The sequence below is a fragment of the Coregonus clupeaformis genome, unplaced genomic scaffold (genome assembly GCF_020615455.1).
Source record: "Coregonus clupeaformis isolate EN_2021a unplaced genomic scaffold, ASM2061545v1 scaf1813, whole genome shotgun sequence".
Taxonomy (NCBI): Eukaryota; Metazoa; Chordata; class Actinopteri; order Salmoniformes; family Salmonidae; genus Coregonus; species Coregonus clupeaformis.
Genome location: NW_025535267.1, coordinates 5,978 through 78,066, shown reverse-complemented (window position 1 = coordinate 78,066; position 72,089 = coordinate 5,978). Strand labels below are relative to the sequence as shown.

The 72,089-nt window shown below is 44.1% G+C and overlaps 2 protein-coding genes and 2 long non-coding RNA genes across 4 annotated transcripts in view; all 4 read right to left on the bottom strand.

The window, feature by feature from the left end:
- The window catches only part of LOC121561361 (zinc finger protein 658B), a 3,377-nt gene extending 2,028 nt beyond the window's left edge, over positions 1 to 1,349 (bottom strand). The window contains 3 exon segments of the mRNA XM_045218805.1: positions 1 to 525; positions 528 to 1,016; positions 1,322 to 1,349. The exon segment at positions 1 to 525 is cut by the window's left edge and continues 2,028 nt beyond it. Of these exon segments, the coding sequence (XP_045074740.1) occupies positions 1 to 525; positions 528 to 1,016; positions 1,322 to 1,349 (1,042 nt within the window).
- Positions 1,350 to 25,393: 24,044 nt separating this feature from the next.
- LOC121561360 (gastrula zinc finger protein XlCGF17.1-like) lies at positions 25,394 to 28,293 on the bottom strand. The gene is made up of 2 exons (XM_045218804.1): positions 27,766 to 28,293; positions 25,394 to 27,429 (listed from the first exon to the last, which is right to left on the bottom strand). Exons 1-2 carry the CDS (start codon positions 28,127 to 28,129, stop codon positions 26,747 to 26,749), a joined length of 1,047 nt encoding a protein of 348 aa, XP_045074739.1. The 5' UTR covers positions 28,130 to 28,293; the 3' UTR covers positions 25,394 to 26,746.
- Positions 28,294 to 30,438: 2,145 nt separating this feature from the next.
- LOC123487706 lies at positions 30,439 to 44,415 on the bottom strand. The gene is made up of 3 exons (XR_006659863.1): positions 44,325 to 44,415; positions 40,981 to 41,094; positions 30,439 to 30,479 (listed from the first exon to the last, which is right to left on the bottom strand). It is a non-coding gene; the product is annotated as an uncharacterized LOC123487706 (long non-coding RNA).
- An 11,202-nt stretch (positions 44,416 to 55,617) lies between these two features.
- On the bottom strand, positions 55,618 to 69,203 carry LOC121556787. Its single transcript, XR_005998217.2, has 3 exons — positions 69,109 to 69,203; positions 65,748 to 65,861; positions 55,618 to 55,658 (listed from the first exon to the last, which is right to left on the bottom strand). It is a non-coding gene; the product is annotated as an uncharacterized LOC121556787 (long non-coding RNA).
- Between the last annotated feature and the right edge of the window lie 2,886 nt (positions 69,204 to 72,089).

Here is a 72,089-nt window from a genome sequence, read left to right as displayed (position 1 = left end):
CTTTATGTATTAGTTGGTGACTTTTTAAGGCATGCAATTGGGAGAAACTCTTCCCACAGTCAGAGCAGGAGTAAGGCTTCTCTCCAGTGTGTACTCTCTGATGAACTGTCAGAGCTTGTGATGTTGTGAAGCTCTTCCCACAGTCAGTGCAGGAGTACGGCTTCTCTCCTGTGTGTATACGTTGATGTCTTTTTAAGTGGCACAATTGGGAGAAACTCGCCCCACAGTCAGTGCAGGAGTATGGCTTCTCTCCTGTGTGTATACGTTGGTGTGTTTTTAAAGTAGTCAATTGGGAGAAACTTTTCCCACAGTCAGAGCAGAAGGAAGGCTTCTCTCCTGTGTGTCTTCTTTGATGATTTTTTCGCTCAGTTGATGTTGTGAAGCACTTCCCACAGTCAGAGCAGGAGTAAGGCTTTTCTCCTTTATGGATACGTTGGTGGGTTTTCAAGTTGCCTGACATGGAGAAGCTCTTCCCACAGGCAGAGCAGGAGAATGGCTTCTCTCCTTTATGTATACATTGGTGGGTTTTAGGTTGCCCGATATGGAGAAACTCTTCCCACAGACAGAGCAGGAGTAAGGCTTCTCTCCTGTGTGTATACGTAGGTGGGTTTTTAAGTTGCCCAATCGGGAGAAACTCTCTCCACAGTCAGAGCAGGAGTAAGGCTTCTCTCCTGTGTGTATACGTTGGTGTGTTTTTAAGTTGCCCAATCGGGAGAAACTCTTCTCACAGTCAGAGCAGGAGTAAGGCTTATCTCCAGTGTGCACTCTCTTATGAAATGTCAGAGCTTGTGATGTTGTAAAGCTCTTCCCACAGTCAGTGCAGGAGTTTTTCTTCTCTCCTGTGTGTATACGTTGGTGTGTTATTAAGTGGCCCAATTGGGAGAAACTCACCCCACAGTCAGAGCAGGAGTAAGGCTTCTGTCCTTTATGTATTAATTGGTGACTTTTTAAGGTATCCAATCGGGAGAAACTCTTTCCACAGTCAGAGCAAGAATACAGATTCTCTCCTGTGTGTATTTTTAAGTGTATTTTTAACTTTGATAGAATTGGGAAAATCTCCTCACAATGTGGGCAGTGGTGAGACCTTTTAGCTGTGTGATCTTCCTGCTGTTGCTCTCTGGATGTAGAGAATGTCTCAACATGGTCTCCTGTGTGAACAACATCAGAAGAACCAGTCAGTTGGTGTGATATACATGACTTCATATACAGTGCCCTCAGAAAGTATTCACACCCCTTGACTTTTTCTAGATTTTGTTGTGTTTCAGCCTGAATTAAAAATAGATTAAATTGAAATTGTGTGTCATTGGCCTACATGCAATACCCCAATACCACAACACATACATGGCCATGGATACATGACTAGATGTTGGATATTGTTGTACCAAGATGAATTCTACTACGACTATCTAGCATCTGAATATGAATACCACATCTGTAGATTCTAAACCACCAGTTGGAGGACAGAAGGAACTAAACCACCAGTTGGCCAGAAAGTGTTATACATGGTAGGTAAACTGTTTCGTCTTTAGATGTACTTTATAGACCTGATAACAACCATGGAATACCCCATAACGTCAGTGGAATACCCCATAACGTCAGTGGAATACCCCATAACAACCATGGAATACCCCATAATGTCAGTGGAATACCCCATAACATCAGTGGAATACCCCATAACATCAGTGGAATACCCCATAACGTCAGTGGAATACCCCATAACGTCAGTGGAATACCCCATAATGTCAGTGAAATTATTCTATTCAAATTAATTTAAAATAAAAAACTAAAATGTCTTGAGTCAATAAGTATTCAACCCCTTTGTTATGGCACGCCTAAATAAGTTCAGGAGTAAAAATGTGCTTAACAAGTCACATGATAAGTTGCATCAACTCACTCTATGTGCAATAATAGTGTTCAACATGATTTCTGAATGACTACCTCATCTCTGTACCCCACACATTCAATGATCTGTAAGGTCCCTCTGTCAAGTAGTGAAATTCAAACACAGATTCAACCACAAAGACCAGGGAGGTTTTCTAATGCCTCACAAAGAAGGGCACCTATTGGTAGATAAACAAAACAAAAAAGAAGACATTGACTATACCTTTGAGCATGGTGAAGTTATTAATTACACTTTGGATGGTGTATCAATACACCCAGTCACTACAAAGATACAGGCGTCCTTCCTAACTCAGTTGCCGGAGAGGAGGGAAACCGCTCAGGGATTTCACCATGATGCCAATGGTGACTTTAAAACAGTTAGACTGAGGATGGATCAACAACATTGTAGTTACTCCACAATACTAACATAAATGACAGAGTGAAAAGAAGGAAAGCTGTACAGAATACATGCATCCTGTTTGCAATGAGGCACTAAAGTAAAAATGTGGCAAAAATAATTAACTTTATAACCTGAATAGCGTTATGTTCAGGGCAAATCCAACAACACATTACGGAGTACCACTCTTAGCATGGTTGTGGCTGCATCATGTTATGGGTATGCTTCTCATCAGCAAGGACTTGGGAGTTTGTTAAGGATAAAAAGAAACGGAATAGAGTTAAGCACCGGCAAAATCCTAGAGGATAACCTGGTTCAGTCTGCTTTCCAACAGACACTGGGAGACAAATTCACCTTTCAGCAGGACAATAACCTAAAACACAAGGCCAAATATACACTAGAGTTGCTTACCAAGACAACATTGAATGTTCCTGAGTGGCCTAGTTACAATTCTGAATTAAAATCGGTTTAAAAAGCTATGGCAAGACTTGAAAATGTCTGTCTTGCAATGATCAACAACTAACTTGACAGAGCTTGAAGAATTTAAAAAATAATGATGTGCAAATAATTTACAATCCAGGTGTGCAAAGCTCTTCGAGATTTACCCAGAAAGACTCACAGCTGTAATCGCTGCCAAAGGTGCTTCTACAAAGTATTGACTCAGGGGTGTGATGTAAATTAGATATTTCTGCATTTCAATTTTAATAAATTTGCAAACATTTCTAAAAACATGTTTTCACTGTCATTGTGGGGTATTGTGTGTAGATGGCTCAGAAAAAATATCAATTTAATCCATTGTGAATTTAGGCTGTAACACAACAAAATGTGGAATAAGTCAAGGGGTAGTTATACTTTCTGAAGGCATACAGTACAATACACAGACTCATTTAATAGAACTTTAAAACATTGGCAGTTTGTCTACTTCACTTCTTTAGTCTACTCTCTGAACACTCCAGATAGCCCAGTGAATAAAACACATGTTGACAATAACATCTACCTTCTCATTGAAACAGTTCATCATGAAACAGTTCTACTGGAACTTTTCATGCACAGTGGGAAGTTGGAAGGAACAACACAAGCTTTGTTGTGCAGTCTGGAGTTCTTCAGGGATGTGATATGAAAATGAATGAATTCAACCTATCAATAGACTGGGTGATAACTTATGGAGGTCTAACTTATGAAGAGAACTTATAGATAAATGAATACAACAAACGTAGTTAGACAGAACCTGCTCTTACCATGAGAAACAGATTTCTCAATCTTCTCCTCCTCTTCTTCATCATCTTTAATGTTGACATTCAGCTCCAGTGTTTGACTGCAGTCTTCCAGCTTCACTGATGCCATCTCTGGATCCTGCAATGCACACTGGGCTCCACTGTCACAATCAGGACCAAGTGTGGAAGGAGAGCGGCAGGCTGGGTTTATCCTCACTGTTAATGTTACCGGCCTCAGACTTAATCTGAGTCGGCCTGTAGTAATAAAGAGAAACGGACACAAAAGTTATTGTCTTGACAGTTCTGGCACTTTCTTTATTCTCTAAAAATATATATGTTATATTTTTTCTTGTTCAATTCTCACTTCAATAGATCAGGTAGCTAAGCACTGACAACAAAACATTCATTAATTCACATTAGACACAAAGTACACACTTTAAATTACACAACGTAAGTGCACTTAACCTATAATAGATTTCCTGAATCCACATGCATACATAAATGACTCAAAAACCATTTAGTACAAGGTTACAGTTTGTTTTAGGCAACACTATTAATTATTTCCTTGAATAACCTTGTCTTCATTGTATTATTTCAGTCACAACCAATTGTATTTCCCGATCACACCATAGTAACATTTATAGATAAATATAGAAACAACTGAACGTGTCTGAATATTACTACACATGTAGTTCAGCTTCAAAACTGTAGTGCAACCTTGCAATTGTCTCTCTCTCTCTGATCAGAGTATGTGAGCAGAGCAGAGAGCAGAGCAGAGAGCAGAGCAGAGAGCAGAGCAGAGCAGAGCAGAGCCCACTTTGACTGGAGAGTTAAGTGAGATTCCCAACCGCTGGAGCGTCGGCCTTCTCGCCCGTTTCAATTTCGCTGCAATAGCGTTCCAGTAGCGCTTACTTCATGAACTTTAATCCATTTTAGAATAAGGCTGTAATGTAACAAAATGTGAAAAGTCAAGGGGTCTGAATACTTTCCGAACGCACTGTATATGTTACATTTTTAGACTGATTTAATACAACAGAAATGCTGTTTAAATGCTGAGTGCTTAATGTCCCTGACTCCCTACCAGCCTATTGTGTCGCACTCGCAAATGCTTCACAATGTATTTCTTTGTAGGCTATAGCATTTAAGTAATATAGCCTAAATTATTATATTATGTTCCTTCTTAGGCTCCCTGTCTGGCTCCTGACCCATTTAGAGTGTTTATATGCTGTTTAATATGACATGTAGCCTATTTGAAATGATGAGCGCTTCTTACGTTCACCTTTTCATGTTAATTAAATTACGTTTCTTTCAAATCATATGGTTTGCTTTCAAAACTTAAAAACCAAATGGTAGGTCCATGTAGTCACAAAAAAATTTGATGGGTGTTGGTTAAATTGTGATTTTAATGAATGGAGCGGCATTTTTCTTTCCTGTGAGCTGGGTGCAGTTTTTAGCGGAGCAGTTGGAAAGGACGTGGAGGGCCTAGCTCTGTTCGAATACCCATACTGATATACTGTATACTACATACTTAATGAGTATATACTACATACTATTAGTATACTGTAAACGAACGGTTTCGTTTCAGTTGAGCGTACTAGAGCTTCACCTGTCTACCGGAAGTTGATGCTGTTGCTATGCAACCTCTTGTTAGCTTGTTAGCATAACAAATGACTAGCTAGACATTTGACGATTTCGGGTGTGTTCGTAAATTCAATCTGGAGTGCCAGAGTGCTCTCTGGGCGTTCGTAAATTCACAGCAGGGTTGATCCGAGCTTTCTGACTATCACAACGGCAGTCACAACAAGCTAACTCTGACTAGCTACTTCCAGACACAAATGAGAGAAAAGCTAACTCTGACCATTGTACTCCCCCTAGCAGAGCTGGTTTGGCTGTTTTCATGTTATCTAGAGTGTTGGTGACTGTAACTGTGTTGCTGGCAACAATTTAATTAGGCTTTTTTGCCGACGTTAACTAACACTGTGTGGTGTCGCGTCGAATGCTGGTGGGTATTGCTGTCAAAGAGTCCGCTTAGGCTGCACCGTGTTTTAGAGGCTTTTATTAATATCACGAGGTTACAGCATAAGTTACAGACCCGCGGTGTCTGGAGAAGCCCCGTGCCAAATTAATCTGAATGCTTCTGACCGCTCTTCGTCTAGGTCCTACTTATAAACAATGGCAATAAATGGGTTGCTCCCTTTTTCGTCCAATCACCTATCCCCCCTGGGGCGTCACCCTCCAACTGCTACATTCAAACTAAGGTAAACAGTTCTTCTTTGTCCCTCAAGACTAGTCATAATCTTCATACACGACAACTGCCCATTTTCAAAAGGGTGTTAAGCATTCGTAAATTCATCAGTTATTCTGTGCTCTGGCAAACTCAGACGAGAATACTCTGAAATTGGAGTAGATGGCCAGAGCGAATTTATGTCCATTGAGAATGCACAACGACTATCCCACTTCGCTAAGAATGACGTGAATAACCAATAAACGTTGGATAGTTAGTTAGATATCATATCATTAATGTACTTGCAAGCTCGATGTATTAGTAGCCAACTAACGTTAGGTAGCTAGCTAACATACAGGTACACATTGCTGTAATGATATGCTATACTGTGCGTAAGGATAGCGTAGCCAACAAAATGATAGCCAACACAATGTGTAGCGTAATTTATTTGAAAAGTCATTACTTTATTAGATTACTTAACATTTTCTTAACATTTGTCATAATTAGGTTAAAGCAATGAATTTGTATCTGCTCTCGTCGAACTTCGCCTGCATATTTTCCGCAATTTTCTTAAAATATTGTAGCGACCCGCACAGACAGCTGTGTGTTATGTGTTAGGCTAGTAGATGGTCGTGTTGTACCTACCTGTACCCAGTGTTCGCGGGGTCCGACATGTCAATCAACCTGCTATCTGCCAATCACGGGAATGCCTGGAATGTTCTGATGCCGGGCATCCTGGCGGTTGGCGGAGTGGCGTGGAGGGGGGTTGGGCAGGGGGATGGAGCATTGGAAGTTAAGACCAGATTTAGCCTTTGTTCTCTTTTTTACGTCTGGGCTTCACAAGAGAAGGTCACGATTGGCTTGTGGGTTATCTTTCATTTATTTGGCGTGGGCTACGGCCAAACAGTAGCCTGTGTAAAGTTGGTTTAATAAACCGTCCATTCGTAAACTCAACCCTTTTATGATCTAGTCAGGTCATTACATTGGTGTCAGAAGTAAAAACGTTGATAAAAGTTAGCCAGCTAGCTAGCTGACTTCTGTGGCTAGCTACCGTAGGTGAGAACGGGGGTTGAAGATGCTTCGAGGGAATCCGAAAGTGAAGGTGGAGGTAGGGGACGATTATGGCCAAGGAGGTGCGTGTGCATGGACGTCGGGGGTTCTGGCTGAGGAGATCGCCAGGGCATCGGAGCCCAGAGGCCGCTTGAGGGAGGACGTTAGAGTGATGGCGGCTAAAGCGGGCATGAATGCTTCGTCGACTGTGTTTCGCGCGGATTCTGGTGGGCGGACCAAAGGGGTGACGTCGACGCGGCGGGACGAGGAATCTGGGGCTCAGGATGTAAACAAACATGGCGGCGCCCAGTTCCCGGCTGCGTCCGTATCCGTTAAGACTCCGGTAAGGCGGATTGGGAAGCTTTTCATGCTCAGTTTGAACTGTTAGCTCATTTTAGGGGGTGGTCGGATGAAGATAGGGCACTGCAGTTGGCTTTATGCCTCACGGATGAAGCTCTGGCCTGTTTGATATTGATTAGCCCCGAGGACAGATTATGGTGCTTTAGTGGGAGCACTGAGGAGGCGCTATGGACAGTGTGTACAGCCCGGGCTACTGCGCTCCGAACTGAGTAATAGACGCAGGCAGCCTGGAGAGCCTCTACGGGTGCTAGCTAATGACATTGAGAGCCTCTCTCGGCGGGCATATGCTCACATGCCCCCCTCCGTGCAGAGCGAGCTAGCACGGGACCAGTTCATACAGGCGCTCTCTCCTACGGAGCTGCGCATACAGACCCAGCTGGCTCATCCTGAGTCATTGCAGGTAGCCTTGGAGATGGCTTTGGAGAGGGAGCTGGTGTGGGCTGGGGCTTTGGTGGGGGTGCAGGGAGACAGACCCTCTGTGCGAGCTGGGGGGCAGAGCAGCCCGGAGCCGGAAAAGCCTGCATGGGTGGCTGAAATGACAGAACTCATTCGTGCTGTGTCGCTAAAGGCGGCACGAAACACACGCCCTGGTCCCAGGGTCTGCTGGGGTTGTGGCCAGCCAGGCCATCTGCGCCGAGATTGCCCCATGTCCCCCAGAGCTCAGGGAAACGGCTCGGGGTCCGCATAGACCGGGTAGTGCGGACCCCTGGCTTTCTATCCCAACCACCATCTTCTTACATTTACATTTTAGTCATTTAGCAGACGCTCTTATCCAGAGCGACTTACAGGAGCAATTAGGGTTAAGTGCCTTGCTCAAGGGCACATTTACGCCATTTAGCAGACGCTCTTATCCAGAGCGACTTACAAGTTGGTGCATTCACCCTATAGCCAGTGGAATAACCACTTTACAATTATTATTATTTTATTTTTTTGGGGGGTGGGTTGGGGTAAGGGGGGGTAGAAGGATTACATTATCCTATCCCAGGTATTCCTTAAAGAGGTGGGGTTTCAAATGTCTCCGGAAGGTGGTGAGTGACTCCGCTGTCCTGGCGTCGTGAGGGAGCTTGTTCCACCATTGGGGTGCCAGAGCAGCGAACAGTTTTGACTGGGCTGAGCGGGAGCTATGCTTCCGCAGAGGAAGGGGAGCCAGCAGGCCAGAGGTGGATGAACGCAATGCCCTCGTTTGGGTGTAGGGACTGATTAGGGACTGATCAGAGCCTGAAGGTACGGAGGTGCCGTTCCCCTCACTGCTCCATAGGCAAGCACCATGGTCTTGTAACGGATGCGAGCTTCAACTGGAAGCCAGTGGAGTGTGCGGAGGAGGGGGGTGACGTGAGAAAACTTGGGAAGGTTGAACACCAGACGGGCTGCGGCATTCTGGATGAGTTGTAGGGGTTTAATGGCATAGGCAGGGAGCCCAGACGGGAGATGACAAGTGCCTGGATTAGGGCCTGTGCCGCTTCCTGTGTAAGGCAGGGTCGTACTCTCAGAATGTTGTAGAGCATGAACCTGCAGGATCGGGTCACCGCCTTGATGTTAGCGGAGAACGACAGGGTGTTGTCCAGGGTCACGCCAAGGCTCTTCGCACTCTGGGAGGAGGACACAACGGAGTTGTCAACCGTGATGGCGAGATCATGGAACGGGCAGTCCTTCCCCGGGAGGAAGAGCAGCTCCGTCTTGCCAGGGTTCAGCTTGAGGTGGTGATCCGTCATCCATATTGATATGTCTGCCAGACATGCAGAGATGCGATTCGCCACCTGGTTATCAGAAGGGGGAAAGGAGAAGATTAGTTGTGTATCGTCAGCGTAGCAATGATAGGAGAGGCCATGTGAGGATACGACAGAGCCAAGTGACTTGGTGTATAGGGAGAATAGGAGAGGGCCTAGAACTGAGCCCTGGGGGACACCAGTGGTGAGAACACGTGGTGCGGAGACAGCTTCTCGCCACGCCACTTGGTAGGAGCGACCGGTCAGGTAGGACGCAATCCAGGAGTGAGCCGCGCCGGAGATGCCCAGCTCGAAAAGGGTGGAGAGGAGGATCTGATGGTTCACAGTATCAAAGGCAGCAGACAGGTCTAGAAGGACTCCTCCCTTCAGGAGGAGCCCACCGGCACAGACGGGGAAACAAGGCTCCACTTCCCCCAGAAGCAGACGAGGGCAAGCGGATGGAGCCTGTTGTTGTGGTGGGCCGGACCTGTGTTCGGGACTTTTGTCATGTCCCTGTCACTGTGGAGGGGGTGCCCTGCTCCGCCCTGGTGGACACTGGGTCCACAGTAACCCTGGTGAGGCCAGATATTGTGCCAGGTTGGACTCAGTGTGAGCCTACAACTGTGCAGCTCCGCACAGTCACAGGTGAGCTGGCACCCATGAAAGGGAAGGGAATAATGACTCTGACAGTAGGGGGCAGGACTGTGCGTCATCCTGTGTGGGTGGCGGCTGTGCAGGACCCTTGTATCCTGGGGTTGGACTTTCTTAGGAGCACAGGCTGCCAGTTAGACCTAAATAGGGGCACACTGAGCTTCCAGGGAGGGCCGGAGGTCACCATGGCCCCTAATGTCACATTCACTCCACCCAACAAACCCTTTACTCCAACGGTTAAAGCAGAAGAGACTCATGGCTGCCCCCCCTCCCCCACATCTGGGTGTGACTTTTCCCCAGCCCCCCTGTCACCTACGGCGTTGTGTTACATTCCCCCAGCTACCTCCACGACACAGCCCTCTGTGAGCCCGGGCCGCGCCCCCCCCAGCCCAGCTACCCCAGATGGGAGGGGAGAGGACACTGTCTGCAGTGAGGGAGATATGGGGGAGGAACTGTGTTGGTCTTGACCCCGAGCAGCAGGAACGGTTGAGGCAGTTGCTGTTTGAATTCAGAGACAGCTTTGCGCTGAGTGAGGAAGAGGTGGGTCAGACTCATCTGGTGCAGCATGAGATCGACACAGGTGATGCTCGACCTATCAAGATGCGTCCCCGCCGTATCCCGCTGGCACGCCAGGAGGCGGCAGACAAGGCTGTGTTGGAGATGCAGCGGGCAGACTTCATTGAGCCCTCAGACAGCCCCTGGGCGGCGCCAGTCGTCATGGTTCCGAAGAAGGGGGGCAAGCTGAGGTTCTGTGCGGACTACAGGCGGATGAATGAGGTAACCAGGAAGGACTCATATCGATACGTGGTATGGGGTGAGTCGCTGGACCTGGTTAGGGGGTCCTCCTGGTTCTCCTCACTAGACCTCCGCAGTGGCTACTGGCAGGTGCCCCTCTCCCCAGAGGCCAGAGCCAAAACTGCGTTCTCCACTAACAGAGGGCACTGGCAGTTCAAGGTCCTGTGCTTTGGCCTGTACAACGCTCCAGCTACTTTTGAGCGTTTGATGGACAGGGTGCTGGATGGCAACCCCCGACAGCAGTGTCTGGTATACCTCGATGACATCCTGGCCCATGGCAGCTCCTTCCAGTCAGCCCTGGGGGCGCTACGGTGTGTGCTGGAGAGGGTGGCTGCCGCAGGTCTGAAGCTCCACCCCGAGAAGTGCCACTTCATGAGGAGAGAGGTGTCCTTCTTGGGCCACCGAGTGGGGAAGGAGGGGATCAGCACCATGGAGGACAAGGTAGCGGCTGTCAGAGACTGGCCCACCCCCACCGACCAGCGTCAGCTGAAGAGCTTCCTGGGCCTGGCCTCGTACTACAGGAGGTTTGTACGGGGCTTCTCAAGCGTTGCTGCTCCACTGAACCGCCTGCTGCCGAAGGACAAGGCTTTCACTTGGACAGGGGAGTGTGAGGAGGCGTTCAACACCCTCAAACGTGCACTGATCGAGGCCCCCGTGCTCGCCCCCCCTGACCTCACATTGCCCTTTATCCTGGACACAGACGCGAGCAATGTGGGCATGGGTGGGGTGCTGGCCCAGGTGGGGCCAGAGGGGGAGAGAGCGGTGGCGTACTTCAGCAAAACATTTGACAAACATGAGCGCCGCTACTGTGTCACCCGGCAGGAGCTCTTGGCTGTTGTGGCTTCCGTCAAACACTTCAAGTACTACCTGGGTGGTCTGCCCTTTACTGTAAGGACTGACCACTCTGCTCTCCAGTGGCTCATGTCTTTCAGAGAGCCAGGTGGCACGCTGGTTGGAGGAGCTTCAGCCGTATGACTTCACGGTGGTGCACAGGGCAGGGGCACGCCACTCCAACGCCGACGCCATGTCCCGTCGGCCCTGTACTGCAGACGGCTGCCGCCACTGTGAACGGAGAGAGGGACGGGAGAGAGAGCTGTGTGCAGAGGAGGGGGTCTGTGCCACAGTGTGTCGGGCGAGCGGGCCTGTCTGCTGTGAGCTGCAGACTGTCGACGTGGCTGAATGGGGGCAGCAGCAGGGACGGGACACAGACCTACAGCCAGTGCTACAGTGGGTAGAGGCGCAGGTGAGGCCACCATGGGAAGAGGTGACAGCGCTCTCACTCGCGACCAAAGGGTTGTGGTCAAAGTTTGAGCGACTGCGGCTGGCTGATGGCGTGTTACAGCGGGCATGGAAGGAGTCAGCTACAGGGGAGGAGAGGTGGCAGGTGGTGGTCCCAAAAGCATTGCGGGAGGCTGTGCTCCAGAGTACTCATGGGGGGGTGGGGACTGGACACTTTGGGGTCACAAAAACACTGCGCCGCCTCCGTCAGGGCTTTTACTGGGGGCAGCACAAGAGGGATGTGGAAGACTTTTGCCGCCGCTGTGACAACTGCACAGCGAGAAAGGGCCCCCCAGACCGCTCTCATGCTCAGCTCCAACAGTTCCCAGTGGGGGCTCCCATGGAGAGGGTGGGAGTGGATGTAGTTGGGCCGTTCCCCACCACAGACAGTGGAAACCGCTGGGTGCTCACGGCCATGGACTATTTCACAAAATGGCCCGAGGCCTATGCTCTGCCTGACCAGGAGGCAGAGACCATCGTCGACGCCCTGACAGCGGGGATGTTCAGCAGGTTTGGAGCTGCAGAGTCCATCCACAGCGACCAAGGCAGAAACTTTGAGTCCCGTGTGTTCGCCACCATGTGTGAGAGGCTGGGTATGCACAAGACCCGCACTACTCCTCTCCATCCTCAAAGTGATCATCAATCAATCAATTTTATTTTATATAGCCCTTCTTACATCAGCTAATATCTCGAAGTGCTGTACAGAAACCCAGCCTAAAACCCCAAACAGCTAGTAATGCAGGTGTAGAAGCACGGTGGCTAGGAAAAACTCCCTAGAAAGGCAAAACCTAGGAAGAAACCTAGAGAGGAACCAGGCTATGAGGGGTGGCCAGTCCTCTTCTGGCTGTGCCGGGTGGAGATTATAACAGAACCATGCCAAGATGTTCAAAAATGTTCATAAGTGACAAGCATGGTCAAATAATAATCAGGAATAAATCTCAGTTGGCTTTTCATAGCCGATCATTAGAGTTTAAAACAGCAGGTCTGGGACAGGTAGGGGTTCCATAACCGCAGGCAGAACAGTTTAAACTGGAATAGCAGCAAGGCCAGGCGGACTGGGGACAGCAAGGAGTCACCACGGCCGGTAGTCCCGACGTATGGTCCTAGGGCTCAGGTCTCTCAGTTGGCTTTTCATAGCCGATCATTAGGAGTTGAAAACAGCAGGTCTGGTGGCCTTGTGGAGCGCTTCAACAAAACGCTTGGACAGCAGCTGGCCATCGTCTCTTCCAAACACCAGCGTGACTGGGACAAGCACCTGCCTATGGTCCTCATGGCATGCCACTCCGCTGTCCAAGACTCCACCTCCTGCACGCCTGCCCTCCTCATGCTGGGGAGAGAGATCCGTACCCCTGCGGAGATGGCGTTTGGTCGGCCCCTGGATAGCCCTCATGTTTCCCCGGGGCCGGAGTATGCCCGGAGACTCCAGGACCGCCTGGAGACAGCCCACACCTTCGCCAGAGAGCAGCTGCTGAATGCAGGTGTGAGGCAGAAGAGGAACTATGACATGCACACCCGGGGAAGGCACTTTGTGGCTGGGGAGCTGGTCTGGGTCTATAGCCCGCTAAGGAAAAAAGGCAGATGCCCCAAGTTGGACAGTCACTGGGTGGGACCCTGCAGTGTCCTGGAGAGGGTAGGGGAGGTTGTTTACCGGGTGCAGCTTCCTCCCAGGGGGCGAAAGGTGACACTGCACCGGGACAGGTTAGCCCCATATAGAGGGGCCTCTTCTCCCCAAACCCCAGGAACCCCCACAATTCCCCTCTCTGGCAATGACATTCTCCAGGCACCCACCCCCAGGTGCCGCAGACAAGGCTCCAGACAGCACACTCCCCCTGTGTCACCGCGTGGTTCCCCAGAGCCACGGACTGTATTACCCGTTCCCGCTTCCTTGTCCCACATGTCCTTGCCTTCATCCCCTGGTTCCCAGAGGGGCACTCTGCGGCCATCACAGCCACGCAGGCAAAGGAGACCTCCGGGTCGCTTCAGAGACTTTGTTTGTTCCCTCGGGGACGAGGGACTTTGTGGTGGGGTGGCTGTGTAGCGACCCGCACAGACAGCTGTGTGTTATGTGTTAGGCTAGTAGATGGTCGTGTTGTACCTACCAGTACCCAGTGTTCGCGGGGTCCGACATGTCAATCAACCTGCTATCTGCCAATCACGGGAATGCCTGGAATGTTCTGATGCCGGGCATCCTGGCGGTTGGCGGAGTGGCGTGGAGGGGGGTTGGGCAGGGGGATGGAGCATTGGAAATTAAGACCAGGTTTAGCCTTTGTTCTCTTTTTTACGTCTGGGCTTCACAAGAGAAGGTCACGATTGGCTTGTGGGTTATCTTTCATTTATTTGGCGTGGGCTACGGCCAAACAGTAGCCTGTGTAAAGTTGGTTTAATAAACCGTCCATTCGTAAACTCAATCCTCTGTCTGGACAGTTGTTCTTTTATGATCTAGTCAGGTTATTACAATATGAAAACCTGAAGCCACGCCCATTTTCGGAATAATTGCATTACGGGCCCTAAAAGCACAGAAATAGTGTCCACTGCTTGTATACTTCGTATTTTGGCGAATTTAGTACCGCATCCGGGAACTTTTGGCATACTAACTCTATCCATACTATGACCAATAAGCATACTACATAGTACATACTCAATTTACGTCACAAATAGTATGGTTAAGTATGAGTATTCGAACACAGCTTCTGCCTCTGATGCATCCACACTGCCTGTACTGAAGTCTGGTGATGCAGATTTGGGCGCCGCCATTTTATCAGCTCGCATCACGAATTAAAAAATCTCAAATAAATGGATCCTTTATGAAATGACCTTGATGAAATTAAGTACATTCACTCAGACAAACCAACGTCTCTAACTATGTGACTTGTAAAATAACTTATCGCGTTCTTCACTCATTCGGTTTGACAGAAAAAATAACACATAAAACCTTTACCAAACGTTATACTCAACATGATAATAGACATATTTGTTACCTAGTATGTTATGACATGTTCCTTCGATATTAGAAGGTTTAAACGTGCTATTACATACCTTTAGTAATACAGAAGTGATCGTTTCAACAACACAGTTCTGTTTCTTTCTTTCTTTCTTTCTTTCTTTCTTTACTTCCTGTTCCCCGCAAGTGCGACAGCAACTTCACAGATAGAACAATGAGACAGATATTTCACTGGATGTATAAATGTGAAGCATCCGCTTGGCAGTTCCACTCACTACCAAATATGGTAGTGAGAGGAAGCCAACTGGCCGGCAGTGGGAGAAGAAAGAAGAAGATTGATTTTGGCCGACATTTTGCTAATTTTCTCATCGATGAAACATCTGATCTCAATACCGTTATAATGCTCTAGTCTACCTTGGTTTAGTTATAAAAACCTTTGGAGACATCTTCTTCTTTTTCAGTATAATGGCGTTTGCAACAATTACATGTGCATTCTGCCACCTACTGTACAGATGGATAATACAGATCCCCAAAATGAAATAATGTGGGGTAAATTAAAAAAATAAAAATAAAAGATTCCATACAAACTATCAAACTATCAAAATGTTAATTAAACTAAATCAGCCTGCTTTCTGTTCTAATCAGGTCTGTAGGCAGAACATTTTCTGGCGACAGTAGTCCTTGCAGTCTTGGAGGCCCAAAAACTTCTCAGCTGCAGATATAATGATGTCCAGCTTCTTGGACTTCTTGTGCAGTACAATTACTAACAGTGGCTATAAATGCTACAAAATCCACCTTCTTCACAATAAGTGTATCCAGATCACTTGAATGACATATAACATTTGCAAGTGGTTGCGGTGCATCCACCGCCATATATTCTTCAGAACTGTGGTCTCTTTCCCCTTCAACTCTCTTCACTGTCTCCACATAGGAGATTTGCTGTACAGCCCTGATCCTTGACCCCACCACCTCGTTCACCCTAACAAGGCACTCATGGAATTCGGGAATATTATCCCCACCACAGTTGCAACATTTCAATAACGTATTCCTTCTGTCTGCAAAAGCTCTACTGACTCCCCGGGACCACCCATACACAAAAAATGTATGCACGCATGACTAAGTCGCTTTGGATAAAAGCGTCTGCTAAATGGCATATATATATATATATATATATATATATACTTACTATGGGCATGTGACCTACGCACGCTATAGTGGGTATTGTAAGCAGGTAACCATGCCAAAATTAACACAGCATGTATTTATTAACGTATCAAAATAAAAGACTGTAGTCAGGCAACATATGAGATGTGAATAGGCAACATTTCATTCCAAAGTCAGTGTATTTTCTTTTGCTTCAGGTCAAATATTGGCCACCATTGATTTCAATAAATTGTCCTGTCATGTATTACGTAGTCGCGTCATATTTCTTTGCATTCGTTCGGTTGAAGCTTGCATCGATACATGCTTTAAAATATGTACAAACGGAGTACGAATTCGAGAAGTGCCCTCCGTGTTCCGTTTCGCATACTTTGATTTGGACTCATGTTCCGACCCTCCCGTGCTCGGAGTAGGATGCATTTTGAGGAACACACAGTGTGTAGTAGTGAGATTCTGCTGTGTCCCAGCCCATTCAGGAGTGAGTGGGAATGAAATAGTAGACCAGGTAGCCAAAAGGGCTTTAAAACTAGATATAATTTATATTCGTGCTCCACTGGGTAGAGGTGAGGCCACCCTTATGAAAAATATTGCAGTTAGAGTGCAGTATAACTGCAGTATGCTGCAAATACTGCGTCCAAAACAACACCGTTTTTTCTTACTGCATTAATTTTGCAGTGTAATGCAGTTAGAGTGCAGTTCAATGCAGTTATTCTGCAATTACTGAGTCCAAAATACCACAGTCGACTGCAGTTACTGCACTTTTACTGCAGTTTCAAAACTGCAATCTTTTTTTGTAAGGGCAAATATAAGATTAGAGACATTATTATAGATTTTTGGCAGATGAGGTGGGACACAGAGCCAAAGCGACGGCATTTATATTCCCTCCAAATAAATGTTGGTGGACTAATATTCAAGGGTCAGATTAGGGAGGAAGAGGTGGTGTTTGCTCGGTTGCATCTAGGACATTGAACTCGTCATTATGTTTGGTTGGCAAGCATGTGAATGGTTTGTATACGGAGTGTATGGTTGATGAAACAGTGACGCATGTGTTGATGTATTGTTGTACAGTGGGGGGAAAAAGTATTTAGTCAGCCACCAATTGTGCAAGTTCTCCCACTTAAAAAGTTGAGAGAGGCCTGTAATTTTCATCATAGGTACACGTCAACTATGACAGACAAAATGAGAAAAAAAAATCCAGAAAATCACATTGTAGGATTTTTAATGAATTTATTTGCAAATTATGGTGGAAAATAAGTATTTGGTCAATAACAAAAGTTTCTCAATACTTTGTTATATACCCTTTGTTGGCAATGACACAGGTCAAACGGCCACTCCAGGACCTTGAAATGCTTCTTACGAAGCCACTCCTTTCCTTGCCCGGGCGGTTTGTTTGGGATCATTGTCATGCTGAAAGACCCAGCCACGTTTCATCTTCAATGCCCTTGCTGATGGAAGGAGGTTTTCACTCAAAATCTCACGATATATGGCCCCATTCATTCTTTCCTTTACACGGATCAGTCGTCCTGGTCCCTTTGCTGAAAAACAGCCCCAAAGCATGATGTTTCCACCCCCATGCTTCACAGTAGGTATGGTGTTCTTTGGATGCAACTCAGCATTCTTTGTCCTCCAAACACGACGAGATGAGTTTTTACCAAAAAGTTCTATTTTGGTTTCATTTGACCATATGACATTCTCCCAATCCTCTTCTGGATCATCCAAATGCACTCTAGCAAACTTCAGACGGGCCTGGACATGTACTGGCTTAAGCAGGGGGACACGTCTTGCACTGCAGGATTTGAGTCCCTGGCGGCGTAGTGTGTTACTTATGGTAGGCTTTGTTACTTTGGTCCCAGCTCTCTGCAGGTCATTCACTAGGTCCCCCCGTGTGGTTCTGGGATTTTTGCTCACTGTTCTTGTGATAATTTTGACACCACGGCGTGAGATCTTGCGTGGAGCCCCAGATATAGGGAGATTATCAGTGGTCTTGTATGTCTTCCATTTCCTAATAATTGCACCCACAGTTGATTTCTTCAAACCAAGCTGCTTACCTATTGCAGATTCAGTCTTCCCAGCCTGGTGCAGGTCTACAATTTTGTTTCTGGTGTCCTTTGACAGCTCTTTGGTCTTGGCCATAGTGGAGTTTGGAGTGTGACTGTTTGAGGTTGTGGACAGGTGTCTTTTATACTGATAACAAGTTCAAACAGGTGCCATTAATACAGGTAACGAGGGGAGGACAGAGGAGCCTCTTAAAGAAGAAGTTACAGGTCTGTGAGAGCCAGAAACCTTGCTTGTTTGTAGGTGACCAAATACTTATTTTCCACCATAATTTGCTAATACATTCATTAAAAATCCTACAATGTGATTTTCTGGATTTTTTTCCCTCAATTTGTATGTCATAGTTGACATGTACCTATGATGAAAATTACAGGCCTCTCTCATGTTTTTAAGTGGGAGAACTTGCACAATTGGTGGCTGACTAAATACTTTTTCCCCCACTGTACCTTGTGTTCATCTTGTGGTTATGTGTATCGGGTGTGTGAGATCATACAGCACAAACAAGTGATAACGTTCTGTTACTCCTTTCTGCTCAAGCTAGCCTCTGTTCTCTTCATATCTCCACACTGCCCTTGAAAGATACGAAAATAACAGAATGGACTGAAAAACTGTGGTCACTCTGAGAGGCTCTTTGTCTTTGGCCACGTGACCAAGTTTCTCAAAAGCAAAGATAACTGAAAACAATAACAGGTCTGTTCTGTTCCTCACGCTATCTCTATCCCGAATCACACTATGTCCTTGACTGTACGCCTAGACCAGCTGTGGGGAGCTAAAGGGAACCATCCTTGCCCCACTGTAAGTACCGGTATATGGAGGAGAGGGAAAGATTGATGTATAGGGTTATTGAGGTTGGATGAGGGGGGATTGGAAGGGATTTTGGGGGTGGGGAGGGTTTGATAGAAGTTAGAAGGGCTCTTTTTTATTTCTTAGTAGTACAGGATTAGATAGGAGGGTTTCGTTTCTCTTAATGTTTGGTTCTTTATTCATTTAGTCTGTAAACTGTGATTGACTACACACTCCAGTACAGTAGGTGGCGCCTTGCACCTATAATGTTTATTTTGTGGACAACCATAAAATTATACAAGAAGCACCCATTCTTCTTACAGCTCAATGGAACCTACCAAACATTACATTTACATTTTTACATTTTAGTCATTTAGCAGACGCTCTTATCCAGAGCGACTTACAGGAGCAATTAGGGTTAAGTGCCTTGCTTAAGGGCACATCGACAGATTTTTCACCTAGTCGTAGTGCATATACAGTGCCATCGGAAACTATTCAGACCCCTTGATTTTTTTTCTACATTTTGTTACGTTACAGCCTTATTCTAAAATGTATTAAATTGTTTTTTTTTCCTCCTCATTAATCTACACACAATACCCCATAATGACAAAGCAAAAACAGGTTATTATAAATTGTTGCCAATTTGTTAAAAATAAAAAAATGATTTATCACATTTACATAAGTATTCAGATCCTTTACTGAGTACTTTGTTGAAGCGATTACAGCCTCGCGTCTTCTTGGGTATGACGCTACAAGCTTGGCACACCTGTATTTGGGGAGTTTCTCCCATTCTTCTCTGCAGATCCTCTCAAGCTCTGTCAGGTTGGATGGAGAGCATTGCTGCACAGGTATTTTCAAGTCTCTCCAGAGATGTTCAATCGGGTTCAAGTCCGGCTATGGCTGGGCCACTCAAGGACATTGAGACTTGTCCCGAAGCCACTCCTGCGTTATCTTGGCTGTGTGCTTAGGGTTGTTGTCCTGTTGGAAGGTGAACCTTCGCCCCAGTCTGAGGTCCTGAACACTCTGGAGCAGGTTTTCATCAAGGATATCTCTGTACTTTGCTCCGTTCATCTTTGCCTCGTTCGTCTTTGCTTCGATCCTGACTAGTCTCCCAGTCCCAGCCGTTGAAAAACATCCCCACAGCATGATGCTACCACCAACATGCTTCACCGTAGGGATGGTACCAGGTTTCCTCCAGTCATGACGCTTGGCATTCAGGCCAAAGAGTTCAATCTTGGTTTCATCTGACCAGAAAATCTGGTTTCTCATGGTCTGAGAGTCCTCTAGGTGCCTTTTGGCAAACTCCAAGCGGGCTGTCATTTGCCTTTTACAAAGGAGTGGCTTCTGTCTGGCCACTCTACCATGAAGGCCTAATTGGTGGAGTGCTGCAGAGATGGTTGTTCTTCTGAAAGGTTCTCCCATCTCCACAGGGGAACTCTAGAGCTCTGTCAGAGTGACCATCGGGTTCTTGGTCACCTCTCTGACCAAGGCCCTTCTCCCCCGATTGCTCAGTTTGGCCGGGCGGCTAGCTCTAGGAAGAGTCTTGGTAGTTCCAAACTTCTTCCATTTAAGAATAATGGAGGCCACTGTGTTCTTGGGGACCTTCAATAGTGCAGAAATGTTTTGGTACCCTTCCCCAGATCTGTGCCTCGACACAATCCTGTCTCGGAGCTCTATGGACAATTCCTTCGCCTCATGGCTTGGTTTTTGCTCTGACATGCACTGTCAACTGTGGGACCTTATATAGACAGGTGTGTGCCTTTCCAAATCATGTCCAATCAATGAATTTACCACAGGTGGACTCCAATCAAGTTGTAGAAACATCTCAATGATGATCAATGGAAACAGGATGCACCTGTATAAATTAGCAAAGATATCTAAAAACCTGTTTTCGCTTTGTCATTATAGGGTATTGTGTGTAGATTGCTGAGGATGTTTTATTTTTTTATCCATTTTAGAATAAGGCTGTAACGTAACAAAATGTGGAAAAGGTAATGCACTCTGCATACTTTCCGAAGGCAGTTTACGTATCAATATATCACTTTGTTTTTTATTCAACATTGGTCATTTTATATAAAATCGATGCTGCTGTTCCAGTGAACAGCTTTGGAAGACTGAGCCATTGACTGCACCAGTTGGCTATGTAACGAGTGGGTTGCTTTTTGACAATAAGGCACCGGACTGTCTACATCCATAAAGTTTAGAACCTAGATGAAGACCGAGAGACTGGAGTAGGTAAGAAGGAGTTGGCCTGGGATTAGCAAGAGGAATGTCGAGCAGTCCTGAAAACCATGGTAAGTGAGTGTCTACTTAGCTAGCTTGTTGGTTTTACAGCCAGACTGTCAGTTTTACACGTACCTAACTAGATAATGAACTAAACTGCAATTATTCTAAATCCTACCAGCTCTCACAGTCTCACACCAGAATTAAATGTCTCTCTAACATCACATTTCGAAGTTGTTCCAAATGTCAAATTTTAAAGTGTTTAAGGTTAAGTTTAGGAATTAACTCAGAATTTTGAAGGTTAGGGTTAAGTTTAGACATTAACTCAAAATTCTTAAGATTAGGCATTAACTCTGAATGTTTAAGGTAAGGGTTAAAGTTTGGGGAAGGCTTAAAACAAAAATAACTTACTAATCGCTGGATTCGAACATACAACCTTTGGAATCAGAGGCAGATGCTTACGCCCATCTGCCATAAACCCACTACAGGAGGCTGGTGGCACCATAATTGGGGAGGATGGGCTCGTGGTAATGGCTGGAGCAGAATCGGTGGAATGGTATCAAATACAACAAACACATGGTTTCCAGGCAGGAGCGCAAAATATTGAGCTTGTCCAGGATGCTCTTGGAGAGACACAGCGCTACGGCTCTCCACCAACGCTCCACCAAATTCCTTTTAACGTACAGTATATTATGTAGCACACGGTAGAAAGAGTAGTAGCCTACCCTATGAGGTTTTTCTGTAGCCGATAGACTGGAGACCAAATGTATTACAATGTCATGACAGACTTTTAAAATCATTAACGTATTGATGAGGAGAGAGAGAGAGAGTGCAAGAGAAAGTCAACTAAAAAGGCAAACGGGCAGACATCAGCTTTGGAGCGGCATAATCAAACAGAGGTGGACAGCAAATGGTGCTGAAAGTAATTAATTGAAACAATTATTTTCATTTTAATTCGACTTCACCTAATGACAAGAAGGTAAGAATGGCTATTTCTCTGTCCGTTCTTTCCTGAAACTTCAATCCACACGCAAATAAATAGAGACAACTAATTTAGAGGCAATGGTGATTTTATCAGTGTAATCAGATAGAACATATTAGGAGAAATATTGACATTGAACTGATTATATGGCCTACTAACCAGATGTGTTAAAATTGTGTTTAATTTCTAGCCTAGGCCTACGAATTGGGCTGCTAATATGTGCTGTTCTGCCGACCATTAGCTGAGAAATAGTTTTTGTCCCAAGACCAAACCTATTGAAGACCACTGCTGTTCTAGTCCAGCAGGTGGCCATTGTTTTGTCTGGCCTAGGGAGACAGAACGTACTGGGGTGCTGTTGATCCATTTGTTTTTGGTGCACGCGTGTGTCCAGGAGGTCCGGTACCGAGAATAAATAAAATCTACTTCAAGGCAAAGGGTGGCTACTTTGAAGAATCTAAAATATATATTTTGATATGTTTAACACTTTTTTGGTTACTACATGATTCCATATGGGTTATTTCATTACATTTTGGTCATTTAGCAGACGCTCTTATCGAGAGCGACTTACAGTTAGTGAGTGCATACATAATTTTTTTATTTTTCATACCCACAACCCTGGCGTTGCAAACACCATGCTGAGCTACATCCCTGCCGGCCATTCCCTCCCCTACCCTGGACGACGCAGGGCCAATTATGCGCCGCCCAATGGGGCTCCCGGTCGCGGCCAGCTACGACTGAGCCTGGATAGTTTTGATGTCTTCACTATTATTCTACAATGTAGAAAATAGTAAAAATAAATTAAACCCTTATATGAGTAGGTGTGTACAAACGTATGACTGGTACAGTATATGGTTTGTTAAACTTAGAAAATCAATGGTTTTTGTTTGGCATACATTTTAAGTGAAAACTTGAAATTGCACATTTAATAATTGAATAATAATAATAGTAAATGCCATTTATCCAAAGCGACAGTCAAACGTGCATACATTTGATGAATGGGTGGTCTATTCACAGATGGATGACATGCACTTTGAAGTGAAGAGCTGGTTCTCACATACTGCGCATTCGTAAAGTTTTCAGACCCCTTGACTTTTGCCACATTGTTACGTTACAGCTTTATTCTAGAATTGATTCAATAAAAAAAATTCTCATCAATCTACACACAATACCTCATATGGACATTTTTTGCAAATGCATTAAAAATAAAAAACTGAAATACCTTTTTTACATAAATATTCAGACCCTTTGCTATGAGACTCGAAATTGAGCTCAGGTGCATCCTGTTTCCATTGATTATCTTTGAAATGTTTCTACAACTTGATTGGAGTCCACCTGTGGTAAATTCAATTGATTGGACATGATGTGGAAAGGCACACACCTGTCTATATAAGGTTTCACAGTTGAAAGTGCATGCCAGAGCAAAAACCAAGCCATGAGGTTGAAGGAATTGTCCGTACGATTGTGTCGAGGCACAGATCTGTGGAAGGGTACCAACACATTTCTGCAGCATTGAAGGTCCCCAAGAACACAGTGGCCTCCATCATTCCTGAATGGAAAAAGTTTGGAACCACCAAGACTCTTCCTAGAGCTAGCCGCCCGGCCAAACTGAGCAATCGGGGGAGAAGGGCCTTGGTCAGGGAGGTGACCAAGAACCCGATGGTCACTTTGACAGAGCTCCAGAGTTCCTCTGTGGAGATGGGATAACCTTTCAGAAGGACAACCATCTCTTCAGCACTCCACCAATCAGGCCATTATGGTAGAGTGGCCAGACGGAAGCCACTCCTCAGTAAAAGGCACAGGACAGCACCTAAAGGACTTTCAGACAATGAGAAACAAGATTCTCTGGTCTGATGAAACCAAGATTGAACTTTTTGGCCTGAATGCCAAGCGTCACGTCTGGAGGAAACCTGGCACCATCCTTACGGTGAAGCATGGTGGTGGCAGCATCATGCTGTGGGGATGTTTTTCAGCGGCAGGGACTGGGAGACAAATCACTATTGAGGAAAATATGAAAGGACCAAAGTACAGAGAGATCCTTGATGAAAACCTGCTCCAGAGTGCTCAGAACCTCAGACTGGGGCGAAGGTTGAATTTCCAACAGGACCCTAAGCACACAGCAAAGACAACGCATGAGTGGCTTTGGGACAAGTCTTTGAGTGGCCCAGCAATAGCCCAGACTTGAACCCGATCGAACTTCTCTGGAGACTTGAAAATAGCTGTGCAGTAATGCTCTCCATCCAACCTGACAGCGCTTGAGAGGATCTGCAGAGAAGAATGGGAGAAACTCTTCAAATACAGGTGTGCCAAGCTTGTAGCTTCATACCCAAGAAGACTTGAGGCTGTAATCGCTGCCAAAGGTGCTTCAACAAAGTACTGAGTAAAGGGTCTGAATATTTTAACTATTTTGTTGCCTTACAACCTGGAATTAAAATTGATTTTTGGGAGGTTTGTATCATTTGATTTACACAACATGCCTACCACTTTGAAGACGCAAACTATTTTTTATTGTGAAACAAACAAGAAATAAGACCAAAAAAAACAGAAAACTTGAGCGTGCATAACTATTCACCCCCCAACATCAATACTTTGTAGAGCCTGCTTTTGCATCAATTACAACTGCAAGTCTCTTGGAGTATGTCTCTATAAGCTTGGCACATCTAGCCACTGGGATTTTTGCCCATTCTTCAAGGCAAAACAGATCCAGCTCCTTCATGCTCAATTTCCACATTATTCATTACAAGATTTAGTTGAGGTTTAGGGTTTAGTAAATGATTTGTCCCAAATACAATGCTTTTAGTGTTAGTAGCCATGCCAATTTTCTTCAGCTGCCGAAGGTTGAAGAGGCACTGTTGCGCCTTCTTCCCCACCATGTCGGTGTGGCGAGATCATTTCAGGTCCTCAGTGACTTGCACACGAGGAACTTTAAACTTTTGACCCCCGTCGAGGAAGATGGGGGTGTGCACCCTCTTCTGTCTCCTGTAGTCCATAACAAGCTCCTTAGTTTTGTTGATGTTGAGCGAGAGGTTGTTTTCCTGGCAGCACTCCTTCAGGGCTCTAACCTCCTCCCTGTAGGCTGTCTCGCCGCAGTTGGTAATCAGGCCTACTACTGTCGTGTAGTCAGCAAACTTGATGATTGAGTTGGAGTCGTGCATGGCCACACAGGTATGGGTGAACAGAGAGTACAGGAGGGGACTGAGCACACACCCCTGGGGGGCACCAGTGTTGAGGATCAGCATGGCGGAGGTGTTGCCTTACCTCATCAGTAAATCTAGGACCCAGTTGCACATGGAAGAGATCAGACCAAGGCCCTGAGCTTAGTGACAAGCTTGGAGGGCACTATGGTGTTAAAAGCTGAGCTGTAGTCAATAAACAGCATTCTCACATAGGTATACCTCTTGTCCAGGTGGGATAGGGTGGTGTGCAGTGCAATGACGATTGCGTCGCCCATGGATCTGTTGGGGCGGTATGCGAATTGTGTGGGTCTAGGTTCTCGGTTAAGGTGGAGGTGATATAGTCCTTAACTAGCCTCTCAAAGCACTTCACGATGACAGAAGTGAGTGCTGCGGGGCAATAGTCATTTACTTTTCTTTCTTGGGTACAGGAACAATGGTGGACATCTTGAAGGAAATGGGTAAAACAGACTGGGATAGGGAGGGATGGAATATGTATGAGAAGAGGTTGACCAACACAAATACATGTACAAACTTTATTTTTCATTTGCAGATCATTAAGTTCAATGCAGTTATCCAAACACATTCGTCATCAATGACTAAAATAACAAATCCAGTTTTAAAAGATATTTCATAAATAAATGTAGTCATTTCATAGCCTGTGTATCATTAAACAAATAGTCATTTAGTAGCAAAAAATAATCCAGCCAAATTAATGCTGAAAACTGCTCATCACACCATCTCTGTCTGATACATGTTGTGTCTACAAATTCATTCCCACAGAAAACTTTAGATGGAAGCAGTACCACACAGTCAACCCTCAGACTATTGATTCAATGTGAGAAGCCTCAGAGTGTTTTCAACTTAAGGGTAAATCCAAGGTGATCTCAATATCTCTACAGTAGAAGCTAACAAAACACATTGATCAGTAAAGTAGAGGCTAACATTGTATAAAACGCTCCCTTTCCACTGCACAGTGAGAAACAATGGTGTGCAACTTGTGGTGGAAATTCTAACCAAATGGGGAGAGACAGAGATTTCTTCCAACAAACTAACTTCCAGCTTTATTTAAGAATTGCAATAATGGAGCTGGTCAATAATAGTGCCCAATAATACAGAAAATACAGAGGTCTTATATAGTAGACCTGAAAATGCTGTGTAATGGTTGGTTCCACCCCTCCCTGGCAGATCGGGGCATCACGACCTACCTTGTGTTCATCTTGTGGTTATGTGTATCGGGTGTGTGAGATCATACAGCACAAACAAGTGATAACGTTCTGTTACTCCTTTCTGCTCAAGCTAGCCTCTGTTCTCTTCATATCTCCACACTGCCCTTGAAAGATACGAAAATAACAGAATGGACTGAAAAACTGTGGTCACTCTGAGAGGCTCTTTGTCTTTGGCCACGTGACCAAGTTTCTCAGAAGCAAAGATAACTGAAAACAATAACAGGTCTGTTCTGCTCCTCACGCTATCTCTATCCCGAATCACACTATGTCCTTGACTGTACGCCTAGACCAGCTGTGGGAAGCTAAAGGGAACCATCCTTATGAAAAGCACAGTAGTTATGAAATCCCCTAGCAACAGTAAGACATCTTACTATTGCCAAGCACATAGTTGTTAACTCTCAACATTCATACAGATATAATCAATAAAGCAGGTAAATACGCACTTTTTCCCTCACATATGCTTTCTTACTGTTATCAAATTCACTGTTACCACTTCCTTTATGAGGTGAGAATGAAGTGATGGAGTGACTTTAATCTTAGCTGGTCTGAGTCAACTGATGAGGCTTCTTTCCTTTATGTATACGTTGGTGTGTTTTTAAGGTATTCAATCTGGAGAAACTCTTCCCACAGTCACAGTGTTAAGGCTTCACTCCTGTGTGTGTTCTCCATGAACTTTTACCTCAGCTGATGTTTTGAAGCATTTCCCAAAGTCAGAGCAGGAGCAAGGCTTTTCTCCTTTATGTATTAATTGGTGACTTTTTAAGTTATCTAATCGGGAGAAACTCTTTCCACAGTCAGAGCAGGAGTAAGGCTTTTCTCCTGTGTGCATTCGCTGATGAATGGTTAATTTGGCTGATTTAATGAAGCATTTCCCACAGTCAGAGCAGGAGTAAGGCTTCTGTCCTTTATGTATTAATTGGTGACTTTTTAAGGTATCCATTCGGGAGAACCTCTTTCCACAGTCAGAGCAGAAGTAAGGCTTTTCTCCAGTGTGCATTTTCTGATGAACTGTCAGAGCCCTTGATGTTGTGAAGCTCTTCCCACAGTCAGTGCAGGAGTATGGCTTCTCTCCAGTGTGCACTCTTTGATGAATGGTTAAGTTAGCTGATTTAATGAAGCATTTCCCACAGTCAGAGCAGGAGTAAGGCTTCTGTCCTTTATGTATTAATTGGTGACTTTTTAAGGTATCCAATCGGGAGAAACTCTTTCCACAGTCAGAGCAGAAGTAAGGCTTCTCTCCAGTGTGCACTCTCTGATGAATGGTTAATTGAGATGATTTAATGAAGCATTTCCCACAGTCAGAGCAGGAGTAAGGCTTCTGTCCTTTATGTATTAGTTGGTGACTTTTTAAGGTATGGAATTGGGAGAAACTCTTCCCACAGTCAGAGCAGGAGTAAGGCTTCTCTCCAGTGTGTACTCTCTGATGAACTGTCAGAGCTTGCGATGTTGTGAAGCTCTTCCCACAGTCAGTGCAGGAGTATGGCTTCTCTCCTGTGTGTATACGTTGGTGTGTTTTTAAGTGGCACAATTGGGAGAAACTCGCCCCACAGTCAGTGCAGGAGTTTTTCTTCTCTCCTGTGTGTATACGTTGGTGTGTTTTTAAGTTGCCCAATTGGGAGAAACTCACCCCACAGTCAGAGCAGGAGTAAGGCTTCTGTCCTGTATGTATTAATTGGTGACTTTTTAAGGTATCCAATCGGGAGAAACTCTTTCCACAGTCAGAGCAGAAGTAAGGCTTCTCTCCAGTGTGCACTCTCTGATGAAAGGTTAATTTAGCTGATTTAATGAAGCATTTCCCACAGTCAGAGCAAGAGTAAGGCTTCTGTCCTTTATGTAATAATTGGTGACTTTTTAAGGTATCCATTCGGGAGAAACACTTCCCACAGTCAGTGCAGGAGTATGGCTTCTCTCCTGTGTGTATACGTTGGTGTGTTTTTAAGTGGCCCAATTGGGAGAAACTCTTCCCACAGTCAGAGCAGGAGTAAGGCTTCTCTCCTGTGTGCATTCTCTGATGAAGTGTCAAAGCCATTGATGTTGTGAAGCTCTTCCCACAGTCAGTGCAGGAATACAGATTATCTCCTGTGTGTATTTGTAGGTGAATTTTTAGCTTTGATGGAAATGGGAAAATCTCCTCACAATGTGGGCAGTGGTGAGACCTCTTCGCTCTGTGATCTTCCTGCTGTTGCTCTCTGAATGTATAGAATGTCTCAACATGGTCTCCTGTGTGAACAACATCAGAAGAACCAGTCAGTTGGTGTGATATACATATGACTTCATATACAGTGTCTTCAGAAAGTATTCACACCCCTTGACTTGTTCTACATTTTGTTGTGTTTCAGCCTGAATTTAAAATGGATTAAATTGAGAGTTTGTGTCATTGGCCTACAAGCAATACCCCAATACCACATATACACACAGCCATGGATACATGACTAGATATTGGATGTTGTTGTACCAAGATGAATTCTACTACGACTCTCTAGCATCTGAATATGAATACCACATCTGTAGATTCTAAACGGCCAGTTGGAGGACAGATAAAATAACTATAAAAGCAGACATTGAATATCCCTTTGAGCATGGTGAAGTTATTAATTACACTTTGGATGGTGTATCAATATACCGAGTTACTACAAAGATACAGGCATCCTTCCTAACTCAGTTGCCGGAGAGGAGAGAAACCGCTCAGGGATTTCACCATGATGCCAATGGTGACTTTAAAACAGTTAGACTGAGGATGGATCAACAACATTGTAGTTACTCCACAATACTAACATAAATGACAGAGTGAAAAGAAGGAAAGCTGTACAGAATACATGCATCCTGTTTGCAATGCAATGAGGCACTAAAGTAAAAATGTGGCAAAAATAATTAACTTTATATCCTGAATACAAAGCGTTATGTTTGGGGCAAATCCAACACAACACATTACGGAGTACCACTCTTCACTCTTCGCATGGTTGCGGCTGCATCATGTTATGGGTATGCTTGTCATCGGCAAGGACTTGGGAGTTTGTTTTGGATAAAAAGAAACGGAATAGAGTTAAGCACCGGCAAAATCCTAGAGGATAACCTGGTTCAGTCTGCTTTCCAACAGACACTGGGAGACAAATTCACCTTTCAGCAGGACAATAACCTAAAACACAAGGCCAAATATACATTGGAGTTGCTTACCAAGACAACATTGAATGTTCATGAGTGGTCTAGTTACCGTTCTGAATTAAATTGGCTTAAAAAGCTATGGCAAGACTTGAAAATAGCTGTCTTGCAATGATCAACAACCAACTTGAGCTTGAAGAATTTTAATTCTGTGCAAATATTGTACAATCCAGGTGTGCAAAGCTCTTCAAGATTTACCCAGAAAGACTCACAGCTGAAATCACTGCAAAGGTGCTTCTACAAAAAGTGTTGACTCAGGGGTGTGATGTAAATGAGATATTTCTGCATTTCAATTTTAATAAATTTGCAAACATTTCTAAAAACATGTTTTCACTGTCATTATGGGGTATTGTGTGTAGATGGCTCAGAAAAAATATAAATGTAATCCATTTTGAATTTAGGATGTAACACAACAAAATGTGGAATAAGTCAAGGGGTATGAATACTTTCTGAAGGCATACTGTACAAGTATACTGTACAATACAAAAGGGGAATACAACTATTCTAAAAGTGGATAACAGTTGATTGCAAAAAGGAGTGAAAATTATGAGCCATATCATCCTCCACTAACCATCACAAGGCTTAGTAAATACACAGACACATTTCACAGAACTTTAAAACACTGCCAATTTGTCTACTTCACTTCTTTAGTCTACTCTCTGAGCACTCCAGATAACCCAGTGAATAAAACACATGCTGACAATACTGGTGTCAAACCATGCAAGTCTCAGTAGCATGAAATAACATCTACCTTCTCATTGAAACAGTTCATCATGAAACAGTTCTACTGGAACTTTTCATGCACAGTGGGAAGTTGGAAGGAACAACACAAGCTTTGTTGTGCAGTCTGGAGTTCTTCAGGGATGTGATCTCAAAATGACTGAATTCAACCTATCAATAGACTGGGTCATAACTTATGGAGGTCTAACTTATGAAGAGAACTTATAGATAAATGAATACAACAAACTGAGTTAGACAGAACCTGCTCTTACCATGAGAAACAGATTTCCCAATCTTCTCCTCCTCTTCTTCATCTTTAATGTGGACGTTCAGCTCCAGTGTTTGACTGCAGTCTTCCAGTTTCACTGATGCCATCTCTGAATACTGCAATGCACACTGGGCTCCACTGTCACAATCAGGACCCAGTGTGGAAGGAGAGAGGCAGGCTGGGTTTGTCCTCACTGTTGATGTTACCGGCCTCAGACTTAATCTGAGTCGGCCTGTAGTAATAAAGAGAAACGGACACAAAAGTTATTGTCTGGACAGTTCTGGCACTTTCTTTATTCTCAAAAAATATATTATATTTTTTCTTGTTCAATTCTCACTTCAATAGATCAGGTAGCTAAGCACTGACAACAAAACATTCATTAATTCACATTAGACACAAAGTACACACTTTAAATTACACAACGTAAGTGCACTTAACCTATAATAGATTTCCTGAATCCACATACATACATAAATGACTCAAAAACCATTTAGTACAAGGTTACAGTTTGTTTTAGGCAACACTATTAATTATTTTCTTGAATAACCTTGTCTTCATTGTATTATTTCAGTCACAACCAATTGTATTTCCCGATCACACCATAGTAACATTTATAGATAAATATAGAAACAACTGAACGTGTCTGAATATTACTACACATGTAGAAAACCGATGAACATTACATTCAGCTTCAAAACTGTAGTGCAACCGTGAAATTGTCTCTCTCTCTCTGATCAGAGTATGTGAGCAGAGCAGAGCGGAGCCCACTTTGACTGGAGAGTTAAGTGAGATTCCCAACCGCTGGAGCGTCGGCCTTCTCGCCCGTTTCAATTTCGCTCCAATAGCGTTCCAGTAGCGCTTACTTCATGAACTCAGGGCTTGCCCGGCCCAGCATGCATTGGTAGTCTACTTGTGTGCTGCTATAGCCCCTTGCTTTAGCTACTGGCATGGAGTTCGCTAAATATTTTCATAAAGAAACTGATAAAAACCCACAGGTGCAAAATCAAGGTGACTTACAAAGATGAGGACCAAAAGCCATTTATTGTGATGTAATGTCCACAACTAAAGAACCATTGTGGAATCTGAAAAGACACATATCCTGAAAACATGATGGTGTACTTACTACTAAAAATCAGATCTCTTAGAATTTCCTTCATGTTTGTTCTACTATCTATACAATAGGCCATCATTGATTTTGGCCCAATATGCCAACTTTCAAGGAGCTTTATGTTTTGATTGGGTTATTTTGCCTAAAAACCTTCAGGCCTACCTATAGGAAAGAATAAAAAAGCATCCCTGCACAGCCTGCCCAGAGTGGCCAAAAAGGTGTTTGGCATCCCCAGTGGCTCTGCAGGGGGTGGAGAGGATATTCTCTGCTGCTGGCCTGCTCTCCAGGCACCATCACATGAACCTGAAGCCCCAAACAGAACGCTTTGTATCCAGGATATAAAGTTAATTATTTTGCCAAACTGGTGTTTCTAAAAATGAATTCAAAAGGCACTGTAGACTGAACCTAAGTAAGTCACAGCCTTCAGTGCATTCGGAAAGCATTCAGACCCCTTCCCTTTTTTCACATTTTGTTACGTTACAGCCTTATTCTAAAATGGATTAAATTATTTTTTCCCCTCAATCTACACACAACACCCCATAATAACAAAGCGAAAACAGGTTTAGATTTTTTTCTCCAATTTATTACAAATAAAAACTGAAATACCTTATTTACATAAGTATTCAGACGCTTTGCTATGAGACTCGAAATTGACCTCAGGTGCATCCTGTTTCCATTGATCATCCTTGAGATGTTTCTACAACTTCATTAGAGTCCACCTGTGGTAAATTCAATTGATTGGACATGATTTGGAAAGCCACACACACCTGTCCCACAGCTGACAGTGCATGTCAGAGCAAAAACCAAGCCATGAGGTCGAAGGAATTGTCCATAGAGCTCCAAGACAGGACTGTGTCGAGGCACAGATCTGGGGAAGAGTACCAAAACATTTCTGCAGCATTGAAGGTCCCCAAGAACACAGTGTCCTCCATCATTCTTAAATGGAAGAAGTTTGGAACCACCAAGACTCTTCCTAGAGCTGGCTGCCCAGCCAAACTGAGCAATCGTGGGAGAAGGGTCTTGGTCACTGACAGAGTTCCAGAGTTCCTCTATGGAGAAGGGAGAACCTTCCAGAAGGACAACCATCTCTGCTGCACTCCACCAATCAGGCCTTTGTGGTAGAGTGGCCAGACGGAAGCCACTCCTCAGTAAAAGGCACATTACAGCCCGCTTGGAGTTTGCCAAAAGGAACCTAAAGACTCTCAGACCATGAGAAACAAGATTATCTGGTCTGATGAAACAAAAATTGAACGCTTTGGCCTGAATGCCAAGCGTCACGTCTGGAGGAAACCTGGTACCATCCCTACGGTGAAGCATGGTGGTGGCAGCATCATGCTGTGGGGATGTTTTTTAGTGGCAGGAACTGGGAGACTGGTCAGGAATGAGGGAAAGATGAACGGAGCAAAGTACAGAGATCCTTGATGAAAACCTGCTCCAGAGCGCTCAGTACCTCAGACTGGGGCGAATGTTCACCTTCTAACAGGACAATGACCCTAAGCACACAGCCAAGACAACGAAGGAATGGCTTCAGGCAAGTCTCTGAATATCTTTGAGTGGCCCAGCCAGAGCCCGGACTTGAACTTGATCAAACAACTTGGAGAGACCTGAAAATAGCTGTGCAGCGACACTAACCATCCAACCTGACAGAGCATGAGAGGATCTGTAGAGAAGAATGGGAGAAACTCCCCAAATACAGGTGTGCCACGCTTGTAGTGTCATACCCAAGAAGAATCAAGGCTGTAATCGCTGCCATAGGTGCTTCAACAAAGTACTGAGTAAAGGGTCTGAATACTTATGTAAATGCAAAATGTTTTTTTATACATTAGCAAAAGTGTTTAACTACCTGTTTTTGCTTTGTCATTATGAGGTATTGTGTGTAGATTGATGAGGGGGAAAAAACAATTTAATCAATTTTAGAATAAGGCTGTAATGTAACAAAATGTGAAAAAAGTCAAGGGGTCTGAATATTTTCCGAACACACTGTATATGCGCAATTTATAGACTGATTTAATACAACAAAAATGCTGTTTAAATGCTGAGTGCTTAATGTCCCTGACTCCCTACCAGCCTATTGTGTCGCACTCGCAAATGCTTCACAATGTATTTCTTTGTAGGCTATAGCATTTAAATAATATAGCCTAAATAATTATATTATGTTCCTTCTTAGGCTCCCTGTCTGGCTCCTGACCCATTTAGAGTGTTTATATGCTGTTTAATATGACATGTAGCCTATTTGAAATGATGAGCGCTTCTTACGTTCACCTTTTCATGTTAATTAAAATACGTTTCTTTCAAATCATATGGTTTGGTTTCAATACTTAAAAACCAAATGGTAGGTCCATGTAGTCACAAAAAAATTGATGGGTGTTGGTTAAATTGTGATTTTAATGAATGGAGCGGCATTTTTCTTTCCTGTGAGCTCGGTGCGGTTTTTAGCGGAGCAGTTGGAAAGGACATGGAGCGCCTAGCTCTGTTGGAATACCCATACTAATATACTGTATACTACATACTTAATGAGTATATACTACATACTATTAGTATACTGTAAACGAACGGTTTCGTTTCAGTTGAGCGTACTAGAGCTTCACCTGTCTACCGGAAGTTGATGCTGTTGCTATGCAACCTATTGTTAGCTTGTTAGCATAACAAATTACTAGCAAGACATTTTACGATTTCTGGTGTGTTCGTAAATTCATCAGTTATTCTGCGCTCTTGCACACTCAGACGAGAGTGCTCTGAAATCGGAGTAGACAGCCAGAATTAACAACGTCCATTGAAACGCACAACGACTATCCCACTTAAATAAGAATGATGTGAATAATCAAGTCAATAAACGTTGGGTAGTTAGTTAAGATAGCTAATTTTCCGCTAACTTCGGACAGTCTCTAGCGGTTGGAGGACTAAATCACCTCGAGCTCAACATTTAAATGGACTGGAAAATAACGGTAAGTTTTGCGACTAACGACACCCTTCTAGCTAGCTGACCACCGATTTTCAGTGCAATGTCTGTACATTTTCAAAAAAGTTATGTACCCATTTTGTGGAACATGCTGCATATTGTAAAATTTTACTGCGCTACAGACCACACATCATTTAATATCCAACTTTTTACCTCTGAAATATAGCTAACGGATTTTCTAATGTTGCTAGCTTAGTTGCTAAATGTTGATAGAACAGCTAAGTAAGCAAAATTGAAATAAATTGTAAGCGTTAGATAATACATATCACGAAAACAGCTGAATGTTGTCAAGCTTTACCGTATCAAAATTGGAGTCCTCTGACGGAGGCGTTTTGCACAATCTGCAAAAATGTATTTGGAACTTTGAACCATTAACTTTTTGACACCTATCACTGTTGGCTATGTTTCATCTTACAACAGCTACATAGAGGCAGTATTTAATCAAATGTTACAATGTATGCATCAATATTAAACTAATTGGGACACTAATTTTCATTACAGATAACATCAAACAAAAAACGTGGGTACACTTTCAGTTATTGTGAAAACTTTCATCACCTTTCAATGCCTTAGCTTTGAAATGTAAATGTTTATACATATTCAGATTGAGTTATCTTTCTAAAATGTGTATAGTATGCAAAGTTATTTAGCTACATGTATTTACCACTGCATCATGGAGAAAGTCAAGAGGAAGCAGTGGAGTGAGGTGGACATGTTCCATGCCATGGAGGACTGCGGGGCAGGGATGGCTATCCGCCAGGCTGCCAAGGTTAGGCATCTTTTGTTTTTAGGAGATTACCATGTGTATGTGAATTTTATCTGCTAGTAACAGTTTTATTTTCTTATCTACCAAGGTGCATGGTGTACCTCGGCAGACCCTGGCGGACAGGCTGAGCGGCCGGGTGACCCATGGTTGTCGCAGTGGACCACCCACATTGCTTGCACCAGAGGATGAAAATTCTCTGGTGCAGTACTGTATCTACTGCGCCAGCCATGGGTTCCCCTTCACCAGACAGAGGCTGATGAAATACGCCGACAAAATACGTAGATATTTGGTGTTTTATGTGTTTATGTATGTAGATTGGTGGACTGACTGTTCTCAATGTGTGTGATGTAAATGTGGATGTGTATGGTGATGCCAAAACAAACATTTTCATCCTGGATGGACAATTATATATTCTATTGTATTGTAGGTTTCGGCACCCAGGGGAAACAATCCCACCACTGGGGAAGAGGTGGTGGGAAATGTTCAGGAGGAGGCACAAGAACCGGAGCATGAGGAGGCCGGACACCCTGGACAGGGAGAGAGCTGAGTGTGCCACACATCCGACGATGGACACCTTCTTCACTTCTTATGAGAAGCACTTGGAGGAGAGTGGGTTGAGGGAGAAACCCAGACAAATCTATAACTGCGATGAGTCTGAGTTTCGTAGCGACCAGAGCAGGCACAAAGTGCTGGCTCCCCGGGGCACAAAACACGTGTACCAGCAGGCTCCGGGGACCAAGGAGCACATCACAGTGCTGGCATGCTTCAACGCAGATGGGGAGGACATCCCCCCATTTATCATCTACCCCAAGTGTTTCCCCGGTGGCCACTACACACTGGTAGCCCCCCCTCCGCCCCCCATGCCTTGTATGGACGGTCAAACAGTGGCTACATTGGTGGTTTTGTCCACCACCACCACGATGCACACCACCCCCCCTTTCTGTCACCACCACCGCCTCGTCTGGTGTCCCTGCCCCCTGCAATTTGAATACCGCCACCTCCACAGGTAAACACATGCTAAATTACGAAAAAATGACTGTTATCTGTTTTATAAAACAGCAATGTAAAAAAATAAAAAATCTCTCTTTACATATCTACAGTCCATAGCACCAGCCCTCAAGTCATCTCCACCTCCTCCAAAACCCCTGCAGCTTCCTCCAGAGGTATTGATGTAAAAAAGTTGAAAAGGGTTTTGATGAAACATGCTCTGTCTAACACTGTTCGGACTTTTCGTTATTTAGCCCTCCGAAAAGGCTCACCAGGAAGCACACAATGTCATGACTCGTGTTTTGTCCTTAATTTTATTTTAAATCATATGACCACAGGTCATAAACCAACGGGCTGTGTGCTCCTGATGATTGTCTGTCGTGAAATGATTACCAGGTGCCATAATTTAAGTCTCTAGTGAAGCTGCGCATGCGCACATAACGTAACATATCCGAGCATCTAAGAAACTTAAAGAAATCCCTCATTCCCCATTTAATTGAACACATCAGACCCATTTGCTTCTCTTTTATCTATTTATTTATATATATTATTATTTTCTCTTTTTTCTTTTCCTGAGTGAGCTAGAAGTCTCAACAAACACTACTTCTCAAACTGCAGCACAGAAAAGGAAGAGAAAAGCTCCACCGGTCACGCCACCCATGGCACCACTCTCAGGTACTTCATATTCTGTTTTTCTCTCTCTGTTGTATCAATTACTATTGTTGTTGAAGAACTTCTACATTTTGCAAAACCACATGATCCGCCTGCAAGCTCCCTCAGGAGTGTAGATCCGAGGTGCCATGGGTTCCACGCTACTGCCTGGCAAGTTCCATGTATTAGTAGCCAACTAACGTTAGGTAACTAGCTAACATACCGGCACATACTGCTGTAAGGATAGCGTCACTAACAAATTGTCAACCAACATAACGTAACTTATTTGAAAAGTCATGACTTTATTACATTGCTCAACATTTTCTTAACATTTGTCATAATTAGTTAAAGCAATGAATTTGTATCCGCTTTCGTCGGACTTCGGCTGCATATTTTCCGCCATTTTCTTAAAATCTGAAAACTTTGTGAAGCCACGCCCATTTTAAAAAAAGAAATGCATTATGGGCCCTAAAAGCACGGAAATAGTGTACACTGCTTGTATACAGTCGTGGTCAAAAGTTTTGAGAATGACACAAATATTAATTTTAAGTCTGCTGCCTCAGTTTTTATGATGGCAATTTGCATATACTCCAGAATGTTATGAAGAGTGATCAGATGAATTGCAATTAATTGCAAAGTCCCTCTTTGCCATGAAAATTAACTTAATCCCCAAAAAACATTTCCACTGCATTTCAGCCCTGCCACAAAAGGACCAGCTGACATCATGTCAGTGATTCTCTCGTTAACACGGGTGAGAGTGTTGACGAGGACAAGGCTGGAGATCACTCTGTCATGCTGATTGAGTTAGAATAGACTGGGAGCTTTAAAAGGAGGGTGGTGCTTGAAATCATTGTTCTTCCTCTGTTAACCATGGTTACCTGCAAGGAAACACGTGCCGTCATCATTGCTTTGCACAAAAAGGGCTTCACAGGCAAGGATATTGCTGCTAGTAAGATTGCACCTAAATCAACCGTTTATCGGATCATCAAGAACTTCAAGGAGAGAGGTTCAATTGTTGTGAAGAATGCTTCAGGGCGCCCAAGAAAGTCCAGCAAGTGCCAGGACCGTCTCCTAAAGTTGATTCAGCTGCGGGATCGGGGCACCACCAGTGCAGAGCTTGTTCAGGAATGGCATCAGGCAGGTGTGAGTGCATCTGCACGCACAGTGAGGCGAAGATTTTTGAAGGATGGCCTGGTGTCAAGAAGGGCATCGAGGAAGCCACTTCTCTCCAGGAAAAAACATCAGGGACAGACTGATATTCTGCAAAAGGTACAGGGATTGGACTGCTGAGGACTGGGGTAAAGTCATTTTCTCTGATGAATCCCCTTTCCGATTGTTTGGGGCATCCAGAATAAAGCTTGTCCGCAGAAGACAAGGTGAGCGCTACCATCAATCCTGTGTCATGCCAACAGTAAAGCATCCTGAGACCATTCATGTGTGGGGTTGCTTCTCAGCCAAGGGAGTGGGCTCACTCACAATTTTGCCTAAGAACACAGCCATGAATAAAGCATGGTACCAACACATCCTCCGAGAGCAACTTCTCCCAACCATCCAAGAACAGTTTGGTGACGAACAATGCCTTTTCCAGCATGATGGAGCACCTTGCCGTAAGGCAAAAGTGATAACTAAGTGTCTCGGGGAACAAAACATCGACATTTTGGGTCCATGGCCAGAAAACTCCCCAGACCTTAATCCCGTTGAGAACTTGTGGTCAATCCTCAAGAGGCGGGTGGACAAACAAAAACACACAAATTCTGACAAACTCCAAGCATTGATTATGCAAGAATGGGCTGTCATTAGTCAGGATGTGGCCCAGAAGTTAATTGACAGCATGCCAGGGCGGATTGCAGAGGTCTTGAAAAAGAAGGGTCAACACTGCAAATATTGACTCTTTGCATAAACTTAATGTAATTGTCAATAAAAGCCTTTGACACTTATGGAATGCTTGTAATTATACTTCAGTATACCATAGTAACATCTGACAAAAATATCTAAAAACACTGAAGCAGCAAACTTTGTGAAGATCAATACTTGTGTCATTCTCAAAACTTTTGACCACGACTGTACTTCGTATTTTGGCAAATTTAGTACGACATCCGGGAACTTTTTTCATACTAACTATATCCATACTGGTAAGATAATGGGCATAATGCCAACCCAGAGATGGCGCCAGTGGTTCACCTATCTAGGATATGGATTCATTTTTAACCCGTGACTCAAGCAGAAACGTCTGGTGAACATGTTGTGAGGCTGTGTCAATTGTCTGATTCATGTAATTTCGGGTCAATGAGAGATGAATGATCAGAGACAGACTTGGGATTGGCTGTAAAGATAACAGAGTAAGAGCAAGTATGCTGCACGAACCATAACTCACACTGACTAAAGCTGTAGATATATGACGAGCAAGCGAACAGACACAGCTCCATTTAAAAAAGATGAACACTGTCCCTGAATAGGCAGAATCTGTTAATTAAGCCACTCAGAACAAATACAGAGACCATGTCGACAAAAAATTGAAACATAATTCATCGGACAGTGACGCAAGGCAGAAAAATTCAAAAGATGGATGCAAGAGCCAAATGCCCAGCATATGGGGTTATATGCAAATTCTGTGGAAAAAAAGAACAATTTTGCAATAGTGAGCAGACAAAGACAGAAGTAAGCCTGTCAATCTGCTAGAACAGGATACATGCAGTGATCATGATGATGATGAAGTTAAGCCTGTCAATCTGCTAGAACAGGATACATGCAGAGATCATAATGATGATGAAGTTAAGCCTGTCAATCTGCTAGAACAGGATACATGCAGTGATCATAATGATGATGAAGTTAAGCCTGTCAATCTGCTAGAACAGGATACATGCAGAGATCATAATGATGATGAAGTTAAGCCTGTCAATCTGCTAGAACAGGATACATGCAGTGATCATAATGATGATGAAGAAGAAGCTGACATGCTATACATGACAGGTGTCAATTCTGTTCAAAGTGGCAAAGATAAATGGTCTACAAACTTAAAAGCTTGCCCCACTGACGTGATAACTGTGATTATGATCCAAGTGAAACAGTGTTGCTTCCGTCCCTCTCCTCGCCCCTACCTGGGCTTGAACCAGGGACCCTCTGCACACATCAACAACAGTCATCCTTGAAGCACCGTTACCCGTCGCTCCACAAAAGCCGCGGCCCTTGCAGAGCAAGGGAAACAACTACTTCAAGGTCTCAGAGCGAGTGACGTCACCGATTGAAACGCTACTAGCGTGCACCGCTAACTAGCTAGCCATTTCACACCGGTTACACAAGCAGCACTATAAAATGCCAGCTAGACAGTGGCTCAACTGTTAATATACTTGGCTACAGAGACTTTATACAAGTAATGCAGGATGGAGATGCAAAGCCACAACCAAGCAAGGCTAAGGCTGTACGATGGCTGTTTTTGTTTTGTTTTTTTGTCATTTAGCAGATGCTCTTATCCAGAGCGACTTACAGGAGCAATTAGGGTTAAGTGCCTTGCTCAAGGGCACAGACAGATTTTTCACCTAGTCGGCTCAGGGATTAGAACCAGCGACCTTTCGGTTACTGCCACAACGCTCTTCACCACTAAGCTACCTGACGCCCTACACCAATAGGGGAGTGTGAACTACAAGCCAATCGTGATGGGGAAACGTGCTAAAGTTCCAAGTGGTGAAAACCTTGCAGCAGCCTCTCCTTCCAGCAGAAACGTGTGAAAAGCTTAAGGTGCTCCAGCTCAACCACCACCATCATCATGTCAGCACTAAAGAAAAACTAAAAGGTCCCATCAGAGGCAATACTGAAACAGTTTGAGGATGTTTTTAAAGGGATGGGGGCTCTGCCAGGTGAGCTCCTCCTGGTGGTGGATGAGTCTGTTAGACCAGTTCAACAGTTTCCCCACCAAATCCCCATTCCACTGAAGGAAAATATACTAAAGGCTGTTGATTCAATGGAGGAACAGGGTGTCATTACGAAGGTCACCAAACCTATTAAGTGGATAAGCAACATGGTTGTGGTGGAAAAGCCTGGCAAAATAAGAATCTGCCTCGATCCAAGTGCCCAGAACAAAGCCTTATGTAGGGCACATTACCAAATGCATGCCATTGAAGAGGTACTGCCAAGCCTGGCAAAAGCTAAAATCTTTTTGGTTATGGATGCAAAAAATGGGAACTGGCAGGTACGTTTGGATGAAGAGAGTAGTTACCTCACCACATTTTGGACCCCCAATGGTAGATACCGGTGGACAAGGTTACCTTTTGGAGTGATACCAGCTGCTGAGGAATATCAGCGAAGGCAGCATTATGCACTTCAGGGACTGCCAGGAATAAGCGTCATAGCTGATGACATCCTGGTATACGGCTGTGGTGCTACAAAGGAAGAAGCAGTGCAGGACCATGTCATTTACATTTACATTTTAGTCATTTAGCAGACGCTCTTATCCAGAGCGACTTACAGGAGCAATTAGGGTTAAGTGCCTTGCTCAAGGGCACATCGACAGATTTTTCACCTAGTCGGCTCGGGGATTAGAACCAGCGACCTTTCGGTTACTGGCACACATGACCACAACCTGACTCAGCTCTTACAAAGAGCAAGGGATATTAATCTAAAGCTGAATAAAGACAAAGTTAAGCTCAGGCTCACAAGTATTACATACATGGGACATCTCTTGACAGCTGAAGGCCTGAAGCCAGACCCCAAGAAGGTGGAGGCAGTACAGCAAATGCTGCCACCTACAGACACTGCTTGGTTTTGTAAATTACTTAGCCAAATTCTTACCTCATCTGTCTGACGTATGTGAGCCATTGCGTCAGCTGACCAATAAAAATGTGCTGTGGGCATGACTTCCTCAACATGATGCTGCATTGGAGCAAATCAAGAAATTGGCAAGAAATCAACCAATACTGAGGTACTATGACCTCTCTGAGGAAGTGACCCTACAATGTGATGCAAGTGACAAAGGCCTAGGGGCTGCGCTCCTGCAGAAGGGGCAGCCCACTGCATTTGCTTCAAGGACATTGACACCCACGGAGCAAGGATATGCCCAAGTTGAAAAGGAGTGCTTAGCCATAGTGTTCGCTTGTGACCGTTTTGATCAATGCCTTCATGGTAGGGACTTTATCACGGTGCACACTGCTCACAAGCCGCTTATCTTCAAAAAAACCTATTCTGTCTGCCCCGGCGACTTCAAAGGATGATGCTAAAGCTTCAGCATTATCAACTAGTATACGAGAAAGGAATAGAGCTTCACATTGCAGATGTATTGTCTAGAGCAGGACTACCAACAACTAGTCACCTGCAATATCGGACAAATGAGACTGTATATGCTCTACAGGCTGAGTTTGAAGATGTGAACCATGCTACTGATCAAAACATCTCCCCGCAGACACGGGATGCTATCAAAGTTCATTCAGCAGAGGACAAGACTTCTCGAATGCTTCAGTCTTTTATCCTAAGAGGCTGGCCGGACACAAGGAAGAGTACGCCCATCCTGGTGAGGGACTACTGGACATACAGAGACTAACTCACAATGCAGGAAGAGGTCGTCTACAAAGGCGACAGGGTGGTAGTGCCAGAAACTCTACGTCCGATGACTCTCTCTCGTATCCATGCAGGGCACTCATGTGTCGAAGCCAGTCTCAGGAAATCTAGAGACTCAGTATTCTGGCCCAACATGACCCAAGAAAATAATCATTTTGTGGCCGTGTGCGGCATCTGTAATGCTAATCTACCTAAGCAGCAAAAGGAAACGCTGCAGCCACATGACATACCAGCACCTCCTTGGTCTAAAGTGGGAATGGATCTGTTCACAGTCAAGAACATTCCTTTTCTGATTATAGTGGACTCCTATTTAGATTTTTGGGAGGTGGAGAAAGTGATTGACACAACAGCCGCTTGCATCATCGACTGTTGTAAGCAGCAGTTTAGCAGATATGGCATACCTGATAGTGGTGTAGTTACGGCCCCAGTTCACGAGTCAAAACTTTGCTTTGTTTGCAAAAGCCTGGGAGTTCCATCATGTGACCTCCTCACCCTACCACAGTCAGAGTAATGGTAAGGCAGAGTCAGCAGTGAAAATAGCAAAGACTCTCATCACAAAGGCTATGCAGGAAGGCACAGATGTGTGGGAAGACATTTTGGCATGGAGAAATACTCCCACAGAGGGCTTCGGCAGCAGTCCTGTACAGCGCTTAATGTCTAGACGCACTCGTTCTCTGTTGCCAACAACTCCCAAGCTCCTCGCACCAATTAGGGATGTTCAGGCACACAAACGTGCACGTCAGGACAAGTCAAAACATTACTGTGACCAGCATGCAAAAAATCTGCCTGTAATAAAACAAGGCCAAGCTGTCAGAGTGCTCCTGTCACCTTATGCCAGGGATGCCACATGGAGTCTTGGCACATGCATAGGGCACATCAGCGCAAGGTCATATGAAGTGGAAGTAAAGGGCCGAAAGTATGGAAGGAACCGGAAGGACATACGCCCAGTTCAGGAGAGCATAGGGCACAGGAGGGCCACATGGGAAGACTGTGAATATCCTCTGGATGGTGTGGGTAGGACACATGAGGAGACTAGGAAGACCCCACCAGGGCAGTTATCAGTTATTTCAGGAGGCTGTGGAAGAGGAAGGAAAGGCCCTGAGGCTCCCAGAGGCGCCCAACGTCCCAGAGGTGCCCAATATGCTACTAGTGTGACAAACTAGGACATGGGCTAACATAAGACCATCCCTGCGGTACGGGGACTATGTCCCTTAAGAGATGGACAATTAATTGTATCTTATTCAAAATATAATTTTAAAAAATGTGTTGATAATGTAAATACATATTTTCACTGTGGTATTAAAATGGTATGAAGTGTTCGAGCTAATTATATATGAAAAGAAAGATGTTAAGATAATGAGCAGAGATGGCGCTAGTGGGGCACCTATCTAGGATATATAAACAGGTGCATTATGAGTGTCGGATTAGGATGTCATGACCTGTAACACCTTGGTAAAGGATTATGCTTGCAATATAAAAACTCTACGACATGAGTTATTCACATAACACATACTATGACCAATAAGCATACTATTTACTTAAATGACGTCACAAATAGTACAGTTAAGTATGAGTATTCAAACACAACTTCTGCCTCTGATGCAGCCGCACTGCCTGTACTGAAGTCTGGTGATGTAGTCCCGTGTAGCTCAGTTGGTAGAGCATGGAGATTGCAACGCCAGGGTTGTGGGTTCGATCCCCACGGGGGACTAGTATGAAAAAAATGTATGCACTCACTAAGTCGCTCTGGATAAGAGCGTCTGCTAAATGCCTAAAATGTAAAAATATGATGCAGATTTGGACGCCGCCATTTTATCAGCTCGCATCACGAATTAAGAAATCTCAAATAAATGGATTCTTTATGAAATGACCTTGATGAAATGATGTACATTCACTCAGACAAACCAACGTCTCTAGCTAGATGAATCTTTCGGTTTGACAGAAAAAATAACACCTTTACCAAACGTTATACCCTAACATGATAATAGACGGATTTGTTACCTGGTATGTTATGACATGTTCTTTCAATATTAGAAGGTTTAAACGTGCTATTACATACCTGTAGTAACACAAAAGTGATCGTTTCGACAGCACAGTTCTGCTGCTTTCTTTGTTATTATTTGTACTTCCTTTCCCCCCTAAATGCAACAGCGACGTCACAGATAGAACAATGAGACAGATATTTCACCGGATGTATAAATGTGAGGCATCCGCTTTGCGTTTCCATTGGCCGGCAGTGGGAGAAGATAGAAAGAGATGGAGTTTGACTGACGTTTAGCACATTTTTTAATCGAGGAAACATCTGATCTGAATACAGTTTTTTGTTCCCAAAACTAAAATCTGTTATGAACAGAGTGGACTAAGTCTTGTAGACTTCACCCTTTGCAAACGTTTTTTTTTTATTGCATTGTTTAGGAGTGCAAAGGCGAATTGAGTTATTTCACACCCGCGCTTCACAGGGGAGGCGTTCCCTAACGGAAATATGCAGATGATGCTAGAAAGCGCCAATAGGATCTCGCTAGCTCGTGCATGGCTCTGCCCACCTCCTTGCTTGTTCTGCCCACTATGATTCATTTGGTCCCGTTGGAAGGCAGTAATTGATCTTGGTTTAGTTATTAAAATCTTTGGTGACATCTTCTTTTTCAGGATAATGGTGTTGGCAATAATAAAGATCCCTAAAAATAAATAGTGCCGGGTAAAAAAAAATGTTTTCTTTATTTTTACATTGTGGAATTTATTTTACCTTAATTTAACTAGGCAAGTCAGTTAAGAACAAATTCTTATTTACAATGATGGCCTACACCGGCCAAACCCTTGTGCCCCGCCCTATGGGACTCCCAATCACAGCCGGTTGTGATACAGCCTGGAATCGAACCAGGGAGTCTGTAGTGTTGTGGAATTTCTATCCTTCTTAATGCATTTGAGCCAATCAGTTGTGTCGTGACAATGTAGGGGGGGGGGGTATACAGAATATAGCCCTATTTGGTAAAAGACCAAGTCCATATTATGGCAAGAACAGCTCAAATAAGCAAAGAGAAACGACAGTCCATCTTTACTTTAAGACATGAAGGTCAGTCAATATGGACAATTTCAAGAACTTTTAAAGTTTCTTCAAGTGCAGTCGCAAAAACAATCAAGCGCTGTGATGAAACTGGCTCTCATGAGGACCACCACAGGAATGGAAGACCCAGAATTACCTATGCTGCAGAGGATACATTCATTAGCGTTACCAGCCTCAGAAATTGCAGCCCGAATAAATGAACGGATTATCTCTGCATGTATATTTCCCACCGTAAAGCATGGAGGAGGTGTTATGTTGTGGGGGTGCTTTGCTGGTGACACTGTCTGTGGTTTATTTAGAATTCAAGGCACACCTAACCAGCATGGCTACCACAGCATTCTGCAGCGATACGCCATTCCACCTGGTTTGGGCTTAGTGGGACTATCATTTGTTTTTCAACAGGACAATGACCCAACACACCTCCAGGCTGTGTAGGGGCTATTTTACCAAGAAGGAGAGTGATGGAGTGCTGCATCAGATGACCTGGCCTCCACAATCCCCCGACCTCAACCCAATTGAGATGGTTTGGGATGAGTGAAGGAAAAGCAGCCAACAAGTATTCAACATATGTGGGATCTGCTTCAAGACTGTTAGAAAAGCATTCCAGGTGAAGCTTATCAAAGCAAAGGGTGGCTATTTGAAGAATCTCAAATATAAAATAGATTTTGATTTGTTTAACACTTTTTTGGTTACTACATGATTCCATATGTATTATTTCATAGTTTTGATGTCTTCACTTTTATTCTACAATTCTACTTTTGACCGGTAGTGTACATTTCAGGCAGATTACAGATGCCAACATAACACCAAGCCACGGGGAACTGAAAAGCCAGTTGGCGTGCCTGGCAGACAGGGCAAAAATAAAAATTGCCCTGCCAAGATGTGTGACGCTTCTCCACACTCAAGTAAGCAGAGGCAGGCAGAGTAGAGTTCAGTACAGTACACAGTAGAGCACACGAGTTGAGTACACTATAATGTACTATACTCTACTGTACTGACCTCTACTGTATGGTACTCTACTGAACTATACTCTACTGTACTGAACTATACTCTACTTTACTCTACTGTACTGACCTGTACTGTTATGTGCTGTTCTCTATTGTACTGAACTATACTGTTCTGTGCTGTACTGAACTATACTCTACTCTACTGTACTGAACTATACTGGTCTGTGCTGTACTCTACTGAACTGCACTGTAGTGGTGCGCAGGTCAGCTGTTTGTTCACCTGTCGCAATTGTTAATAACCCACCTACAACTGCCAAGCTATATGTGATAAAGTGAAAATGAGCTGTAGGCTACAGTCGCAGAACGATTTTTTGACAAGGGGTGCAGTATTTGTTTTTGCCTAATTTAGATATGTTTCTGCTTAAAATTTCCGCCATTTTGGTAGCCTATTTGTTAGTCAACTTGTCTAATTAGATACAGTGAGGGAAAAAAGTATTTGATCCCCTGCTGATTTTGTATGTTTGCCCACTGACAAAGAAATGATCAGTCTATAATTTTAATGGTAGGTTTATTTGAACAGTGAGAGACAGAATAACAACAAAAAAATCCAGAAAAACGCATGTCAAAAATGTTATAAATTGATTTGCATTTTAATGAGGGAAATAAGTATTTGACCCCCTCTCAATCAGAAAGATTTCTGGCTCCCAGGTGTCTTTTATACAGGTAACGAGCTGAGATTAGGAGCACACTCTTAAAGGGAGTGCTCCTAATCTCAGTTTGTTACCTGTATAAAAGAAACCTTTCCACAGAAGCAATCAATCAATCAGATTCCAAACTCTCCACCATGGCCAAGACCAAAGAGCTCTCCAAAGATGTCAGGGACAAGATTGTAGACCTACACAAGGCTGGAATGGGCTACAAAACCATCGTCAAGCAGCTTGGTGAGAAGGTGACAACAGTTGGTGCGATTATTTGCAAATGGAAGAAACACAAAATAACTGTCAATCTCCCTCGGCCTGGGGCCCCATGCAAGATCTCACCTCGTGGAGTTGCAATGATCATGAGAACGGTGAGGAATCAGCCCAGAACTACACGGGAGGATCTTGTCAATGATCTCAAGGCAGCTGGGACCATAGCCACCAAGAAAACAATTGGTAACACACTACGCTGTTAAGGACTGGAATCCTGCAGCGCCCGCAAGGTCCCCCTGCTCAAGAAAGCACATATACAGGCCTGTCTAAAGTTTGCCAATGAACATCTGAATGATTCAGAGGAGAACTGTGTGAAAGTGTTGTGGTCAGATGAGACCAAAATCGAGCTCTTTGGCATCAACTCAACTCGCCGTGTTTGGAGGAGGAGGAATGCTGCCTATGACCCCAAGAACACCATCCCCACCGTCAAACATTATGCTTTGGGGGTGTTTTTCTGCTAAGGGGACAGGACAACTTCACCGCATCAAAGGGACGATGGACGGGGCCATGTACTGTCAAATCTTGGGTGAGAACCTCCTTCCCTCAGCCAGGGCATTGACAATAGGTCGTGGATGGGTATTCCAGCATGACAATGACCCAAAACACACGGCCAAGGCAACAAAGGAGTGGCTCAAGAAGGAGCACATTAAGGTCCTGGAGTGGCCTAGCCAGTCTCCAGACCTTAATCCCATAGAAAATCTGTGGAGGGAACTGAAGGTTTGAGTTGCCAAATGTCAGCCTCGAAACCTTAATGACTTGGAGAAGATCTGCAAAGAGGAGTGGGACAAACCTGGTGGCCAACTACAAGAAACGTCTGACCTCTGTGATTGCCAACAAGGGTTTTGCCACCAAGTACTAAGTAATGTTTTGCAGAGGGTTCAAATACTTATTTCCCTCATTAAAATGCAAATCAATTTATAACATTTTTGACATGTGTTTTTCTGGATTTTGTTGTTGTTATTCTGTCTCTCACTGTTCAAATAAACCTACCATTAAAATTATAGACTGATCATGTCTTTGTCAGTGGGTAAACATACAAAATCAGCAGGGGATCAAATACTTTTTTCCCTCACTGCCATTAGGCCTTGATGTTGTCCTAGAATACTAAATAAAGCCTTGCTCACCACAATAATGTTATAAATCTATAGAATTAATGCTTCAATCTAGTTGACATCAGTAAAGTTCTCTGTCATCTCTGGCTCTTTCACAGAGCAAAGACGTTTAGGGACCGGGGAGAAAATGCAATAACTCTTAAAAGATTTTCTGTGCAAAAATCAGTTTGACCGGTTGTAAGGTACTAGAAAGCTGTAAAAACGACCCAACATGTTTCTGATAAGACTTCAATACATATTTTATGTGGTTGAAAAATACTATCAACTTTTATGATGCTGATAAAGATAGCATCTCTACAGACGGTATCTAACTGCGTATTCGCATTCTATAAAGATGCTGAGAGAAATATCTGTAGCTCAATTGGTAGAGCATGGCACTTGTAATGCCAGGGTAGTGGGTTCGATCCCCGGGACCACCCATACGTAAAAATTTATGCACACAAGACTGTAAGTCGCTTTGGATAAAAGCGTCTGCTAAATGGTATATTATTATTATTATTATATTATTAAATAAATAATTTATCCACTCCTGTTCCCGAGTCAAAATGTTGCATACATTGGTGTATCATGTTACTGCAAGAAATTGAGTTAATATTAAGGCTATGTGAGAGGTTATAGACCTAGAGTCAGTGTCCAGATTCCATTCAACCCATCTGAACAGTAGGCTACAGTTCCCTTGACGTTCCATAGGACTAATTGCAATGTGGTCTCAGAGCATTTCGTAAAATATTCTGTACGTAAATCTGAAACACTCCATTTAGTATGATATGTTATGTATGTTTCGTATAGTTGGTATACATATGTGGATGTCCATTATCTACTTCGTATGATATGGTACTAATTACAATTTGTACAATATGTTACGAACTGCAACTCGTACAATATGTTACAAATTGCAATTCGTACAATGTTACGAATTTGCGAAACGTACAATATGTTACGAATTTGCAAAACGTATGATACTGTATGTTAAGAATTCAAAATGGCTAGGTTGCTAACGTTAGCTAGGCTAGGGGTTAGGATTTAAGGTAAGGGTTAGGAGTTAGGTTAAAGGGTTAAGGTTAGGGGAAGGAATAGCTAAAAGGGTAAAGGTTAGGGATAGAGGAAGGTTTAGCTAACATGCAAAGTAGTTGCAAAGTAGCATGTAGTTGCAAAATTGCTAAAATGCTGTCAGTGATGAGATTCGAACATGCAACCTTTGGGTTGCTAGACGTTCGCGTTGTACACCCACCAAACCAGCCTCCTTTAATTTTAGCCTTAAGTAACCCATCTTATGTAACCATACCAAATGTAACATACAGTAGTCCTTGTGCATAGAGTTATATGGTTTGTTAAACTTTGAAAATCAATGGTTTTTGTTTGGCATACATTAAGTGAAAAATCTTCTCTCAGCGCACTTATGTTACCGTGAAATTTCACATTTAATAATAAATGTCATTTAGCAGACGCAAAGCGACTTAGTCATGCGTGCATACATTTTATGTACGGGTGGCTCTGGTTCTGGTGGTTGTATTCACAGATGGATGACACGCACTTTGAAGTGAAGAGCTGGTCCTCACCTGGCCAGATCTACATAGTGGACATGTATCTGGAGAGATGGTCCTCACCTGGCCAGATCTACATAATAGACAGGTATCTGGAGAGATTGTCCTCACCTGGCCAGATCTACATAATAGACAGGTATCAGGAGAAATTGTCCTCACCTGGCCAGATCTACATTGAGGACATGTATCTGGAGAGATCGTCCTCACCTGGCCAGATCTACATAGTGGACATGTATCTGGAGACATGCAGTTGTCCAGTGGGACAGGTACCCATGCAAGCACCAGGCTCCTTAATTATTTTCTTGGCCTTCCTTTGACACCGGGTGCTGTGGATGTCCTGGAGGGCAGGCAACATGGCCCCGGTGATGCGTTGGGCTGTCTGCACCACCCTCTGGAGAGCCATGCAGTTGAGGGCGGAGCAGTTTCCATACCAGGCGGTGATGCAGTCCGACAGAATGCTCTCAATGGTGTATCTGTAGAAGTTTGTGAGAGTGTTAGGGGTCATGCCACATTTCTTCAGGCACTGTTGCGCCTTCTTCACCACAATGTCGGTGTGCTGAGATCATTTCAGGTCCTCAGTGATGTGCACACCGAGGAACTTTAAACTTTTGACCCCGGTCAAGGAAGATTAAGAAGAAGATGGGGGCGTGCACCCTCTTCTGTCTCCTGTAGTCCATAACAAGCTCCTTAGTTTTGTTGATGTTGAGCGAGAGGTTATTTTCCTGGCAGCACTCCTTCAGGGCTCTAACCTCCTCCCTGTAGGTTGTCTCGCCGCAGTTGGTAATCAGGCCTACTACTGTCGTGTAGTCAACAAACTTGATGATTGAGTTGGAGTCGTGCATGGCCACGCAGGCATGGGTGAACAGGGAGTACAGGAGGGGACTGAGCACACACCCCTGGGGGGCACCAGTGTTGAGGATCAGCATGGCGGAGGTGTTGTTGACTACCCTCGCCACGTGAGGTCGGCCCGTCAGTAAATCTAGGACCCAGTTGCACATGGAAAAGGTCAGACCCAAGGCCCTGAGCTTAGTGACGAGCTTGGAGGGCACTATGGTGTTTAAAGCTGAGCTGTAGTCAATAAACAGCATTCTCACATAGGTATTTCTATTGTCCAGGTGGGATAGGGTGGTGTGCAGTCCAATGGCGATTGCGTCGTCCGTGGATCTATTGGGGCGGTATGCGAATTGTGTGGGTGTAGGTTCTCGGGTAAGGTGGAGGTGACATGGTCCTTAACTAGCCTCTCAAAGCACTTCATGAAGACAGAAGTGAGTGCTACGGGGCGATGGTCATTTAGTTCAGTTACCTTTGCTTTCTTGGGTACAGGAACAATGGTGGCCACCTTGAAGCATGTGGGTACAACAGACTGGGATAGGGAGAGATGGAATATGTCCGTAAACACTCCAGCCAGCTGAATAATACAAAAGAGGAGGTTGCCCAACACAAATACACTTTATTTTTCATTGGCAGATCAATTAAGTTCAATGCAGTTATCCAAACATATTCATCATCAATGACAAAAATAACAAATCTAGTTTTAAAAGACAAATTAATAAACATGTAGTCATTTCATAGCCCGTGTATCATTAAACAAATAGTAATTTAGTAGCAAAAAATAATCCAGCCAAATGTATGCTGAAAACTGCTCATCACACCATCTCTGTCTGATACATGTTGTGTCTACAAATTCATTCCCACAGAAAACTTTAGATGGAAGCAGTACCACACAGTCAACCCTCAGACTATTGATTCAATGTCAGAAGCCTCAGAGGGTTTTCAACTTAAGGGTAAATCCAAGGTGATCTCAATATCTCTACAGTAGAAGCTAACAAAACACATTGATCAGTAAAGTAGAGGCTAACATTGTATAAAACGCTCCCTTTCCACTGCACAGTGAGAAACAATTGTGTTCTATGCTTTCTTCAATTGATCAAATTCACTGTTACTACTTCCTTTATGAGGTGAGAATGAAGTGATGGAGATACTTTAATCTTAGCTGGTCTGAGTCAACTGATGAGGCTTCTCTCCTTTATGTAAACGTTGATGTGTTTTTAAGGTATTCAATCTGGAGAAACTCTTCCCACAGTCACAGTGGTAAGGCTTCTCTCCTGTGTGTGTTCTCCATGAACTTTTACCTCAGCTGATGTTTTGAAGCATTTCTCACAGTGAGAGCAGGAGTAAGGCTTTTCTCCTTTTGTCACGACTTCCGCCGAGGCTGCCTCCCCTCCTTGTTCGGGCAGGTTTCGGCTTCGTCGTCACCGGCTTACTAGCTACTGCCGATCCCATTCTCATCGCTCCACTTGTCATGTCTTGTCTTGTCAATCACACACACCTGGTGCTCAGTCCCCTAATTAGTATGTGTATAAGTGTTCCCTCTGTTCCCCTTGTCTTTGTGAGTGATTGTTTCATTGTGATAGCGAGTAGCTCGGTTGAGCTACTCTTCCATTTGTTATTGCCATGGTGGAATATTTCCCTTGTGATAGTTTCGTTTTGACGCTGGGTGCGTTTTATTTATGTAAACAGAATAAACTCTTGACTTCGGTATTTTACCTCCTGCGCCTGACTCCTTCATTCACACACCTCGTCACACCTTTATGGATACGTTGGTGGGTTTTTAAGTTGCCTGACATGGAGAAACTCTTCCCACAGTCAGAGCAGAAGTAAGGCTTCTCTCCTGTGTGTATACGTTGGTGGGTTTTTAAGTTGCCCAGTTGAGAGAACCTCTTCCCACAGTCAGAGCAGAAGTAAGGCTTCTCTCCTGTGTGTATACGTTGGTGGGTTTTTAAGTTGCCCAGTTGAGAGAACCTCTTCCCACAGTCAGAGCAGAAGTAAGGTTTCTGCCCTTCATGAATTAGTTGGTGACTTTTTAAGGTATCCAATCGGAGAAACTCTCTCCACAGTCAGAGCAGGAGTAAGGCTTCTCTCCAGTGTGCACTCTCTGATGAATGGTTAATTTAGCTGATTTAATGAAGCATTTCCCACAGTCAGAGCAGGAGTAAGGCTTCTGTCCTTTATGTATTAATTGGTGACTTTTTAAGGTATCCAATCGGGAGAAACTCTTTCCACAGTCAGTGCAGGAGTATGGCTTCTCTCCTGTGTGTATACGTTGGTGTGTTTTTAAGTGGCCCAATTGGGAGAAACTCGCCCCACAGTCAGAGCAGGAGTAAGGCTTCTCTCCTGTGTGCACTCTCTGATGAATGGTTAATTTAGATGATTTAATGAAGCATTTCCCACAGTCAGAGCAGGAGTAAGGCTTCTCTCCTGTGTGCATTCTCTGATGAATTGTTAAAGCCCTTGATGTTGTGAATCTCTTCCCACAGTCAGTGCAGGAATACAGATTCTCTCCTGTATGTATTGTTAGGTGTATTTTTAACTTTGATAGAATTGGAAAAATCTCCTCACAATGTGGGCAGTGGTGAGACCTCTTAGCTCTGTGATCTTCCTGCTGTTGCTCTCTGGATGTAGAGAATGTCTCAACATGGTCTCCTGTGTGAACAACATCAGAACAACCAGTCAGTTGGTGTGATATACATATGACTTCATATACAGTGTCTTCAGAAAGTATTCACACCCCTTGACTTTTTCTACATTTTGTTGTGTTTCAGCCTGAATTAAAAATTGATTAAATTGAAATTGTGTGTCATTGGCCTACAAGCAATACCACAATACCACAACACATACATGGGCATGGATACATGACTAGATGTTGGATATTGTTGTACCAAGATGAATTCTACTACGACTATCTAGCATCTGAATATGAATACCACATCTGTAGATTCTAAACCACCAGTTGGAGGACAGATGGAACTAAGTGTTTAACATGATTTTTGAATGACTACCTCATCTCTGTACCCCACACATACAATGATCTGTAAGGTCCCTCTGTCAAGTAGTGAAACACAGATTCAACCACAAAGACCAGGGAGGTTTTCTAATGCCTCACAAAGAAGGGCACCTATTGGTAGAAAAACAAAACAAATAAAAGCAGACATTGACTATACCTTTGAGCATGGTGAAGTTATTAATTACACTTTGGATGGTGTATCAATACACCCAGTCACTACAAAGATACAGGCGTCCTTCCTAACTCAGTTGCCAGAGAGGAGGGAAACCGCTCAGGGATTTCACCATGATGCCAATGGTGACTTTAAAACAGTTAGACTGAGGATGGATCAACAACATTGTAGTTACTCCACAATACTAACATAAATGACAGAGTGAAAAGAAGGAAAGCTGTACAGAATACATGCATCCTGTTTGCAATGCAATGAGGCACTAAAGTAAAAATGTGACAAAAATAATTAACTTTATATCCTGAATACAAAGCGTTATGTTCAGGGCAAATCCAACAACACATTACGGAGTACCACTCTTCGCATGGTTGTGGCTGCATCATGTTATGGGTATGCTTCTCATCAGCAAGGACTTGGGAGTTTGTTAAGGATAAAAAGAAACGGAATAGAGTTAAGCACCGGCAAAATCCTAGAGGATAACCTGGTTCAGTCTGCTTTCCAACAGACACTGGGAGACAAATTCACCTTTCAGCAGGACAATAACCTAAAACACAAGGCCAAATATACACTGGAGTTGGTTACCAAGACAACATTGAATGTTCATGAGTGGTCTAGTTACAGTTCTGAATTAAATCGGTTTAAAAATCTAAGGCAAGACTTGAAAATGGCTGTCTTGCAATGATCAACAACCAACTTGACAGAGCTTGACGAATTTTTAAAATAATTATGTGCAAATATTGTACAATCCAGGTGTGCAAAGCTCTTCGAGACAGCTGTAATCGCTGCCAAAGGTGCTTCTACAAAGTATTGACTCAGGGGTGTGATGTAAATTAGATACTTCTGCATTTCAATTTTAATAAATTTGCTAACATTTCTAAAAACATGTTTTCACTGTCATTATTGGTATTGTGTGTAGAAGGCTCAGAAAAAATATACTAATTTAATCAATTTTGAATTTAGGCTGTAACACAACAAAATGTGGAATAAGTCAAGGGGTATGAATACTTTCTGAAGGCACTGTAAGTACACTGTAAAATACAACTATTCTAAAAGTGGATAACAGTTGATTGCAATAAGTAGTGACAATTATGAGCCATATCATCCACAACTCACTATCACAAGGGTTAGAAACTACACAGACTCATTTAATAGAACTTTAAAACATTGGCAGTTTGTCTACTTCACTTCTTTAGTCTACTCTCTGAACACTCCAGATAGCCCAGTGAATAAAACAAATGCTGACAATAACATCTACCTTCTCATTGAAACAGTTCATCATGAAACAGTTCTACTGGAACTTTTCATGCACAGTGGAAAGTTGGAAGGAACAACACAAGCTTTGTTGTGCAGTCTGGAGTTCTTCAGGGATGTGATATCAAAATGACTGAATTCAACCTATCAATAGACTGGGTCATAACTTATGGAGGTCTAACTTATGAAGAGAACTTATAGATAAATGAATACAACAAACTGAGTTAGACAGAACCTGCTCTTACCGTGAGAAACAGATTTCCCAATCTTCTCCTCCTCTTCTTCATCTTTAATGTTGACGTTCAGCTCCAGTGTTTGACTGCAGTCTTCCAGCTTCACTGATGCCATCTCTGGATCCTGCAGTGCAAACAGGGCTCCACTGTCACAATCTGGACCCAGTGACTGTAGGTTTAGACTCAGTGTGGAAGGAGAGAGGCAGGCTGGGTTTGTCCTCACTGTTGATGTTACCGGCCTCAGACTTAATCTGAGTCGGCCTGTAGTAATAAAGAGAAACGGACACAATAGTTATTGTCTGGACAGTTCTGGCACTTTCTTTATTCTCTAAAAACATATTATATTTTTTCTTGTTCAATTCTCACTTCAATAGATCAGGTAGCTAAGCACTGACAACAAAACATTCATTAATTCACATTAGACACAAAGTACACACTTTAAATTACACAACGTAAGTGCACTTAACCTATAATAGATTTCCTGAATCCACATACATACATAAATGACTCAAAAACCATTTAGTACAAGGTTACAGTTTGTTTTAGGCAACACTATTAATTATTTTCTTGAATAACCTTGTCTTTATTGTATTATTTCAGTCACAACCAATTGTATTTCCCGATCACACCATAGTAACATTTATAGATAAATATAGAAACAACTGAATGTGTCTGAATATTACTACACATGTAGAAAACCGATGAACATTACATTCAGCTTCAAAACTGTAGTGCAACCGTGAAATTGTCTCTCTCTCTGATCAGAGTATGTGAGCAGAGCAGAGCAGAGCCCACTTTGACTGGAGCGCGAAGTGAGATTCCCAACCGCTGGAGCGTCGGCCTTCTCGCCCGCTTCAATTTCGCTGCAATAGCGTTCCAGTAGCGCTTACTTCATGAACTCAGGGCTTGCCCGGCCCAGCATGCATTGGTAGTCTACTTGTGTGCTGCTATAGCCCCTTGCCTTAGCTACTGTCATGGAGTTCGCTAATATATTTTCATAAAGAAACTGATTAAAACCCACAGGTGCAAAATCAAGGTGACTTACAAAGATGAGGACCAAAAGCCATTTATTGTGATGTAATGTCCACAACTAAAGAACCATTGTGGAATCTGAAAAGACACATATCCTGAAAACATGATGGTGTACTTACTACTAAAAATGAGATCTCTTAGAATTTCCTTCATGTTTGTTCTATTATCTATACAATAGGCCATCATTGATTTTGGCCCAATATGCCAACTTTCAAGGAGCTTTACGTTTTGATTGGGTTATTTTGCCTAAAAACCTTCAGGCCTACCTATAGGAAAGAATAAAAAAGCATCCCTGCACAGCCTGCCCAGAGTGGCCAAAAAGGTGTTTGGCATCCCCAGTGGCTCTGGAGGGGTGGAGAGGATATTCTCTGCTGCTGGCCTGCTCTCCAGGCACCATCACATGAACCTGAAGCCCCAAACAGAACGCTTTGTATCCAGGATATAAAGTTAATTATTTTGCCAAACTGGTGTTTCTAAAAATGAATTCAAAAGGCACTGTAGACTGACCCTAAGTAAATCACAGCCTTCAGTGCATTCGGAAAGTATTCAGACCCCTTCCCTTTTTTCACATTTTGTTACGTTACAGCCTTATTCTAAAATGGATTAAATAATTTTTTCCCCTCAATCTACACACAACACCCGATAATGACAAAGCGAAAACAGGTTTAGATTTTTTTTCAAATTCATTACAAATAAAAACTGAAATACCTTATTTACATAAATATTCAGACCCTTTGCTATGAGACTCGAAATTGACATCAGGTGCATCTTGTTTCCATTGATCATCCTTGAGATGTTTCTACAACTTCATTGGAGTCCACCTGTGGTAAATTCAATTGATTGGACATGATTTGGAAAGCCACACACACCTGTCCCACAGCTGACAGTGCACGTCAGAGCAAAAACCAAGCCATGAGGTCGAAGGAATTGTCCATAGAGCTCCAAGACAGGACTGTGTCGAGGCACAGATCTGGGGAAGAGTACCAAAACATTTCTGCAGCATTGAAGGTCCCCAAGAACACAGTGGCCTCCATCATTCTTAAATGGAAGAAGTTTGGAACCACCAAGACTCTTTCTAGAGCTGGCTGCCCAGCCAAACTGAGCAATCGTGGGAGAAGGGTCTTGGTCACTGACAGAGTTCCAGAGTTCCTCTATGGAGAAGGGAGAACCTTCCAGAAGGACAACCATCTCTGCTGCACTCCACCAATCAGGCCTTTGTGGTAGAGTGGCCAGACGGAAGCCACTCCTCAGTAAAAGGCACATGACAGCCCACTTGGAGTTTGCCAAAAGGAACCTAAAGACTCTCAGACCATGAGAAACAAGATTATCTGGTCTGATGAAACAAAAATGTAACGCTTTGGCCTGAATGCCAAGCGTCACGTCTGGAGGAAACCTGGTACCATCCCTACGATGAAGCATGGTGGTGGCAGCATCATGCTGTGGGGATGTTTTTTAGTGGCAGAAACTGGGAGACTGGTCAGGAATGAGGGAAAGATGAACAGAGCAAAGTACAGAGATCCTTGATGAAAACCTGCTCCAGAGCGCTCAGTACCTCAGACTGGGGCGAATGTTCACCTTCTAACAGGTCAATGACCCTAAGCACACAGCCAAGACAACGCAGGAGTGGCTTCAGGCAAGTCTCTGAATATCTTTGAGTGGCCCAGCCAGAGCCCGGACTTGAACTCGATTGAACAACTTGGAGAGACCTGAAAATAGCTGTGCAGCGACACTAACCATCCAACCTGACAGAGCTTGAGAGGATCTGTAGAGAAGAATGGGAGAAACTCCCCAAATACAGGTGTGCCACGCTTGTAGTGTCATACCCAAGAAGAATCAAGGCTGTAATCGCTGCCATAGGTGCTTCAACAAAGTACTGAGTAAAGGGTCTGAATACTTATGTAAATGCAAAATGTTTTTTTTATACATTAGCAAAAGTGTCTAACTACCTGTTTTTGCTTTGTCATTATGGGGTATTGTGTGTAGATTGATGAGGGGGAAAAAACAAGGGAAGGGGTTATACTTATTTGTCTTCCACCACACTGCACCCATGTCCTGCAGCCGCTGGACGTGGCATACTTTGGCCCTTTAAAGGCTGAGTTCTCCAAGGTAGCTGGAGACCTTAGCCATTTTGACCACTCCTACACAGTAAACAAATCAGAATTTGCCAGAGTATTCCGCTACCCGTACCAGCGATGCAAGGACATGCGCTATGTGGTGGAAGGGTTTAAGAAGTGTGGCCTCTTCCCTTTTGACCCTTCAGCCATTGAAGGGTCCCGTTTAATGCCGTCTCAGTCCCTACCGGGTCCCACCACCGCCTCTCCTGGAACCAGCAGCACCTCCTCCCCAGTGACCACAGGAGGACCCTCAGCCCCTGCTCCAGTCCCAGCCCCTGTTCCCAGCCCTAGAAGAGCACCCCCTACTAGAGGGGGGGCTGATAGCGAAGGACCTGGGGCACATCCTTACTGTCCTGAAGTATCGGCTGGACCGATACAGAAGACTTCCTATGGTCGCCACATGCCTCACAGGGGAGGAATACACGTGCCAGTGGCAGGAGATTGGTGAGAAGGAGAGGGCCGAGGCAGAGGAGAAAGAGCGTCAGGCAGCCCTCAGAACACAGAGGGCACAGGAGAGGGCTGCCATGGATGAGACCATTGACGCCATCGCCTCTGCTGGACCACCTGCTGGAACCACTGCTGACAGCTGCATCACCAATACCAGTGCCTCCCAGTGTGCAACACCTGTAGGAGCCGCCGGAGTCCCCAGCTGCAGAAGAAGGCCACGTGCCTACTCTCCCGGCCACACTATCGTCGGCCCCTCAACCCCACCATTACAAACACCAGCTCCTCCAAGCCATCGTCGGCAGTTTTGTCCACCACCACCACGATGCACACCACCCCCCCTTTCTGTCACCACCACCGCATCGTCTGGTGTCCCTGCCCCCTGCAATTTGAATACCGCCACCTCCACAGGTAAACACATGCTAAATTACGAAAAAATGACTGTTATCTGTTTTATAAAACAGCAATATAAAAAATCTCTCTTTACATATCTACAGTCCATAGCACCAGCCCTCAAGTCATCTCCACCTCCTCCAAAACCCCTGCAGCTTCCTCCAGAGTACTTCTCCTGTCTTATCCAGTGTCCTGTGTGAATTTAAGTATGCTCTCTCTAATTCTCTCGTTCTCTCTGAGAACCTGAGCCCTGGGACCATACGTCGGGACTATCGGGCATGCTGATACCTTGCTGTCCCCAGTCCGCCTGGCCTTGCTGCTGTTCCAGTTTCAACTGTTCTGCCTGCGGTTACGAAACCCCTACCTGTCCCAGACCTGCTGTTTTCGACTCTTAATGATCGGATATGAATTGCCAACTGAGAGACCTGAGCCCTAGGACCATACGTCGGGACTGCCGGCCGTGGTGACTCCTTGCTGTCCCCAGTCCGCCTGGCCTTGCTGCTATTCCAGTTTCAACTGTTCTGCCTGCGGTTATGGAACCCCTACCTGTCCCAGACCTGCTGTTTTTAAACTCTTAATGATCGGCTATGAAAAGCCAACTGAGATTTATTCCTGATTATTATTTGACCATGCTTGTCACTTATGAACATTTTTGAACATCTTGGCATGGTTCTGTTATAATCTCCACCCGGCACAGCCAGAAGAGGACTGGCCACCCCTCATAGCCTGGTTCCTCTCTAGGTTTCTTCCTAGGTTTTGGCCTTTCTAGGGAGTTTTTCCTAGCCACCGTGCTTCTACACCTGCATCACTAGCTGTTTGGGGTTTTAGGCTGGGTTTCTGTACAGCACTTCGAGATATCAGCTGATGTATGAAGGGCTATATAAAATAAAATTGATTGATTGATTGATTGATGTAAAAAAGTTGAAAAGGGTTTTGATGAAACATGCTCTGTCTAACACTACTTTTTCTCAAACTGCAGCACAGAAAAGGAAGAGAAAAGCTCCACCGGTCACACCACCCATGACACCACTCTCAGGTACTTCATAATCTGTTTTTCTCTCTCTGTTGTATCAATTACTATTGTTGTTGAAGAACTTCTACATTTTGCAAAAACATATTAAATCAATTTTTATTCTTATTTTATTTTTTATAAAAGAAGACACCACCTGCTGTGCTCGCTGCGGGAGCATGATCCGCCGGGCAAGCTCCCTCAGGAGTGTAGATCCGAGGTGCCTTGGGTTCCACGCTACTGCCTGGCAAGTTCCATGTATTAGTAGCCAACTAACGTTAGGTAACTAGCTAACATACCGGCACATACTGCTGTAAGGATAGCGTCACTAACAAATTGTCAACCAACATAACGTAACTTATTTGAAAAGTCATGACTTTATTACATTGCTCAACATTTTCTTAACATTTGTCATAATTAGTTAAAGCAATGAATTTGTATCCGCTTTCGTCGGACTCGCCAGGACCGTCTCCTAAAGTTGATTCAGCTGCGGGATCGGGGCACCACCAGTGCAGAGCTTGCTCAGGAATGGCATCAGGCAGGTGTGAGTGCATCTGCACGCACAGTGAGGCGAATATTTTTGGAGGATGGCCTGGTGTCAAGAAGGGCATCGAGGAAGCCACTTCTCTCCAGGAAAAACATCAGGGACAGACTGATATTCTGCAAAAGGTACAGGGATTGGACTGCTGAGGACTGGGGTAAAGTCATTTTCTCTGATGAATCACCTTTCCGATTGTTTGGGGCATCCGGAATAAAGCTTGTCCGGAGAAGACAAGGTGAGCGCTACCATCAGTCCTGTGTCATGCCAACAGTAAAGCATCCTGAGACCATTCATGTGTGGGGTTGCTTCTCAGCCAAGGGAGTGGGCTCACTCACAATTTTGCCTAAGAACACAGCCATGAATAAAGAAATAGCACCAACACATCCTCCGAGAGCAACTTCTCCCAACCATCCAAGAACAGTTTGGTGACGAACAATGCCTTTTCCAGCACGATGGAGCACCTTGCCATAAGGCAAAAGTGATAACTAAGTGTCTCGGGGAACAAAACATCGACATTTTGGGTCCATGGCCAGAAAACTCCCCAGACCTTAATCCCGTTGAGAACTTGTGGTCAATCCTCAAGAGGCGGGTGGACAAACAAAAACCCACAAATTCTGACAAACTCCAAGCATTGATTATGCAAGAATGGGCTGTCATTAGTCAGGATGTGGCCCAGAAGTTAATTGACAGCATGCCAGGGCGGATTGCAGAGGTCTTGAAAAAGAAGGGTCAACACTGCAAATATTGACTCTTTGCATAAACTTAATGTAATTGTCAATAAAAGCCTTTGACACTTATGGAATGCTTGTAATTATACTTCAGTATACCATAGTAACATCTGACAAAAATGTCTAAAAACACTGAAGCAGCAAACTTTGTGAAGACCAATACTTGTGTCATTCTCAAAACTTTTGACCACGACTGTACTTCGTATTTTGGCAAATTTAGTACGACATCCGGGAACTTTTTTCATACTAACTATATCCATACTGGTAAGATAATGGGCATAATGCCAACCCAGAGATGGCGCTAGTGGTTCACCTATCTAGGATATGGATTCATTTTTAACCCGTGACTCAAGCAGAAACGTCTGGTGAACATGTTGTGAGGCTGCGTCAATTGTCTGATTCATGTAATTTCGGGTCAATGAGAGATGAATGATCAGAGACAGACCTGTGATTGGCTGTAAAGATTACAGAGTAAGAGCAAGTATGCTGCGCGAACCATAACTCACACTGACTAAAGCTGTAGATACAGTGGGGAGAACAAGTATTTGATACACTGCCGATTTTGCAGGTTTTCCTACTTACAAAGCATGTAGAGGTTTGTAATTTTTATCATAGGTACACTTCAACTGTCAGAGATGGAATCTAAAACAAAAATCCAGAAAATCACATTGTATGATTTTTAAGTAATTAATTTGCATTTTATTGCATGACATAAGTATTTGATACATCAGAAAAGCAGAACTTAATATTTGGTACAGAAACCTTTGTTTGCAATTACAGAGATCATACGTTTCCTGTAGGTCTTGACCAGGTTTGCACACACTGCAGCAGGGATTTTGGCACACTCCTCCCTACAGACCTTCTCCAGATCCTTCAGGTTTCGGGGCTGTCGCTGGGCAATACGGACTTTCAGCTCCCTCCAAAGATTTTCTATTGGGTTCAGGTCTGGAGACTGGCTAGGCCACTCCAGGACCTTGAGATGCTTCTTACTGAGCCACTCCTTAGTTGCCCTGGCTGTGTGTTTCGGGTCGTTGTCATGCTGGAAGACCCAGCCACAACCCATCTTCAATGCTCTTACTGAGGGAAGGAGGTTGTTGGCCAAGATCTCGCGATACATGGCCCCATCCATCCTCCCCTCAATACGGTGCAGTCGTCCTGTCCCCTTTGCAGAAAAGCATCCCCAAATAATGATGTTTCCACCTCCATGCTTCACGGTTGGGATGGTGTTCTTGTGGTTGTACTCATCCTTCTTCTTCCTCCAAACACGGCGAGTGGAGTTTAGACCAAAAAGCTCTATTTTTGTATCATCAGACCACATGACCTTCTCCCATTCCTCCTCTGGATCATCCAGATGGTCATTGGCAAACTTCAGACGGGCCTGGACATGCGCTGGCTTGAGCAGGGGGACCTTGCGTGCGCTGCAGGATTTTAATCCATGATGACGTAGTGTGTTACTAATGGTTTTCTTTGAGAATGTGGTCCCAGCTCTCTTCAGGTCATTGACCAGGTCCTGCCGTGTAGTTCTGGGCTGATCCCTCACCTTCCTCATGATCATTGATGCCCCACGAGGTGAGATCTAGCATGGAGCCCCAGACCGAGGGTGATTGACCATCATCTTGAACTTCTTCCATTTTCTAATAATTGCGCCAACAGTTGTTGCCTTCTCACCAAGCTGCTTGCCTATTGTCCTGTAGCCCATCCCAGCCTTGTGCAGGTCTACAATTTTATCCCTGATGTCCTTACACAGCTCTCTGGTCTTGGCCATTGTGGAGAGGTTGGAGTCTGTTTGATTGAGTGTGTGGACAGGTGTCTTTTATACAGGTAACGAGTTCAAACAGGTGCAGTTAATAAAGGTAATGAGTGGAGAACAGGAGGGCTTCTTAAAGAAAAACTAACAGGTCTGTGAGAGCCGGAATTCTTACTGGTTGGTAGGTGATCAAATACTTATGTCATGCAATAAAATGCAATTAATTACTTAAAAATCATACAATGTGATTTTCTGGATTTTTGTTTTAGATTCCGTCTCTCACAGTTGAAGTGTACCTATGATAAAAAATTACAGACCTCTACATGCTTTGTAAGTAGGAAAACCTGCAAAATCGGCAGTGTATCAAATACTTGTTCTCCCCACTGTATATGACGAGCAAGAGAACAGACACAGCTCCATTTAAAAAAGATGAACACTGTCCCTGAACAGGCAGAATCTGTTAATTAAGCCACTCACAACAAATACAGAGACCATGTCGACAAAAAATGGAAACATAATTCATCGGACAGTGACGCAAGGCAGAAAAATACAAAAGATGGATGCAAGAGCCAAATGCCCAGCATATGGGGTTATATGCAAATTCTGTGGGAAAAAAAGAACAATTTTGCAATAGTGAGCCTGTCAATCTGCTAGAACAGGACACATGCAGTGATCATAATGATGATGAAGTTAAGCCTGTCAATCTGCTAGAACAGTATACATGCAGAGATCATAATGATGATGAAGTTAAGCCTGTCAATCTGCTAGAACAGGATACATGCAGAGATCATAATGATGATGAAGTTAAGCCTGTCAATCTGCTAGAACAGGATACATGCAGAGATCATAATGATGATGAAGTTAAGCCTGTCAATCTGCTAGAACAGGATACATGCAGTGATCATAATGATGATGAAGTTAAGCCTGTCAATCTGCTAGAACAGGATACATGCAGTGATCATAATGATGATGAAGTTAAGCCTGTCAATCTGCTAGAACAGGATACATGCAGAGATCATAATGATGATGAAGAAGAAGCTGACATGCTATACATGACAGGTGTCAATTCTGTTCAAAGTGGCAAAGATAAATGGTCTACAAACTTAAAAGCTTGCCCCACTGACATGTGATAACTGTGATTATGATCCAAGTGAAACAGTGTTGCTTCCGTCCCTCTCCTCGCCCCTACCTGGGCTTGAACCAGGGACCCTCTGCACACATCAACAACAGTCATCCTCGAAGCACCGTTACCCGTCACTCCACAAAAGCCGCGGCCCTTGCAGAGCAAGGGAAACAACTACTTCAAGGTCTCAGAGCGAGTTACGTCACCGATTGAAACGCTACTAGCGCGCACCGCTAACTAGCTAGCCATTTCACACCGGTTACACAAGCAGCACTATAAAATGCCAGCTAGACAGTGGCTCAACTGTTAATATACTCGGCTACAGAGACTTTATACAAGTAATGCAGGATGGAGATGCAAAGCCACAACCAAAGAAGGCTAAGGCTGTTTTTTGTTTGTTTTTTAGTAATTTAGCAGATGCTCTTAACCCTAATTGCTCCTGTAAGTCGCTCTGGATAAGTGCCTTGCTCAAGGGCACAGACAGATTTTTCACCTAGTCGGCTCAGGGATTAGAACCAGCGACCTTTCGGTTACTGCCACAACGCTCTTCACCACTAAGCTACCTGACGCCCTACACCAATAGGGGAGTGTGAACTACAAGCCAATCGTGATGGGGAAACGTGCTAAAGTTCCAAGTGGTGAAAACCTTGCAGCAGCCTCTCCTTCCAGCAGAAACGTGTGAAAAGCTTAAGGTGCTCCAGCTCAACCACCACCATCATCATGTCAGCACTAAAGAAAAACTAAAAGGTCCCATCAGAGGCAATACTGAAACAGTTTGAGGATGTTTTTAAAGGGATGGGGCTCTGCCAGGTGAGCTCCTCCTGGTGGTGGATGAGTCTGTTAGACCAGTTCAACAGTTTCCCCACCAAATCCCCATTCCACTGAAGGAAAATATACTAAAGGCTGTTGATTCAATGGAGGAACAGGGTGTCATTACGAAGGTCACCAAACCTATTAAGTGGATAAGCAACATGGTTGTGGTGGAAAAGCCTGGCAAAATAAGAATCTGCCTCGATCCAAGTGCCCAGAACAAAGCCTTATGTAGGGCACATTACCAAATGCATGCCATTGAAGAGGTACTGCCAAGCCTGGCAAAAGCTAAAATCTTTTTGGTTATGGATGCAAAAAAATGGGAACTGGCAGGTACGTTTGGATGAAGAGAGTAGTTACCTCACCACATTTTGGACCCCCAATGGTAGATACCGGTGGACAAGGTTACCTTTTGGAGTGATACCAGCTGCTGAGGAATATCAGCGAAGGCAGCATTATGCACTTCAGGGACTGCCAGGAATAAGCGTCATAGCTGATGACATCCTGGTATACGGCTGTGGTGCTACAAAGGAAGAAGCAGTGCAGGACCATGTCATTTACATTTACATTTTAGTCATTTAGCAGACGCTCTTATCCAGAGCGACTTACAGGAGCAATTAGGGTTAAGTGCCTTGCTCAAGGGCACATCGACAGATTTTTCACCTAGTCGGCTCGGGGATTAGAACCAGCGACCTTTCGGTTACTGGCACACATGACCACAACCTGACTCAGCTCTTACAAAGAGCAAGGGATATTAATCTAAAGCTGAATAAAGACAAAGTTAAGCTCAGGCTCACAAGTATTACATACATGGGACATCTCTTGACAGCTGAAGGCCTGAAGCCAGACCCCAAGAAGGTGGAGGCAGTACAGCAAATGCTGCCACCTACAGACACTGCTTGGTTTTGTAAATTACTTAGCCAAATTCTTACCTCATCTGTCTGACGTATGTGAGCCATTGCGTCAGCTGACCAATAAAAATGTGCTGTGGGCATGACTTCCTCAACATGATGCTGCATTGGAGCAAATCAAGAAATTGGCAAGAAATCAACCAATACTGAGGTACTATGACCTCTCTGAGGAAGTGACCCTACAATGTGATGCAAGTGACAAAGGCCTAGGGGCTGCGCTCCTGCAGAAGGGGCAGCCCACTGCATTTGCTTCAAGGACATTGACACCCACGGAGCAAGGATATGCCCAAGTTGAAAAGGAGTGCTTAGCCATAGTGTTCGCTTGTGACCGTTTTGATCAATGCCTTCATGGTAGGGACTTTATCACGGTGCACACTGCTCACAAGCCGCTTATCTTCAAAAAACCTATTCTGTCTGCCCCAGGCGACTTCAAAGGATGATGCTAAAGCTTCAGCATTATCAACTAGTATACGAGAAAGGAATAGAGCTTCACATTGCAGATGTATTGTCTAGAGCAGGACTACCAACAACTAGTCACCTGCAATATCGGACAAATGAGACTGTATATGCTCTACAGGCTGAGTTTGAAGATGTGAACCATGCTACTGATCAAAACATCTCCCCGCAGACACGGGATGCTATCAAAGTTCATTCAGCAGAGGACAAGACTTCTCGAATGCTTCAGTCTTTTATCCTAAGAGGCTGGCCGGACACAAGGAAGAGTACGCCCATCCTGGTGAGGGACTACTGGACATACAGAGACTAACTCACAATGCAGGAAGAGGTCGTCTACAAAGGCGACAGGGTGGTAGTGCCAGAAACTCTACGTCCGATGACTCTCTCTCGTATCCATGCAGGGCACTCATGTGTCGAAGCCAGTCTCAGGAAATCTAGAGACTCAGTATTCTGGCCCAACATGACCCAAGAAAATAATCATTTTGTGGCCGTGTGCGGCATCTGTAATGCTAATCTACCTAAGCAGCAAAAGTAAACGCTGCAGCCACATGACATACCAGCACCTCCTTGGTCTAAAGTGGGAATGGATCTGTACACAGTCAAGAACATTCCTTTTCTGATTATAGTGGACTCCTATTTAGATTTTTGGGAGGTGGAGAAAGTGATTGACACAACAGCCGCTTGCATCATCGACTGTTGTAAGCAGCAGTTTAGCAGATATGGCATACCTGATAGTGGTGTAGTTACGGCCCCAGTTCACGAGTCAAAACTTTGCTTTGTTTGCAAAAGCCTGGGAGTTCCATCATGTGACCTCCTCACCCTACCACAGTCAGAGTAATGGTAAGGCAGAGTCAGCAGTGAAAATAGCAAAGACTCTCATCACAAAGGCTATGCAGGAAGGCACAGATGTGTGGGAAGACATTTTGGCATGGAGAAATACTCCCACAGAGGGCTTCGGCAGCAGTCCTGTACAGCGCTTAATGTCTAGACGCACTCGTTCTCTGTTGCCAACAACTCCCAAGCTCCTCGCACCAATTAGGGATGTTCAGGCACACAAGCGTGCACGTCAGGACAAGTCAAAACATTACTGTGACCAGCATGCAAAAATCTGCCTGTAATAAAACAAGGCCAAGCTGTCAGAGTGCTCCTGTCACCTTATGCCAGGGATGCCACATGGAGTCTTGGCACATGCATAGGGCACATCAGCGCAAGGTCATATGAAGTGGAAGTAAAGGGCCGAAAGTATGGAAGGAACCGGAAGGACATACGCCCAGTTCAGGAGAGCATAGGGCACAGGAGGGCCACATGGGAAGACTGTGAATATCCTCTGGATGGTGTGGGTAGGACACATGAGGAGACTAGGAAGACCCCACCAGGGCAGTTATCAGTTATTTCAGGAGGCTGTGGAAGAGGAAGGAAAGGCCCTGAGGCTCCCAGAGGCGCCCCAACGTCCCAGAGGCGCCCAACGTCCCAGAGGTGCCCAATATGCTACTAGTGTGACAAACTAGGACATGGGCTAACATAAGACCATCCCTGTGGTACGGGGACTATGTCCCTTAAGAGATGGACAATTAATTGTATCTTATTCAAAATATAATTTTAAAAATGTGTTGATAATGTAAATACATATTTTCACTGTGGTATTAAAATGGTATGAAGTGTTCGAGCTAATTATATATGAAAAGAAAGATGTTAAGATAATGAGCAGAGATGGCGCTAGTGGGGCACCTATCTAGGATATATAAACAGGTGCATTATGAGTGTCGGATTAGGATGTCATGACCTGTAACACCTTGGTAAAGGATTATGCTTGCAATATAAAAACTCTACGACATGAGTTATTCACATAACACATACTATGACCAATAAGCATACTATTTACTTAAATGACGTCACAAATAGTACAGTTAAGTATGAGTATTCGAACACAACTTCTGCCTCTGATGCAGCCGCACTGCCTGTACTGAAGTCTGGTGATGTAGTCCCGTGTAGCTCAGTTGGTAGAGCATGGAGATTGCAACGCCAGGGTTGTGGGTTCGATCCCCACGGGGGACTAGTATGAAAAAAATTTATGCACTCACTAAGTCGCTCTGGATAAGAGCGTCTGCTAAATGCCTAAAATGTAAAAATATGATGCAGATTTGGACGCCGCCATTTTATCAGCTCGCATCACGAATTAAGAAATCTCAAATAAATGGATTCTTTATGAAATGACCTTGATGAAATGATGTACATTCACTCAGACAAACCAACGTCTCTAGCTAGATGAATCTTTCGGTTTGACAGAAAAAATAACACCTTTACCAAACGTTATACCCTAACATGATAATAGACGGATTTGTTACCTGGTATGTTATGACATGTTCTTTCAATATTAGAAGGTTTAAACGTGCTATTACATACCTGTAGTAACACAAAAGTGATCGTTTCGACAGCACAGTTCTGCTGCTTTCTTTGTTATTATTTGTACTTCCTTTTCCCCCTAAATGCAACAGCGACGTCACAGATAGAACAATGAGACAGATATTTCACCGGATGTATAAATGTGAGGCATCCGCTTTGCGTTTCCATTGGCCGGCAGTGGGAGAAGATAGAAAGAGATGGAGTTTGACTGACATTTAGCACATTTTTTTAATCGATGAAACATCTGATCTGAATACAGTTTTTTGTTCCCAAAACTAAAATCTGTTATGAACAGAGTGGACTAAGTCTTGTAGACTTCACCCTTTGCAAACGTTTTTTTTTTATTGCATTGTTTAGGAGTGCAAAGGCGAATTGAGTTATTTCACACCCGCGCATCACAGGGGAGGCGTTCCCTAACGGAAATATGCAGATGATGCTAGAAAACGCCAATAGGATCTCGCTAGCTCGTGCATGGCTCTGCCCACCTCCTTGCTTGTTCTGCCCACTATGATTCATTTGGTCCCGTTGGAAGGCAGTAATTGATCTTGGTTTAGTTATTAAAATCTTTGGTGACATCTTCTTTTTCAGGATAATGGTGTTGGCAATAATAAATATCCCTAAAAATAAATAGTGCGGGGTAAAAAAATTTTTTTTCTTTATTTTTACATTGTGGAATTTATTTTACCTTAATTTAACTAGGCAAGTCAGTTAAGAACAAATTCTTATTTACAATGATGGCCTACACCGGCCAAACCCTTGTGCCCCGCCCTATGGGACTCCCAATCACAGCCGGTTGTGATACAGCCTGGAATCGAACCAGGGAGTCTGTAGTGTTGTGGAATTTCTATCCTTCTTAATGCATTTGAGCCAATCAGTTGTGTCGTGACAATGTAGGGGGGGAGGGGTATACAGAAGATAGCCCTATTTGGTAAAAGACCAAGTCCATATTATGGCAAGAACAGCTCAAATAAGCAAAGAGAAACGACAGTCCATCTTTACTTTAAGACATGAAGGTCAGTCAATATGGACAATTTCAAGAACTTTTAAAGTTTCTTCAAGTGCAGTCGCAAAAACAATCAAGGGCTGTGATGAAACTGGCTCTCATGAGGACCACCACAGGAATGGAAGACCCAGAATTACCTATGCTGCAGAGGATACATTCATTAGCGTTACCAGCCTCAGAAATTGCAGCCCGAATAAATGAACGGATTATCTCTGCATGTATATTTCCCACCGTAAAGCATGGAGGAGGTGTTATGTTGTGGGGGTGCTTTGCTGGTGACACTGTCTGTGGTTTATTTAGAATTCAAGGCACACCTAACCAGCATGGCTACCACAGCATTCTGCAGCGATACGCCATCCCACCTGGTTTGGGCTTAGTGGGACTATCATTTGTTTTTCAACAGGACAATGACCCAACACACCTCCGGGCTATTTTACCAAGAAGGAGAGTGATGGAGTGCTGCATCAGATGACCCGGCCTCCACAATCCCCCGACCTCAACCTAATTGAGATGGTTTGGGATTGAGATGGTTTGGGATGAGTGAAGGAAAAGCAGCCAACAAGTACTCAACATATGTGGGATCTGCTTCAAGACTGTTGGAAAAGCATTCCAGGTGAAGCTTATCAAAGCAAAGGGGTGGCTATTTGAAGAATCTCAAATATAAAATATATTTTGATTTGTTTAACACTTTTTTGGTTACTACATGATTCCATATGTATTATTTCATAGTTTTGATGTCTTCACTATTATTCTACAATTCTACTTTTGACCGGTAGTGTACATTTCAGGCAGATTACAGATGCCAACATAACACCAAGCCACGGGGAACTGAAAAGCCAGTTGGCGTGCCTGGCAGACAGGGCAAAAATAAAAATTGCCCTGCCAAGATGTGTGACGCTTCTCCACACTCAAGTAAGCAGAGGCAGGCAGAGTAGAGTTCAGTAAAGAAAGTATAGTTCAGTACAGTACACAGTAGAGCACACGAGTTGAGTATACTATAATGTACTATACTCTACTGTACTGACCTCTACTGTATGGTACTCTACTGAACTATACTCTACTGTACTGAACTATACTCTACTTTACTCTACTGTACTGACCTGTACTGTTATGTGCTGTACTGAACTATACTCTACTGTACTGAACTATACTGGTCTGTGATGTACTCTACTGAACTGCACTGTAGTGGTGCGCAGGTCAGCTGTTTGTTCACCTGTCGCAATTGTTAATAACCCACCTACAACTGCCAAGCTATATGTGATAAAGTGAAAATGAGCTGTAGGCTACAGTCGCGGAACGATTTTTTGACAAGGGGTGCAGTATTTGTTTTTGCCTAATTTAGATATGTTTCTGCTTAAAATTTCCGCCATTTTGGTAGCCTATTTGTTAGTCAACTTGTCTAATTAGATACAGTGAGGGAAAAAAGTATTTGACCCCCTCTCAATCAGAAAGATTTCTGGCTCCCAGGTGTCTTTTATACAGGTAACGAGCTGAGATTAGGAGCACACTCTTAAAGGGAGTGCTCCTAATCTCAGTTTGTTACCTGTATAAAAGAAACCTTCCACAGAAGCAATCAATCAATCAGATTCCAAACTCTCCACCATGGCCAAGACCAAAGAGCTCTCCAAAGATGTCAGGGACAAGATTGTAGACCTACACAAGGCTGGAATGGGCTACAAGACCATCGTCAAGCAGCTTGGTGAGAAGGTGACAACAGTTGGTGCGATTATTTGCAAATGGAAGAAACACAAAATAACTGTCAATCTCCCTCGGCCTGGGGCCCCATGCAAGATCTCACCTCGTGGAGTTTGCAATGATCATGAGAACGGTGAGGAATCAGCCCAGAACTACACGGGAGGATCTTGTCAATGATCTCAAGGCAGCTGGGACCATAGCCACCAAGAAAACAATTGGTAACACACTACGCTGTTAAGGACTGGAATCCTGCAGCGCCCGCAAGGTCCCCCTGCTCAAGAAA

Bases quoted from the DNA above. Each gene is read 5' to 3' on its own strand.
- LOC121561360 (XM_045218804.1), bottom strand. From the start codon at position 28,129: ATGGCTTTGACACTTCATCAGAGAATGCACACAGGAGAGAAGCCTTAC. The intron at 27,430-27,765 runs ATACAGGACAGA...ACCAACTAATAC, and splicing joins AAAAAGTCACCAATTAATAC to ATAAAGGACAGAAGCCTTAC.